Genomic DNA, 72,089 nt, shown 5'->3' with positions numbered 1-72,089 from the left:
TTTTATATTTGAAAATGTATGGCCGACATGCTATAACTAATTTTAACCCTAAAGCTAGAAAAATACTTCTATAAAAGGGCTTAGGATTAGGGATTGTTCCATAAGGTGTGATGCAAAAATTGGTTCTTGCAGTTGTATTGAGTTGTAAAAGATTACAGATTGTAATCAAGTTGTAATGACTGGATCATAATAGTATTGGACTTTCTATTTGGTGGATGTAGCCCAGGGTTCGGGTGAACCATGTTAAATCTTGGTGTCTTTTATTATTTTCTATGTGATCTATTATATTCTGATATTGTTTATATTTGCAATTAATTATTATTTCTATTTGAGGTTTAAACCTGATAGATAGTTGCAAAATGAATACATCTTTAAAGAATATATCATTGTAGCATGATCCAATCTATCACTAAGGATCCTCACTCAACCAACCAAAAGAAATACAAACTACTTAATCAAGAATCCCACCTATGATAATACAGATGGACACCAATCATCTATGGTATGAGCATCAAGAAGTTCTTCTATTGAAATCTTCATTTTCTCCTTAACTAGATAGAGCTCTCTTCACACATGCCCCCTCTCCATTATGTTCACCTTTCCCATGTCTAGACTAAAAAGAGCTCTAACTATGAGGTACACCCATCTTTACATGCATTCTACACAAGCAAAAACATATGTGAGCATTCTTTAAACCTATGCAATTATCTGAACAAATGAGATGTCTATCCATAGAAATACCATGTTCTCGCAAGAATTCAAAATAATTCTTGAAAAAATGTTGGAAAAACTCATGAGAGTGAAATCTATCATTGCTCATATAAAAGTGGCACTCTCTAATTATCTTCTGGTTATCTTTTGAATTATATAAGCATGACTATAAGTTATGTGGACAAAAATAGTAATTTGAATAGAGTTTTAATATTGAGATTCTCATTTTGGGTTGTAATGTATTTTTCTATGCAAAGTCAACAACTAATACAATAGTGCCAATAGGGAAAGTGTCCTAAAAAATTCTAAATTATTGACCCAATCAATGGGACCTATGGCTATTCCTTGCATAGTTGTAAAAATATATTTTCCTTGAAATCATAAATAAAACCAGCCCTACACTTTTTTTTTGCAATCAAATCAAATCTAGAGCATTCACCTCCATATATTCTTCAATGTGTATTTAAATGTTTCATAAAACTTCCTTGAAACTACCATCTTTCTAATATCTTCTTCTCACCCCTCATGGAAACATGTAAATATTTTTTTATAAATTACCACATTGTGAGCACTTCTTATTCAATAAGTCATTTCTATTAAGAAAAACAACCATCATCTCTAGGACATAAGAATTGACCTAGTAACAATCTTGCTGATTTTAGAAGGTAATAAACACTACAAATTTCCAACATTTCATTATTATGAAAAGTACTATGAATGGAGCATAATACTTCATGGTGTATTAAAAAACCCACATGATATTTGGAACATGTATTTTGAATCTTAAGTGACACATGCAGTAAAATAGTTTCATTGATTCAAAAGCCCTTTATAATATATGAAATGTTGGATTAGTATCACCAAACTATTTGAACAAAACTATTTGACTTACCTTAAAATGATTGTTTGGATGTGGGGTATGGTCTTTATTTTTAATTCTCAACTTCAAAACATCCTTCACAGTTGGTAAAACTATTGATCTAGATTGACAAAATTAGACAACTTGTTCTTTTGCACCCTAAGAATGTTTCTTATCAAAATGTGGATGTCCTCATCAAGTTTGAATCTTCTTTCAAGTTCTCTACTAAAAGTAATATGATTTATGTCTCTCTCTTCTTTAGAAGTGTTGTACAATAACCCTGTGAGTAGTTATCTTGTCCTTTTACCATCTATTTTTTCCTATGCTATTGAGAGCATTGACAAGATTCCTCACAATAATGACATTCTCTCCATATTCTTGTTGACACAAATGTTTAGTTTGGATCGCATAGGTCTTAATTTTTGCATCCTTAACAATTGCAAAAAAATTGGCATTGCTTCACTAATGTGTTTTTTCCAAAAAAAAATCATATTATCTTGAAGCTCATAATTGAACTATTCTATGTGATCTCTTCCCTTCCAATGTGCTCAAAATGGTCTCGTCTATCTCCATTAACTGCTTCAGTGTTCTACTAGGTTTAGGTTCAGATCTTTTTATATCTTCTTTACAAGGAACCTCATTTTGATTATAATGACGAGACCTATAAGGTTCATTTAAAACATTATCACTATCATTCTCAATTGTTATATTTTCCCTTTCAAGCTCTACATTTTCCTCTTCGATTAATAAATGGCCATTCACATCATTAAATTAATTCATATTATTAAATTCAACATCAACTTCACTAGAGACTTCTATTACAGGCTCAATCACATTGACTTTTAACATACCTTGTCTCTTTCTATGATGGTTTTCCCTATATTTTTCCCTATATTGTTCACTTTCTTCAGTTTTCACCTTCATCTACTATTTATAATTTCACCTACTACTTCTCCCAATAGTGTCAACAATTTTAGGATACCTAATCAATTGATTTGACTACTTTTTCAAATTGTGGGCCCAAATTTTGTATTTTTCTTGAAAACTTGAGCAAAACCCATGAAAAAGAATTTGGATATTTGCATGTCTTGGGGAAGGGGACCATGATCATTTTATAAAAAGTTCACCAGTAAAATATTGGGTATCTAATGTATAGGATACTTGACAGTCTCCTATTGAAATATGTAAAAGAAACACATGGAATATGGAGTCTCGTGATTGAATGTTGAGGAAGGTCCTAATTATTCCCTCCATGATCCATGTGACTTGCAAGTCAAGTGTGTTTCATTATTATTATGTGAATGAGATCTTTTCTAGTACAAACGATTTTTTTATTTGCATGCTATAATATATTATATTATAATATATTTTATAGCATATTATATTATATTATATTATATTATATTATATTATATTTTAATATATTTTATTATACTATATGATATAGAATATAGGATACCCAATCTAATCGCTTGAAAGGGGTTGTAGGGTACTCTATGACCCCCTTGACATATTTCATGAGAACATATGTCCCCAATAGTCCTAGGGGGTCATAGTGTCATAATTGATCATATGTGTCAAAGGGGGTCATAGGTTAACCGTCAACCCTCGTTAACTCATTCAATGATAATATATATCCCTAGGAGTCCTAGGACACCAATGGACATATTATAATTGATCATATGAGTCAAAGGTGGTCATAGGTGAACTTATGACCTCTTTTGACTCATTTAATGATAACATACGTCCCTAGGTTTCTTAAGACCTTAGGGACATATTACAATTGATCATATGGGTTGAAGGAGGTCATAGGTTAACCTATGACCCCTTTCAACAAAACATATTATAATTATTCATATGGGTCGAAAGGAGTCATAGGTTATCCTGGGTGAACCCACAATAGTCGGTTACACTTTTTCGGAGGAAGAAATTTCTCCAAAAAAGTGTGGACTCAAAAAATTATCCGAAAAGTTTCGATCGAAACTTATTGTCAAAGTTTTGATCGAAAATAGTTACTTTCGATAGAAAGTAACTTCCGATCGAAACTAGTCATCGATCAAAGTTTCGATCAAAACTTAAGTCAAGTTTTGATCAAAACTTGGAAAGTGAGTTTCCGTGTGGGTTTCAAAGTTTCGATCAGAACCCTAATCCGCTAGCATATATATGGGCAAAGCCGGTTGTCTCCTCATTATTTCGATCAAAAGTTGGAGAGTGATCGGCATCCGCCTTATCAACTGTCTGAAAAAGGTATGAAACATTTGTTTTTTTCCTTCTTCTATTGTTTTAGTTAAAATTTATATTTTTTAGTATTTAAATATATGTTTTTTTGTATATTTTATTTTACTGTTCATGCTTAAGCCTCTAATGTCATTGTGAACCTCTAAATACACAAATAAGATATTTTTTAAAGATAATTTTTCATTCATATTAGATCTAAATATATAATATTATCTTTTAACTTAAAGTTTATTTATGTTTATTTAAAAAAAATTTATTTTAGATGTTTTGAAATGTGTTTAATTTATGTATTTATTACAATGTTGAAAGATTAGATTAGATGTAAATTCATTGTGTAAACATGTAATTTTACAAATAAATATAACCTTGACCTAGAACCATATAACCTCGACCTAAATTCATTATTTAAACTATAATCTCAACCTAACCATATAGTTATGTACAATAAAACTCTAAACATATATAACTAAGTACTCAATCACATAACAACTCGCCAAGGGATCTAAACAAAAAACTTCTAGTATTTAAAATGATTTTACTTAAATTGTATTGTACTTTGTTTCATGGATTGAAAATGGATGATGTAACCTATTTTGTAAATGTATATTCTTTCAACCTTTCATACCCTGTGACATGTACAATGGATGATTGTGCATTCCGAATTAATTTGCCAAGTGGCATTCAGAACAAATGTATATAAATTATTTAAATGGATTGAACTGAAGTAGTTAATATTCTTTCATGTGGATGTGTTATTTATTTTACTTTTAGTACTTATAATTATTTAAAAATGAAATGTAAATGTGCTCATTAAAGAATGCAATCACTTATGTTTTTTATAAATGTAAATTATTGTATGTATGTTATTGCTTGCTTAGTAAAACTTTTGATTAGTTCTTTAGATCCCTTGGCTGGGCATCATATAGGATTAACTATAATGTCAATTTGTATTGAATTTAACTCTAATTATAACCCATACTATCATCTTAACCTTAATCTTAATTTGCTAAAACCTACACTGGGTAATATATAAATAATTAAATAACTTTCCTATCTTACCTTGAGTACTAATTTTATAAATGTCAAACCCTAAAATTGTAACCTTATTTATGATTTAAACTAAATTATCCTAAAGGAGCATCATATCTACATCTATATGTCATGTACATGTGAATCTAAAAACATTTTTACATATCTAAGTACATCATTTATTACATAGGAAGGATTTAAAATTTTCAATATATATATATATATATATATATATATATATATATAATCCATGCATATCATATCAAAAGAATCATATAGAAATGTCATTTACGACATGTCCACATATCAAAAAATAAAAAAATGAGTGATATCAAAGCATTATATCTTAATATTTAACACTAAAATAAACTAACCCCTGGGTTAACCCTAAACCAAATTGAATTTATCAAACTAGATTGAAAGGTAACCCTGGCCCTTAACTAATTAATATTATACTTATAAACCAAATTGAATTAAACCATGATCATAAACCTAATTATATATCCCAACTTAATAGTAGAAACCTTGAATTTAACCTTAAATCCTTTCCCCAACCATTAACCAAATTGAACCATTACCCTAAGATTTAACCAAGTTAAACGTTGACCTTAAGACTAAACCAAATCAACCTAAACTAGAACTAAATAATATATTCAAACACTTTATTAAAAAAAAATTCAAACCTAACTTTTTTGAATTAACCTAAAAGCTCTGACTATAATTCTATATCTAAAACCAAATTTAGCACTTTAAAACTTAATTCAATTTATTAATTCTTGTCCTAATTGAAACCTAAGCATGTAAACCTAATCAAACAGTACAAACCAAATTGAACCCTAATCCTAAAACTAATCAAACATTGATATCAAGGTCTCAAAATGATACAGTGTGCATTATATATATATGTACATAAATAGATCTATATACATGGATATTTGTCATGATATGTATATTTGCACATATCATGTGCACATGTGTGTATATATATGCACACGTATGCACATATATACACACGTGCATGATAGATATATGTGCAAATATACATATCATGTGCATATATGCATATATCTATATATACATATATATGCACACATATTTACTTCGTGGACCTAAATTATGCATGGCATATATATGGTTGAATCAATTTACAAAAATTTGACATAAATTCTCCAGCCAATATCTCATCCTCTACATATTCTAAACTTGTTGATTCTTTTCCAATTTTTGTTTCTGACTTTATGTACTTATATCTCTTACATTTTACCATCCTTGTTGTATTGGTATCTTCTTCTCTCAAAGGCAATTTAGTCAAGTTACCACATGTTTCGCAAGTTCCTCTTATGCAATCTATTTCACCTATTCCACAATCATTTGGTTTGTCACATAAGATTGATGTTATGAATTGACTCGGTCATTTAGGAAAAGTATTTTGAGAAGTTCCACCACTTTCTTCTATCATCTTTCGAAACCCTTCATAGTACAGATCAAATTCAACATGCTATCAACAACAACATGTTTCAAAAGATTTATTTATCTTCACAAAATAGGGCTTCAATCTTTCAAACATTGTTTGTCCAATCTTTATGTTAGGATTTAAATTAAAAAATGAGAGATACAATTCATGTTGAGTGACATCCAACCAATGTTTTGCGTGTTGAATATATTCCTTAGGCCCAATCCTCTGCTTGATGATATCTCTTCTATTTGGTGAAGGACGAGTATTATCAATCCAAAATTGAATAACTAAGTTCTTAACTGTTTCCCCAATCATGTCAGATTGAGGAGCTCTACACATTAGTGCCCAATTGCCTTCTAATGTACTATCATTCAAATTGTTTCTCCTTTTCAGATAATGTATTACTATCTTTCAACTATACCCAAAATGAGATGATAATGAAGAGATCTGTCTATTTTGGGATGTTTTCTTATTTAAAATAGATGTCAATATCACTCTTCATGCAATGGGTTTATCTGCAGATCTAGTTTTTTCCCCAATGGAATGTAACCCTTCCTTAACACTTTCAACAATATCTTTTTCTAGTTTAGAAGTCCTCCTATACTTGTATCTATACCCAATAGTCTTAGTGGATCTTTTAATTCATCTTTAAGAAGTGAAATTGATAATAGTTGAGTTTTCTCCATTGTTGATAGATTCTCAAATTATGCAATTATGTCTTTAGAATTTCTATTCAATTTCCTCTTCGTAGAATGTGTAGGTTGATTAGCATATTCTCTCAATTTTTCCACATCCATTTCAATTAAATGGTCTATGTTTCTATGATTATTTTTTCTATTCAATCTTTGAGCTAGATTAACATTCTTATTTGTTGTTTGATCTCGAGCTGCACAAGAAAAAATGAAACAAAGTCTTAAGATACAATCTCTTTAGGGGACATATATGTACATACATATATACATGTTTAACTTGAGTGAAATACTATGTACTTGATTAAATTAACTAACCTTCAGATGGTCGTTCTTCAATATCCATTGCTTCATCTTCAATTTCCTCATGTCCAACATTTTCATCATCTACTAGAGTTGCACGTGCACGATATAACAAATAAAATCAAGTAAGTTTATAAGGGGAAATATGGCTCACTAAATTTAAAAATTAAAGATATAAATTTTGATAGAGACCAAGAATTCTAGAGAGATCTATATTATATACTTGCAAGAGATGCACATGTACCTGTTTGAACTTGGGATGAACCTTCTCCAATGTTGGTAGGTTGTCCTAGTTGACTACGTCCTAAATAAATTCATTTATTTAAATTTAATTATAATCTAATAAAACTTAATGGACTATAAATTATTAACATAATTGAATAAAAAAGGTAATTCCCATACTAAATAAATTCATAATTTAAATTTATTCATAATGTAATATTTACCCTAAGGACTAATATGGACATAATTGAATAAACCCTAATGGCCTAAATATGAACATAATTTCAAATAAACTCTTAATATTAAGTTAATCTAGTAATGATAATTTAAGATAAATATCATATTCCTAATTGGATTTAAACCCTAATCCTAACTAAATAAACTAATTAAATACATTGGAAAAAAGATTGTGAAGATTGTGCATGTGTACCTGATCTAAGATAGTATCTTGCTAGCAGTTTTTGATGATTTTCATCTTCTTGTTCCTTAGTTCTTCTTCATGCATATTTACTTTCTCTTTTATCTTTATTGCCCATGTTGTAAATTCTTCCTCCAAAATTCGAAAATAGGTTGAAGTTTGTCAAATATTTCTTTCTTCCCAATTCAAAAGCTAATAACTTGATTTCACATAAATGCAAATTGTAAAAAAATGAAACTTATATTTATATACAAATTTTTTTTAAAGAAAAAAAAACCTCCTTACTAGTCAACTAGGGAAAAACCCTAAGGAGTGAACTAGAGAAACAAGCCTATGGTCGAAATAGGGGTTATCCCGCTTTATTAGTTTCGATCAAAACTATCTTGATAGTTTTGATCGAAACTAGGAAAGCAGTTTGCTAGCCATGGCTATAAACTGCGAATAGTTTTGATAGAAACTAAGAAATTTTGTTTCTATCAAAAGTTTGCAAAATAGTTTCGAAAGAAACTAAGTTTCTATCGAAACTAGCTAGATAGAAGACCACATGATTGAAGTACTCTGAACTAGCTTTCTAATGACTATGAATTTGGTGCTTTTCAAAAATTTTAGGTATATATTTTTTAACATGAATTAAATATAGGTTTATTATAAAAAAATAAACTAAGATATTCGATGCTCATGGAAAAATAGTAAATATAAAAATAATTTTTTTGAAAAATAAGTATGGTCTTCGTATTTGAGTCACCTTTCAATCAATTTTTTTTTTTTTTAAATTGGCTAAATATATAATAAGTTACATGTGTCAAAAGCCACGTATGTCTAAATTAGTGTTATGCCAACTTCAAACTACAATAATATATGAAATACTAATGATAAAGATATAAGACCAACTCTACGGTTTAGGTATGGATGTTAAAAAACTAAATTCGAAAGAATCACATTGATAGCTATTGTAGAAAAAAAGTTATGTGTGTCAAAAATAGTGTCACTCTTTAAAAATCAGGTTTTTGATATCATACCAATTTTCATAGGAAAAAAATAATTCAATAAAATGAATTTAAAAAAAGGTAAAAAAAATACATTTAGAATCTAGACACAAAATCCTAAAAGGTTCTAGTTTACTTCGTCTTCAAATTCCTAATCATTAAATGAGAATTTGCATTTGAACGTGAACGTTTTCTTAAAAATTCAGAGTTCAGTGTCAGTTTAGGCAAAAAAGTGTAACCCACTATTGTGGGTTCACCCATCTCATTGTTACCTCTAGCCTTCAAGTACATATTATTATTATCATTGGTTCTTGCAAATCCAATCATTAATAAATAATTCTGTAACCTTCCATACCATGCTCTAGGGAATTGTTTCAATCCATATAGAGCTTTGTATAATTTACATACCATGTTCTTCTTGATCGGATGTACAAATCTGTCTGGTTGTTCTATGTAGACCTCTTCATCAAATATTCCTTTCAAAAGGAACATTTGACATCCATTTGGTACTCTTTAAATCCTTTGTAAGAAGAATAGTCAATTAGTGTTCTAACTCCTTCCAATCTTGTAACTAGGACTATTGTTTTCTCATCATCATTTCTATCTTCTTCTACATATCCTTTTCATACTAGTCTATCCTTGTTCCTTGTGACTTCTTCTTTTTCATTTAGCTTGAACTTGAATATCCACTTGATTCCAATAATATTCTTTTCCATTGGTCTAGGTACTAGTGTCTAGGTTTTTTTCTTCTCTATCTATTCAATTTCTTCATTCCCCAATGCATCTTTTACTAATTTAGATTCAACTTTATAAGTTAAACATGTATCACTTCTAAGTCTTTTCCTTTTCATAAATCTTAAATTTTTGTCTCCACTTATTTTTTTAGGTGCATGGTGTCATCTCACATATTTTGCTAGTATAATTTCTTTCCTTCTTTCTTCTTGTATAGTTTCATCTTAAAGTTTGATTTCAAGTTCATGTTTTTCTTCCTCAAAAATTGTCTTCCTGATGTTTGACATCTATTAATAGCTTTATTCTCTTGTTCAAGTAAGGTGTGGGGAATACTTTATCCATATAAATTAATGTGTTATAATATTCATGTTATGTCCTACATTCAACTTCATTCTTTTATTTATATTCATAAACTTTAATGTTTGTACTTTCCACAACTTTGTTATTGTTAGAGTTTAAACACTTATAATATTTTATCTTAGTGTAATATCCTAGGAATATTCCTTCATCACTTTTAGAATCAAGTTTTTAATTTCTATTATCTTTTAGTATATAATATTTTCTTCAAAAGATAGTAAAATAATAGGTGCATACTCATACTACAATTCAAAGGGTGTAACATTTTACCTTTCTTGACTTGTATTTGATTCAAAGTCTAAAATTTTGTACTTATAGCTTCTCTCAAGTTTTTTTGTGATACATTCTTATCCATCATCTATGTTTTGGCACAATCCATGATTGATCCATTTCTCCTTTCATCTATTCCATTTTGGAGAGGGGTCCTAGGTGCTAACTTCTTCCTTTTATTTCCTCTATCATTGTATAATATTTTGAATTCATTAGAGATTAAATCTCCTCCTCTATCAGATCTCAAGCACTTTAGACTCTTACAAGTTTCCTTTTCAACTTTGGCCAAATTCCACTTAAACAACTAAAAATCATCTATTTTTTCTTTAAGAGACATTCCAATCATAATTCTAGAATAATCATCAAAAAATTAAATGAAATATGTGTCTCTATAGTAGATTTTTACACCAATAGGTCTAGAAAGGTTAGTATGAACCAAATTGAAAAAATCAATAAATGAATAGGTATTCCTCTCAAATGACATCCACACAAGTATGACACAAGGATTTAACATGGAAACCCAATTTGGGGAAATAACTAGTAATATGTCAAAAAAAAATCATTCTTCTAAAGTGAGCTCTATTAGTAGGCAACCCTATTAAAGGTTATAAAATACACTATTAGGTTTTCCTCTGTTAGAGGATTTAATCTCCCAATTAGGAGTGGCCTTGTTAGAGGACTTTACAAAATTCCATTCCAATGCCACCTTCATTAAAGGATTTATAAATGAATATTGGGTAGACCTTGATTAAATAATTTTAGTATTGATACAATAGTTAGAAAGTAATAGTAGGTTTGATCTAATAAATTATACAACTCACTTTGAAAATACAGATCATAGTTTGGTTCACATGCTGATCCACTAGCTGACCTTCATTGTCATCCATGTCTCTAATCTAATTAGAAATCCTTTTTATAAATCACACCTTAAATATTCATAATTCTTCTCAGCCTCCTTATGTTTTCCAATCAATAGCATCAACAACTACTCCAACCTCTATTTAGGTTATTCATTGTATCTCCTTAAATAAGTAATTCTAATATTTTTCCACTTAAACCTCACCCTATATCTTAGGGTTAGGTTGGATTCATGAAATCCTTCCATAATTTTGTATCCACTTTTCTCTTCTAGAAACTTCTCTAAACTTTTGCCTCAAATTCTTTCATAGGAACACCCAAACATGGTTTCCCTTGAATTAAATGGTCCAAATCATCTATCCTCAACTTCAACATGCTTTACATATTCCATGAAATCAAATATGCTGGATGGAAATCATGATTTCCTCATCTTCTATCAAATATTGTCACTCAACTAACACTATGTTTGGACATTCGATCATCACTAGATTATTCCGTCACTGCTAACCTTTCCTTTTTGGCACTTATATTGATGCTTGGTCAATACTATATTTACTCAACTTATATTGGTGCTTGGTTGATACTAGAATAACTTAGCATAAACTTCAAGTTCTTTAATCTCATGCTCTTTTTCTCAGTCAAGCCTATGGATCTGGTCATTCTTTGATCACTTCTTCTAGGCTTTAGTACACCTATCTCCTTCACTTTTATAATGATTAAATAATCACTTTATCTTGTCAAAGTCTAACTACTCAAGTACCAATTGTAGTTCCTTTCATATATCAACCTTTCCTCTAGGTCATTTTGTTATGTCCATCTTCTCAAATTATCTTCATCAATCATCTTGATATGACATTCAAATAAGGTAGAAAACTATCTTGCCAATAAGGTTTGACGTCAATGACAAGATAACTATTGTCTTAATTATAGTTTTCAGAACTTACATGATCCCCTTTGACCTTTATGATAAATTATAATATGTCTTCAGGGGTTATTTGACCCCTCGAGACATATGTTATCATGAAATATGTTGAAAGAGGTCATAGGCTAAACTATTATCCCCTTCAACCCATATGATCAATTATTATATGTCCCTAGGTTTTATAGGACCATTATAGACATATTTTATTATCAAATGTAATGAAAGAAATCATAGGTAAACCTATGACCTTTTTTGAGTCATATGAACATTTATAATATGTTCCTAGGGGTCCTAAAACCCCTAGCAACATATATTGTCATGACATGTCAAAAGGGGTTATAAGTTAACCTATGACACCTTTTAACACATATGAGAATTTATGAAATTTCCCTAGGGATCCTAGGACCACTATGGACATATTTTGTCATGAAATGTGTCGAAATGGGTCATAGGTTGACCTATGACCCTCTTCGACACACATGATTAATTATAATATGTCCTTAGGGGTTCTAAGACTCACAGGAACATATGTTATCATTGAATGAATCAAATGGGGTCATAGGTTATCCTACGACCCTCATCGACCCATATGATCCATTACAATATGTCCCTAGGGGTCCTAGGAACCCTAGGGAGATATATTCTCATGAAATATGTTGAAAAGGGTCATAGGTTAACCTATGACCCCCTTCAACCCATATGATCAATTATAATATGTCCTTAGGGGTCCTATATCCCATAAGAACATATGTTGTCATGAAATATGTTGAAAGGGATCATAGGTTAACCTATGACCCCATTCAACCCATATAATCAATTATAATATGTCCCTAAGGGTCCTATGACCCTTAGAAAGATATCCTCTCACTAAATGTGTCAAAATTTGTCATAGGTTAACCCTTTCATCCTAGATATTTCTATCTGGAAATTTTGTTGATGATATCATATTTGGAGGAAAGGATGCATTATGCAAGTCATTTACAGATGAGATGAAGAAATAATTGGAAATATCTATGTTTGGTGAGATCAAATTAATTTTTGTTTTATTTTGACACAAAATTATACACCCTTGTTTAAAGTATGACCCTTAAGAGGCTTTGTGTAACATGGAAACAATATCCAAGTTGTGGGATTTGAGCAATGAGATTGAGTCTTCTAAGAAGGTCGACTTCCTTACTATCAAGATGCACCTAACTACTCTTTTGAAGGAAAAGGGAAAGGAAATACATGAAAATCAACTACCTAATCTAATCTATAGGGGTGATACACCAAATAGAATGTTGATTTACTTCCTTCCAATAATTGCACTAGAATCCAATAGACTCCACAAGACATGCCACTACCTATATTTATTGAAAAATGAAACTATAGACAAGTTAATAGATAACATAAAAATACAATGAATATGAAAGATTCACTTAACATATTAGTTAACTAAAATGAATATGATCACATGGTGAGGAAATGATCAAAATACATCATTTAAAATGAGGATTAATAGTTTGCACACATTTGATTGGCTAATAATGGATAAAATTTAGCAATGACTTCTATTGAATAAAAGGAAAGAATATTTATAGAGAATATCTGTAGAATAATAGAAAGAGAGATCAATAATCAGATATCTAAGATAAAAGATTTTTTGCAAAAAAAAAAAAACTTTCCTTTATATGATGCAGGCGTAATCTATATACAACCTTGAGTTTGAACTACCTTGACCATGAGATTAGATTACAGATGAGAGCAATAACTAAGAATCAGAAGAAAATCTAATCATGAAATGCAATTGCTCTTGATATGACAAAATGAGAAGGAAAAGGAGTGCACTTAGCCACAAGAGATCGAATCAAAGCTAGATCGATCATGATATGCATTTTGTTAGGAATAAGGTGTTTCAACCTTGGATAATTTTTTTTGTAAATGTATTTTTTTCAAATAATATAATTAAGTGTGAGTGTAGATATCTAGTTGGCATGATGATGTGTCACTCCGCTTGCATGTGTCAACATCTTGAATTGTGTGCAAGGAGATCATGACTGAAATAGTTATGATGGATTCCTATGACGCATAAGAGCTATCTTTGGAAGATGTGATGATGGTTGAACACATGAATACATGTAGAAATTAATCAGTGGGTACTATATGCACTAGTCTCCATCTAGCATGTGGGGTTTAGGGCATTGCCTTGAATTTTTTTTTTGTTCCTACTTTTTTAGAGAGTGGTAAAACCCTGATACAGTTCTTCTTTGGAAGTTTCCCTAAAATGAAAAGTGCATGATATAAGTGACTTTAGGGTTGTAGATAGGAGAGAGTGAAAGTTTATTGTTGATTATGTTTTGTTGCAACTGGATTTGTCTTTTGTGTCCTAAAAGAACTTGCATTGCAAGTGTGTTGTAACCTTTGTGTTGAAGGTAATACATTATGTAGGTTTTGGATGGGTGGGGTTGTTTTACCAAAAGGTTTTTTGCCACTAGCATATTTTTGTGTTTGTGTTTTCTCTCTCTATCTATTTTCTACATTCATGGTTGACTGTAATATTATTGTTTACATAACATCGACTATGAAATTGTAAGGATTTAAATAGAAATTGCACAATAATTTCCTTAAGGGATTAGTGTACGAAGTTCTTTCCACACCTACATATTCTTACAAGTTGTATTAGAGCTTGATCAACTTTTGATCCTAGTTGTTGGGTAGGGTTTTCTACACTAATCTTAGGTTGAGTGGGAGTTTTGTGTAGAGCATTTTAAATCTTATTTGTAGATTGAGATGACTAGTTCATCATACAAAAAAGTGAAGGTGTAGAAATTTATTGGCAATAATTTTGAGTTGTAGAAACTCAAGATGGAAAACTTGCTTAAAGATTGTGATTTATGGGACGTGGCTTCACTTGATGTGAGACCCACAACAATATCTAAGTAGATTGCGATCTCAAGGATTGGAAATCTAAGGGTCTCATTAGACTTTGTCTAGTTGATTCAATTTTCCTAAATGTTCTTGATGAGAAGAATGCAAATAGTTTGTGGACACAACTTGGGTCTATGTATTAGGCCAAATCTCTAGTGAACAAGTTGTTCTTGAGGAAGAAGTTGTATTCTCTAAGAATGGAGGAAGGAGGATCTATTATAGATCATATAAATGCTTTTAATTTACTAATTAAAAAGTTGACATCATTTTTTTTGAAGATAGAGGAGGAGGATCGATGTATAACCCTATTATGTTCCTTGCCAGATTCATGGGACCATCTTGTGATGGCTCTTGGAAGTACTTTAGTCAGTTGCAAAATGAATGATGTGCTTTCTTCACTATTATCTGAGGAGATGCAGAGAAAGTCTTCAAATTTTTCTAAGGAAGCTCTTGTTGTTTTTAGTAGATCCAATAATAGAGGGAAGAAAAATGACAAGTATTCTAGAAAGGGTAGATCCAAATCTCATGGAAAATCAAAGACTCCTAGAAAGTCCAAGGAAAAATTTTGGAATTGTGATAAGACTAGGCATTTTCATAAAGACTATAAAGAGCCAAATAAGAAGAAGAATGCCTCAAATTTAGGTTTAGAAAAATCTCTAGAGGGCGATGATTTCATGACAACCTTGGCAACACATGCATTTGATGATGTATGGTTGATAAACTCAATTGCTTCTTTCCACATGACCTCTCATTGAAGCTAGTTCTCAAAGTATGAGTTGTTCAATGGTGGAAAGGTGTAATTGGATGATGATTCTCACCTAAATATAGTTGGATGAGGAAAAGTCATGATCAGATTCCCTGATGGATGAGTAAAGGGGATCAATAGGGTAATGCACATCCCTAGTTTGGCACGAAACCTATTATTTGTAAGTATGCTAAATGATTTAGGTGTGCAAGTTATTTTTTCTAAAGATGGATGCAAGATGATGAGAGGAGCTATGGTGCTTGCTAAGGGTACTAGGAGAGGTACTCTATTTCAGCTTGATGCATGCATTTCTCAATGTAATAGTTCTTCTGTTTCAAAGAAGAGAGCAACCATCTCTTCATCTGCACCATCTGAACAATTAGTAAAGAAGATTGTGGTTACTGGTTCTGATGGCAGTGCAACATGTGTACCTAAGGGTGTAAACACATTGGAAGGAAAGCTTCCTATAGAAAAGACAACGCTGTGGCATATGAGATTTGGCCACATTGGTTAGAAGGGTCAACCCTAAAAAAAATGAACCTCGTTGAGGGGTTAAATGATTGTAATCTCGAGTTTGACTTCTATAAACATTGTGTCTATGTTAAAAAAAATCATGTCCAATTTTACTCTAGTTATCAAAAATCTTCTAATGTTTTGGATCTTATTCATTCTAATGTATTTAGTCATGTAAAAGTTCATTCAATCTTGAAGTCTATATTTATTGCATCTTTCATAGACAATTATAGTAGAAGGACATCTATTTATTTCCTAAAAAGTAAGAGACAAGTCTTTTGTTGATTCAAGGAATTTAAGGCCCTTGTAGAGAATTAGACTAGTAAGAAGATTAAGTGTGTGATAACTAAAAATGTTGGTGATTTTTGCTTAGTAGAGTTTGAACAATTCTATAAAGAATGAGGTATTGAGAGGCAGAAGACAACTCCTTATACCCCACAACCAAATGGGGTTGTAGAAATAATGAATAGGACACTGATGGAGAAGGCTAGGAGTATGCTTAGTGGACCTGGTCTAGAACAAAAGTTTTTGGTTGAAACTGTGGCCACTACTCATAAGTAAAAGGAATAGATAATGGTGAAATATTCTCTCCTATTGCAAATTTGACATCCATCAGATTTTTGTTCTCTCTTTCTACATTATATTATTTAGAGATAGAATAGATGGATGTGAAGACAAATTTCCTTCATGGTGATTTGGAGGAAGAGATTTGTATATCATAACCCGAGCACTGCATTGTTAAAGGTAAAGAATCTTTGGTTTGTAGACTAAAGAAGTCTTTGTATGGTTTGAAATAATCTCCTAGGATGTTGTACCTTAAGTTTGATGCCCTTGTGTTGTCAATTGGATTTGTAAGATTGAAATCAGATGATTGTGTTTATTTCAAAGTTGAAAATGATTGCCTTCTTATTGTTGCATTATATGTTGATGATTTGTTGTTGTTTGGGAAGGGTAAGGGTATGAATTTTGATTTTAAATCTTAGTTGTCAACATAGTTTGAGATGAAAGATCTTGGGGCAGAAAGGTACATATTGGGTATGGAATTCAGTTGGGATAGGCCTAATAGAAAACTTTGATTGAGTTAGAGTAAGTATGTGAAGTCTATGTTGGATAGGTTCATCATTGTAGATTATAGACCATTGTGTGTTATTGTTTCTATGGGAACAAAGTTATTTGTAGATGATTATCCAAAATCTCCTAGTGAGGTGGAGGAGATGAATATAGTACCTTATGTTAGTGTAGTTGGTAGTCTTATGGATGCTATTGTCTATACTAGACCAAACATTTCCCAAGTAGTGGGGATTTTGAGCCAATTTATGGCTAATTCTGGATGGGTACATTGGGATGCAGTTAGGAGATAATTTAGATATTTGAAGGTTACATTAGATTAATTCATTTGTTATCATGGTATCTTTTTTGGAGATCTACATTTAGTTTGTATTCATGGGATTGTGGATTTAGATTGGGCATGTGATATTGATAGTAGGAAATGAACTAATGCTTATGTGTTCACTATGTTTGGTGGTGCCATTAGTTGGATGAGTAAGTGACAACCTATGATTTCTTTGTACACTATAGAAAATAAGTACATGGCAACTAGTCATTCTTGTAAGGAAGCCATTTGGCTTAAGAAATTGTGTTTTGATATTGGTGTTGATACAGGATAGATTACTATTTGGTGCAATAATCAGAGTGCTATTTGCCTTGTAAAGAATCCAACTTTCCATGCTAGAACAAAGCACATTGATGTGTAGTTTCACTTTCTGAGAGATATGGTGGAAGATGGAAAGCTAAATTTAGAGAAGGTAGATACTATAAAGAATGTTGCAGATGCATTGACAAAACCAATAGGCATAGAGAAGTTTAGATGGTGTTCAGAGTCTATGGGCCTTTTGGCCTATAGTGGTTAGTTCCTATTATGTTCCTATTGTTCTTACAATAGTTATGATGTATTCCTATGATGTTCATTTTTCCTTTGTCGCTACATCGCGACTACTAGACATTAGACATGCTTTACCCTTGTGATGTTGTGAATTTAGTTAGGCTAATCTTCTTCACCATTTCATAACCTCACAACTTATTTTCTTAGCCATAGTCCTAAAGCTATAAAAATGCAAACGTAGAATTTTTCTTCATTGCAACCCTGATCATAGGTTAACATTAACTCCTAGTGAAGTTGCAAGAACACAGACCCCAACTATAGATGAAACTCTTCGCACTATTAGGACCCAAAATTTGACTACACTTCATACACCTATGATTGTGTGAAAACCATATGCTTTACCATTGATCACTCCATCAAAACCTTAACCCCTAATCCATCTTTTAACCCCACAAATGAGCAAAAAAAGGAGATTTCCCCTTTATAACTTAGACCTTAGATCATCCTAAACTACATGCAACAATGCAAAACACTAGATTGACTATGAATCTTTGAATTTTGTAACATCACAACTTGGAAAATTGAAGCCTTTTGAAGGAATGGATGAATCAAAACCAGTCTACATCTATCAAAGAGACACTCCTTCAAAATTTGATTACATTAGATGTCAGTTGATCCTTGCAATGATGCAATGAAGAGACCTCAAAAGCACCCAACCAACCATGACACGTAGCAAATGCTCACTTCCCTACTTTGACTAAACATCATGCATCTTCAGAAAGATGGACTACACCAGACATTGATTTGCTAAGATTTTGAAGCTAGGACAATCATGGGCCTCTTGAGTGATTCCTTCATCTAATTTGATGAGATCCCCAAGATATTGACATGTATCCACCTTGCAAAATCATCACTAGATCATCTTACTAAAACCCTACCATGACATGTGTCATCTTGTCACACCATTATGACCTCAACTAGCATTCAACATTTAATTCCATTGACCACGTGATCAAGGTGTTTTGCCACACCATTGCATTAACCTCAATTATACCTTAATTATGTGAAAAGTCACGAATGATGAAATCTTTGATTATTTTCTTTTCTTTTCACACAATCACCACTTAAAACATCAACCTATCTTCTAACCCTATGAATGAGAGAACAAGGTATTTCACTATGTCACTACTCTAACCTTATGTTAGCATCGAGCACTTACAATGATGTGAAAGTACATAATAGATTACTGTGGTTAACTTCGCATGGTTGTAACTAAATCTATTTAAACTTGAGGTGGCCTATGATCATACAATGTATGGTTAGTCACAACCTTGTGACATGAAATTGGATGCTAGCCCTTTGAGTTATGATGCTACATTGCCATTGAAATTGACATTTTTCACGCATTTGCAACCCCTTTGATGGTTAAGCCTTAACTAGTTGTGATCATAAAAAATGGAAAAATTGTATCATTGCAGTTTGAATGCTTCCTTCGATATGAATTTTATAAGGCTTAGGGATAAAAAGAAAAGTCAAAATTTTTTGTATCCCTATTAGCTTGCATGGAAATTAATGGACACGTCAATGAATGTAAGCAAGGTTGTCAACGTAGATATTTGAATATTAGAAATGAGGGGGCAAGTGCAAAAATGGCTAACATTTATGGCGACTGAGGTTGGATGATTTTCTACTAAGAATGGACTAGTGGACTTTTTGTGGGTTCGAAATGTACACCCCATTTTGGCTAGAAATAGAGACCCCCTACTTTATTTTTTTGACTTATTAGATCCCTAGTTTAGGGTCTGAGTCTTTTCTATCATTTTGTCTAGTGTTTGTTGTTAGATTTGGGTCCTGGATTAAAAACCTAAATCTCAAAAACCTAAATTCAGAGAGTAAAAGTCATTTTTGCAAAACAAAGGCACATCCTATTTTGCAAAATTTCAAAGGGGTGTGCTAGGTCTCCCCACCCTTTTTCCCTTCACACTATCTTCATTGTCTTCATTCTGAGTTCTCAAGATCTGTATCTCTGCACTAGTAGAGGTGTGGATCACCTCTTCTTTGCCTCACAAACACTAACAGAAAAAAGTTGAAACACAAGAAAATGAGGTGCATAGCTTCACAAACACTAACAAAACAAAGTTGAAACACAAGAAAATGAGGTGTGCAACTATGCACCTATGTCTAGGTGCATTGTTCCACACATTATTTCATACAACTTTGATCTTTAAAAAAACTTTAAAAACTTAAAAATGAAAATAAAAAGCACATTTAGGTGCGCAAAAATGCACCTAATTAGGTACGCTGCTATTCACCTAAGATCATAAACATTCACGCTTAAATTTTTGAGAAAAAGTGCACATTAGCGCACCCAAGGAGGTGCGATGGTGTGTACCCAATTTTAAGAACTTGTGTAAGGAATGATGCACACCAATCTAGTGCTGCTAGTGTGCACTTTTGTGCTTTCTAAGGTTAAAATTAAGGGTTTTTTGGTGTTTTTGAGGAAGTCATTTTTAGGGTTTTTTTCCTGGTGTCATTAGGGTTTGTCTTAATCAACTATTTTCAACTCTACAGATTAATATTTGCTTCTCTGTGTAGATAAAAAGGCATCCTCAACTTGTTGAGGTCATAACTTTTGACCTAGAGCTTGGAATTCAAAACTATTTACACCATTGGAAAGAGGAGCTAGAAATCTAATTTCAGTCCCTAAAATAGTGGTCCTTTAGCAACCCAATTTTAGGGACTGATAAAGGTTTCAACATAAAATTTTGAGTAGAAGACCTCTAAAAAATCCAGTTAAAAGGACCTAGAAAAAATTGTAAAAAGGTATGAAAAATTTCAAACATTTGATCATTTTGGACAATTTGGATCACCTGGTCTCTGACCTAGAAGGATCAGATAGTTGGAGAGAAGAAAAGATCAAAGATATAGAGTTTAGACATATGAACTAGAATAGGTTCTTCATCTTATGCAACTATTAATGACAAGATTCAACACATGCACCTTGGGATTTCAGAAGTAGGAGTTTAGGTCTATAAAATTTTTTGGCTATAAAAATGGTATAAATCATTAAAAGGATCAAAGCAAGTACACAAAAGTGATCTAAAATCCCATTTGAGAAAAACCCAAAAATCATTTATAAAACTGAGAACTTTGATTTTTTGGCTAATTGAGCACCTCATACAAATTTCATTAAGGTGCACAGCTATGTATGTGTGTTGTTTTGAGAAAATGTGCTTCTTTTGAGGTACGTAGGTGTAGTATTTTGAGAAAATGTGTTTCTTTTGAGGTGTACAGGTGCATAGGTGTGCTATTTTGAGAAAATGTGCTTCTTTTGAGGTGCACAGGTGTGCAGGTGCATTGTTTTGAGAAAATGTGCTTCTTCTAAGGTGCCCAGGTGCATAGATGAACTATTTTGAGAAAATGTACTTCTTCTAAGGTGTGTAGGTGCACAGGTGAGCTAGTGTTCTTTTCTAGAGGTGTGCCGATAGTTAACTACTAGCTCAAAAAATAGAGCTTTCCATGCATCAAAAACACATTTTGATAGTAGTTTAACTCTGACATATGCCCAATGAAGGATCAACTTCTATTTTGGACACTTCCAAACACTTCTACTTTGACTGAAGGCCTTCTTATTTTTTTCCCTCATTAATTCTTTGTTCTATGATGTGTAAAGGTTCATGCATCCAATTAATAAATATAAAATGGATAGAGTCCTACTAGGCACCAATTAAATTTTTAGTTTGTATATAATTAGTTTGTTTTATTAAATTAAAAGCATATTATTGCATGAAGATATCTCTCACTCTCAACACAAATTGAGAAGACAATTTCTTATAAATACTTTATTATAATATGTAATTAGCACATCATTATTTTGCAATAAAATTATGCTTTTGGTACTTGCATTTGGAGTATAGTGATTCTTGCCTAATTGTGTCATTTTTTTGTGAATTTTATGTTCATGGAATTGTGATTGAGCCAAAAGTTTATTGCGTTACTTCTAGTTGTGTGATCTCTTTTAATTTTGGTATTTTCTACGGTTCTACAAATTATGCTAACATATCTAGCTTGAGAATAAATCATCATTTTGTTCCTACATAACTTTTTGTCTTGTATGAGTGTGCTTTGTGTGGCCTTGCGATTTGATGAAAAGTGAAACATCTTACGATTGCTAAATTCCCATTGACAATTGCATTAGTGGAATTAAGGAAGCGTTACTCCTATTTTCATTGGTTACCCATCAATTTCTTCAAAGCCTTAACTTGCAGACATGTTTTCTCCATAGCTTATGTCTATTAGGATTTTATTTCCATATTATATTATTAATTTTCTCATTTCCTTATCTTTGTTATTTTCTTTGCTAACCCTTGGTTAATTTAGGAATTCATATAGTTGCATTGTAAGATTGCACTCATTCAAAAAATAGAAAATACCAAAAACATATATCTTTGTTTCTTAATCTTGAAACAACAAGCAGGTTGGTCATTTTATCCAAAATTGATTCAAACCAACAAAGGCCTCCTCATGAAAAAATGCATTTATTTTAAACTGAGCAGATTCTAGTAGGTCACAAGATCACCGAGAACCTTGGAGTTGATCCCCAAGATTGACTTTTTGAGAGAGGAGTTCAAAAGGATTTCTATCATTAAGCATCATGCAAAATGATAGCTCAATAGAAGGGTTTCTAGAAGGAGGGTTTGTAAACTATTCAGCTAAAAAAACCAAAGTTGTTGATTGAAAATTCTACAAAGAAAAGAAAGAAAAAAAGAAGAAGAAAAAAAAAAAACTAAGTCTGTGAAATTTTAGGAGGTGCGTTAGTGCGCAGGTGTACTTATGCGTGGGTGCAACGATGTGCTAGTGCATAGGTGCACTGGTCTGCTATTTTGATAAAGTTTTCTTCTTCAAAAGTGCACTTTCCTAGAATAAACACAAGTTCCTAGAACTTGGCAACTTTCACAAGCATCATAGTGATAAAGGGATACCAAGAACTCCACCCATTTGCATTACATATCCCATAATCCTCATCTGCTCTATATTCTACTTCATAGATTCACATCATTATGGACTATGTCTTTCTTCAATGCCCAAATTTCATCTTTGAATCTAACTAGACCATTACATGACTTGTCCAAAAATCCTAAAAAAATTTGCTCATGGTTCATCTATAGAGAATCATGAACAATAGAAGATGATATTAAAATTTTCAAGGAGATCTATAATTGAAACCAAATTCGGCATATGGACATGGTATGTCACCTTTTCCCTTACACTTTGGGGGAAATGGAATTCAATTGGTACCTCAATTTTCACCCAACATCAATAACAGATTGGAACTACTTTGAGAGCAATTTTATAGAACAATTCAAGATCTATATTGATCCAACTATCTTATATAATCATTTCATCTTGATTAAGAGGGATCCCCATGAGACTATTTCATAGTTTAATCATCGCTTCTATAGGATGTATCAAAGAATGGAGTTTTCTTACATTATACCACAAGAGGCTATCATCTAGATCTATTTTGGAACAATGGATTCATTAACTTCTTTTTTTCTAAGGCTCCCACTCAGAGACATTGATACCATTGACGAGGTCTTCAAAGAGGCTATTACATTCACAAATTAGGTTGTTGCTGCTCCAATTTCAACAATTACATATTTAGCGTATGAGTTCCAAAAGGAAGTTGCATGCCTTGAAGTAGAAAACAATTGGGCTAGAGATTTTAAGGCTATGAAGGAGATGATGTCTCTTTTATCTAATGAATTTCTTAGAATAAAGTTCAATTCCTTAAGAAATCAAGGCAATCATCCAAGACAACTTGCTTCCCAGGATAGTTATTCTCAAAATCAAAGCTAAAAAACAATATGGCCCCTATGATAACATCAACAATGAGAATAATGGTATTATAGATATGAGACCAAGTAAAAATGAATATGGGTACAATGATGTTTTGGATTAGCCTCCCCAAATCACAAAGGAACAACCATTGCAGTTTAGTGCAATGACATTTGAATCATATGATAAATCTATAGGAGGAAAAAATGATAAAAATTATTAAGAGGAATTTGTGTTCCCATTCAATGAAGAAATTCTTCCAAGATTTGATGTTTCACTAAGTGTGGATATGCCAAGAAATTTTGAGGACGCATAAAATCTTGAAGTTCCAAAACTCCATGAAGTTGCAAAAAGTGATGGAAATGTAGAAGACCTTGAGGTTGGTAAGATATTTGAATTGGAAAGTCATCAAGAAGAAGATACCAATTCTTCCTACTATGATATTGATTCCCCATTGGATAATGAAAAGATACCTCCCTCAAAAAAAGATTTTTCATTAGAAGAGATGGATAGAGTGCTCAATTTAGTCTCATGATTGACTGAGGAAATGTCTATTTGTGCGTATTCTACACATATATTAAACCATGCAATAATTGAGTCATGTAGAATCCTTCCTTTTGGGTTCCATTTAGAAGAAAGTTGTCCTGATTTCTTGTTAGCTTGGGAGATTGCAATGGAGGGAAATTATGATTTTGAATAGGCCTCTTTGGGACATGAGGGAGAAAACATTTTGATCGATGATAGTAATTAATCCTTTAAATCAAAAGGAAGGTTGGTGATTGATTTTTCTAGTCTGAAGGAACCTAATGTATTTCCATGTATGTGTGGAGTTGTGAACCATGAGATAAGACCATAGGAAGGAGAGATTTCAATGTGTAAGTGTACCCCTATTGTGGATTAGGTGATATTTTCACATTATCCCTCTCAGTTTGATGATTTTCAATTTGAATTTAATGCTAAAGGAAAGAGAACTTGTTTGTGGATTAATCATGGTCATAAAGAGTTACCATAGCTCCTAATTTTGTGTGATTTGGGTCCAAAATTTGAAACAAGATTGTCCAAATTTTATTTTTCTGAGTGAAAAGACAAGTCAACTTTTCTTAGGACTATATAGGGTGGTTCATTAGTATTACACATCATGAGAAATCTACTAGCAACTACCTGGCATTCTTTTTATTCAAGGTATTTTGTAGATAAGTTTTGTTTTTTTCTTTTGTTTCTATTTTTCTTAGTCTTTTTAGTCTTTCTAGTTAGGTGTTAGTTTTCTTTGAGTTGAGACTTTTTGTTTGGGTTTCATTTCTTTTTGTTTCTTTTTTATTTCAAAGTTGTGTTAGTTCAGGGTTTAGGTGCACTCAAGATTTTATCTTGATGTATCTCATTAAATAACTTTTTGGTTTCAACTTTTGGGAAGACGTATTTCATTGTCAAAATATTCTTAGGATTTTGTTTCTTATAGCAACCAAGGAATGGATGTTTGCAGAAATAGGGGACATTTAGTCTTGAATTCAGAATTAAAGATCAACAAGTTCTAAACACTTTGCAAATTTAAAGATTGATTAACTCAGGCATCATCAAAAAAGGGTTGAAGGTAACAAGGGATAGTCCAAACCTCACTAGAGTTCAAATAGATCAAGGATTTTCTCAAAGGAATTGCTAAGATCATTGTTGGGCATGAGAGTTTCTAAAGGTTTTTAAAAGAGAATGCAAGGTATGTTCACAAAAGATTGAATCTAAGAAATGACACCAATGTCTTTGATACATAGTCTAAGCATATTTAGGATATAGAAAGAAAATTAAAAAAGAAAATAAAGGTGTTAAAAATGAAGGTTCTATAAAGTCTGTGATAGGTAATTTCATAAAAGAGATATGCAGTCTAAAAAAGTTATCCAGCACCAAAGCATTACTTCATCAAAGAATCAAATGGAGACACTATGAGCTATATGGAGAAAATAATCAAAGATTTCCTAGGAATTCAAATGAAAAAGTGATAACCCACCAAGAGCCCCCAGAATTGATTCTCTCATCTGGTTAGACAAATGATTGATAAACAACTTTCATGAAGATTCATGATGGATGAGCTAGAGGGGGTAGAATATTTTTTCCGAGTTTTTAGAAACTTTTGATAGATTACATTTTTAGAATTTGAAGAAATGGATACACTGAACACACAATGAACTTGGAGATTCAAGATTTTGAGGTTTTGACTATAAAGTGACTTGAATTATGCTTGGAATATTTGGGATTTATTTCATGTTTGACACATATGAGATTAATGTTTGCTGATGAAGAAATACCTTTATCATTTCTTCCTTTTTGTTGGGGCTATTTTTTGTGGTTTCACAATGCACACCCCATTTTGACTAGAAATGGGGACCCCTTGCTTTATTTTTTTAGCTTATCAGATCACTAGTCTAGGGTCTGAGTCTTTTCTAGGGTTTTCTCTAGTGTTTCTACTTAGATTTGGGTCCTGGTTCAAAAACCTCGATCTTGAAAACCTGAATTCTAAGAGTATAAATAATTTTTACAAAATAAAGGTGCACCAATGCACCTTCCTAGGTGTTCTAGTGTGCCAAATTTCAAAGGGGTGTGCTGGATCCCACTATCCTTTTTCCCTTCACACTATCTTCATTGTCTTCATTCTGAGTTCTTAAGAATCATAGCTCTACACTAGTAGAGGTGTGGATCACCTCTTCTCCACCTCACAAACACTAACAAAAAAAAGTTGAAACACAAGAAAATGAGGTGCGTAGCTACGCACTTGTCTAAGTGCACTGCGGCGCGCCTTATTCCATAAACTTTTGATCTTTAAAAAACTCTTTAGAAACTTAAAAATGAACATAAAAAGTACATTTAGGTGCACAAAAATGCACCTAATTGGGTCTTCTGATGCACACCTAAGATCATAAACATTCACACTTAAAAGTTTGAAGAAGGGTGTGCATTAGTGCACACCAGGAGGTGTGCTACTATACACCCAATTTTAAGAACTTCTATAAGGAATGATGCACCCCTATCTGGTACTGCGAGTACACATTTTTGTGCTTTCTAAGGTTAAAATTAAAGGTTTTTTTGGTGTTTTTGAGTAACTAGTTTTTAGGGTTTTTTTTTTCTGGTGTCATTAGGGTTTGTCTTAATTAAGTATTTTTCAACTCTACGAACTAATATTTTCTTCTTTGTGTGGATAAAAAGGTGTCCTTAACTTGTCAGGGTCATAACTTTTGACCTAGAGCTTAGAATTTAAAATTGTTTACACCATTGGAAAGAGGAGCTAGAAATCTAATTTTAGTCCTTAAAATAGGGAGCATTTGATTGCCTAGTTTTAGGGACCAATGAAGGTTTCAACTTGAAATTTTGAGTAGAACACCTCCAAAAAAGCTACTTAAAAGGACCTAGAAAAACTTGTAAAAAGGTATGCAACATTTCCAAAGATTTGATCATTTTGGATAATCTAGATTACTTGGTCTCTGACCTAGAAGGATCAGATTGTTGGAGAGAAGAAAAGATCAAAGATATGGAGGTTAGACATATGAACTAGAATGTGTTCTTCATCTTATGCAACTATTAATAACAAGATTCAACACATGCACCTTGGGATTTTAGAAGCAGAAGTTCAGGTTTATGAAAAAAATTTGGCTATAAAAGGGTATAAATTATCAAATGGATCAAAGTAAGTACACAAAAGTGATCTAAAACCCCATTTGAGAAAAACCCAAAAACCATTTTCAAAATTGAGAACATTGATTTTTTGGTAAATTGAGCACCCAACACAAATTTCATCAAAGTGCATAGCTACACAGGTGCATAGGTGCACTATTTTGAGAAAATGTGCTTCCTCTAAGGTGTGCAAGTGTGCAGGTGTAGAGGTACACTATTTTTAGAAAATGTGCTTCTAAGGTGCATAGGTGCACTATTTTGAGAAAATGTGCTTCTTCTGAGGTGTGCAATTGTGCTATTTTGAGAAACTATGCTTCTTCTAAGGTGTGCAGGTGTGCAGGTGCACTATTTTGAGAAAAAGTGCTTCTTCTGTGGTGCAAAGGTTGAGCTGGTGCATTTTTCTAGAGGTGTAATAAGAGTTAACTACTAGATAAAAAAATAGAGCTTTCCATGCATTGAAAATGCATTATGGTACTAGTTTAACTCTGACAAATGCCCAATTAAGGATCAACTCTATTTTGGACACTTTCAGACACTTCTACTTCAACTGAAGGCTTTCTTATTCTTTTCTCTCTCATAACTTCTTTGTTCTATGACATGTAATGGCTCATGCATCCAATTAATGAATATAAAATGGATGGAGTCCTACTAAGCACTAGTTAGATTTCTAGTTTGTATATAATTAGTTTGTTTTATTAAAATAAAAGCATATTATTGCATGAAGATATCTCTCAGTCTCAATAAAAATTGAGGAGATTATTTCTTATAAATTCTCCATTGTAATATGTAATTGGGGCCACCATTATTTTGCAATAAAATTATGCTTTTGGTGCTCACATTTGGAGTGTAGTGATTCTTGCATAAATGTGTTCATTTTTTTGTGAATTTCGTGTTCATGGAATTGTGATTGAGCCAAAAGTTTATTGTGTTATTTCTAGTTGTGTGATCTCTTTTAATTCTTGTGTTTGCTATGGTTTTACAAATTTCATTGACGTATCTAGCTCAAGGAGAAATCACTATTTTGTTCCTACATAACTTTTTCTCTCGCATCAACATACATTTTGTGGCCTTGTGATTTGATGAAAAGTGAAAAATCTTACAGTTGCTAAATTCCCATCGACAATTGCATCAGTAGAATTAACAAAGTGATGCTCCTATTTTTGTTGGTTACCCACCAATTTCTTCAAAGCTTAGCTCTAGATGTGTTGTTTTTTGTAGCTTATGTCCATTGGGTTGGAGCCATGAAAAATTAGCCTTGCCATTCCTCCTACAACCTCAGAAAACTCTACCTCTTCTACAATTACAAAACTTCAAAAAATTTCATCTCAAAGAGATACGACCTATGCTTGTGCATTTATTGAAAATAAGAAACTGCTCTGTTATATATAGAAAACCTTTTAACCTTCTCTCAAAAAAAGGTTTAAGGTGAGTTCCATTCACTAGAATTGGTAGAATATCACCATCAGGCTTGGATAGTTGGATAGTGTTGGCCTCCTTACAACTGGTGATAACATATGACCCACTCCACATGCGATCAAATTTTGAGTGCCTACTAGGTTGAGCTCTATCTACATTCCACCTTAGAACAAGGTCTCTCTCTTTGAAAACTCTGGCCATAGTCTTCTTGTCAAAACTTATTTTGACCTTTTGCTAATGTGCCTCAAAAGTATGTATAGCTTTTTTCCTATTCTCTTCAAATTAAATGAGTTCTATTGGCCAAATTGTCATAGAATCATTCTTAGCTAGCTCCAACTGATGAACTAGTTGAAGAGAGGGGAACTCAAGTGAAATAGGGAGCCTTTCTTCCCATCCATATACTAACATAAAAATGAAGCTCCCAATTTCTCTCTTGGTTGTAATTCTATCAGCCAAAAGGAAAGTCTTCAACTTGGCATGCCAACATCTTCGATTGTCTTCAATTATCCTCTTCATTATTCTGATAAGGTTCTTATTGGAAGATTTGGCCAAGCCATTCCCTTAGGGATAATAATTTGAGGAAGTGCTCAACTATATACCATATTCTAGAGCCCAAGAGTATATATGATTTCCAACAAAAGATTTGGCATTATCTGATATGATAGTTTGTGCAAAACCAAATCTAGTCAATATTCCATCAATGAACTCAACCACCAAAGCCTCTATCGTATATCTCAAAGCTACTACTTTTGTCCATTTTGTGAATTAATCTTTGGCTATCAATATCTATTTGTGACTAGAGCTAGAAGGTGAATCTATTGGTCCAATGAAATCAAGACGTTCAACAAAAGGATGGTCCACTTGAATAGGATGGAGAGGAAGAGTAGCCACTCTTTTCTTTCATGAGAAGAATGCATATTTCTCACATTTTCTCACCCACTTGTGATAGTCATTGAACAAGTTTGGACAATAATAATAACCCCTCATTATCTTGATTTCCATAATCTTAGTTAAGAAGTGACTAACAAGAGGGCCATCATGGAATTCTTTTAATAAATTTTTGATCTAATTATTTTGAATACACCTTAGTAGGATTCCATCAAAATCATTTCTAAACAATATTCCATCCACCAAGACATAAGGGATGGATTGTAATCTGAGTTATCTTGTCTTGACTCTATCTAGGTCTTGTGTATACCTTCCTTACATCAAGAAGGTAGTCATATCATACAAAAAACCATTCTAATCTTCATTCTCTAGTGTTTTCTTACTTTGTATTAAGGGGGTGATCTCTTTAGGTGCCTCAAAAGATGAGGCCATTTTCTCACATAGTCCCTTGCCTCTCACAAGCTTGGTGGTCTTAATATCAATGAAATACTCAATGAATTTAGTATTCCATCCAATTATTTTCTCATTGATATATTTTTTATAGAGGAATTCCTTCTAACTTGCATGTGTGGCCAAGAGTTGGGCCTTGTTATAAGATAGAAGATATCTAAACTTTTTGAGAGCCCTTACAACAACAAGGATGTGATTCTCTACATAGCTATATCTGCCCTCATAATATTTAAGCCCTTCACTAAAGAAAGCAATGGGCTTTTCCAAATTCTCTTCATTTAACTATGTTAGAACAATTTATATACTTGAATCTTCTCCAAGAGATTAGAGGATAAATTCTCTATCAAAATTGGGGTTGACAAGACTGGGAGTCGATGCAATTGATTTATTGATCTCCTCAAAATTGGCCTTCCCTTATTTGGTCCATGTGAACATCAGATTCCTCTTCAACATAGCTATAAGAGGTTTCACCATGGAAGAAAGATTAGGGATGAACCTTCTCATTAATTTGATCTTACCAAGAAAGCTTTGCAATCCTTTCTTGTGACTAGGAAGTGGGAGGAAGATAATTTCTTCCATCCTCTCAAGATCAATTGCTAGTATGTTTCTTGATACAATCTATCCTAGGAGCTTTCCTTGATCAGCAAAAAACACACACTTCTTTGGGTTTAGAGACACAACATATGAGCTTTGCATCTAATGAATATGTACCTCAAATGATCAAAGTGATCTACTGCATGTTTTGAAAAGATAGTTATATCATCAAGATGTATAGCACAAAATTTTCTAGCACGCCCTTGAAGGTCATCTCCATTACCTTTTGATCATGCATTTGATTTAGATTAGTTTCTTGCTTTCCTAGGTAGTTGTTTTTGTTTTCCTTGTTTAGCTTATTCATTTTGTTTCCAAGTTGTCACACATTGTGTGGAACTAGAGATTGCTAGCATTCATTCAAGTGTTATTATGCTTAAATTCCCAAATAGAGGTGGCCATTGCCCAAGTTTTAGTTCCTATATTTTTGCTTTAGGTCTTGAGTCAAGTCAAATATCATTGTCTTGAGTCTGAGTCTAGATTTCCCTTAGGATGGCCTTTCATCTCATCTTCTTTTGAGTTAAGCTAATGTGGGAAATCATATGAGCAATATACTAGTTCATGACTAGGTGATTAGGTTTTGGGAGGGTATGTTATGCATTTTCTTGATGAGAAGAACATATGGATGCTTCTAATGATTCATATTTCTTGTTCCTCATCATGACTAAAGGTAGAGATTCATGCTATATTGTAGCTTCATAGAAGACATTACAAATGATTGAGATTAGTCAGTAGAAGAAGCAATTCATGTAGAATAAATTATTCAAAACCATCTTTGATTCAAACATTAAGATAAGAAAATATATGTCATTGATTGAATTCATGAATGGTTCAGATGCAATCAGAATAAGCTATGTGGTGTAGAAAAGTCAAATGAATGAAAGGATGCACACCATTGGCCAGTTGACAAGGAAAATTCTTTAAAAGATCAAATCTAGAATGTTAGATGAAGATAGATTGATAGATGATGTTTTAAAACATAATTATACTTATCCAACAATGCATCTCCTCAGCCATCTGATCAAAAAATATATCCATGATCATCTCTATGTCACTATGGAGAGATGTGTGGAAAATAACTTATGCGACATAATGATAGAATGAAATGCATTTGATGGGCCATCAAATTTTATGAGGTATAATTAAAACCTAGTCATGAAGTGCCATGAAGGAAAGAAGGTTAGCATCAAGTTCCCAATCAATGGAATGGTGCCATCTATGTGCCATGATGTGCTTAGGTTGAAAGAGGAGCCCACGCTGTGAAACAAAGAGAGTTAACATTTTTTTGTTATCACTGTCAGATTGAAAGAGATATACATCTTTCACCATCTTTCTATGTAAAGTTTCTCTACTATTAAACAAAGTGACAAAGAGATAGGAAAACAAGTGTATACAGAGGGACCCACAAAGGAAGTTATACAGGAAGGTCATAACATTTTAATTATGATCATTAATTTAAGATCAACAACCAAAAATTGAAAATGCAGTGACCATTGGAATATGAAATGAATGTTTTGTTAGGATTAAACCACAGACAAAAAATAACATTTACATGAAAATATAACCAATAACAGAAAATAGTAGATCACATAGGAAAGAACACAAGGCACCAAGATTTAATGTGGTTCACCCAATCCCTAGGCTACATCCACCAAACAACAATTTTGATATTATTACGATCTAGTGATTATAACCTGATTACAATCCATAATCCCTTACAACTCAATACCACCATAAGAACTAATTTCACATCACAACCTTTAAACAACCCTAACCCTAAGCCCTTTTATACAAGTATTAAACCACTTTAGGGTTACTACATGTCAGCCATAAATTAGCCATTACTTTAGTAGAAAATCTACGAATAGTACCAAATTTTTTTTTAGGGAAATACTTGAGCCCCAAAGAATTTATGAAGTATGTACAGTACTTTCCTGATCAATCACCACAAACTAACAATCTTCCACTTGGAGACCAATTAGGCTCCACACTAAACAATAATCTCCCACTTGGAGACTAATCCTATAGTGATACTGCTACCACAGGATCAAACCACCCTAGACTCTATTGTTCTTTTATTCATATTTAGTCTAGAAGACCAATTGAAGTTGAAGAGGAGTTCAACTCCTCCCTTGTTACTAGCTTTGTCAACATATCTGCTAGATTGGCATTTGTATGTATCTTCTCCAGCTTTAACTATCCATCCTCCAAAATTGACCAAATGAAATGGTATCACAACAGTATGTATTTGGTCTTAGAATGTAGAGCTGATTCTTTGCAAGATGAATGACACTTTGACTATCTGTAAACAAATAATTATCCATCTGAGGGTGTCCCAATTTTTCTAAGAAGAACTGAAGCCATATCATCTACTTGGCTACCTTTGTAGTAGCTACATAGTCTACCTCTATAGTGGATAAAGTATTAACCTTTTGTAACCTAGAAACCTAGCTCATAGCTGCCCCACCAATAGTAAAGACATAACCTATAGTACTCTGCCTGGTATCAATATCCCCTACCAAATCTGAATCAATATAGTCTTGTAAGTCAGTAGTAGAGCCCCCAATGTGTAAACACTTATTGGATGTTCCTCTCAAATATCTGAGAATCTAGTTAACTACATTCCAATGCTCAATTCCTGGATGACTCATATACCTGTTAATGACTCCCACTGCATGTGCAATATTTGGCCTAGTACATACCATAGCATACATCAAGCTTCCTACAGCTGAAGCATAGGGTACTTTGGACATCTTATCCTCCTCTTCCTATGTCTTAGGACACATCTCCTTAGTCAACTTCAAATGACCAGGTAAAGGTGTGCTGACAACTTTAGCATTCTCCATAGAGAAAAATTGCAACACCTTCTCAATATTATCAGCTTGAGATAGCATCAATGTTTTTTTCTTCCTATCTCTACAAATCTTCATCCCAATAATTTTTTTCACTACACCCAAATCCTTCATAGAAAATGCATGGGCTAATTGGATTTTCAGCCCCTTAATGTGATCCATGTTAGACCCAACTACAAGCATATCATCAACATATAAATATAAAATAATGTAGCTAGCATCATCCAACCTCTTAGAGTAGACACAATAATCTAAATGACACCTACTATAATCATTCTCATGCATAAAACTATCAAATTTTAGATACCATTGCCGAGGTGCTTGCTTCAAGTCATATAATTTTTTTTTCAATTTTCACACTAAGTTCTCCTTATCTTTGATCACAAATCCTTATGGCTGAGCCATATATATCTCTTCATCCAAATCATGATGAAGGAAGGTTGTTTTAACATCTAGCTACTCTAAATGCAAATCTTTAGTAGCCATAAGACTTAAAACAATATGGATAGAAGTCATCGTAAAAACAAGAGAAAATATCTCATCAAAATCAATTCCCTTTATCTATGCAAATCCTTTTACAACTAACTTGGCTTTAAATATTTTCTTACCTGCATCCCCTTCTTTCAACCTGTAAACTCACTTATTCTATAAACCTCTCTTACCTACAAACAACTTACACAAATCCCATGTCTTATTCTTCGGCAAATAGTCTATTTCATCTTTCATTGCAGACTCCCACTGAATCTTAGTATCCACCTGCAAATCTTCATCATAACTTTTAGGTTCACCAGCATTAGTAAGTAAAATAGAATACAAAGAGGGAGAAAATATTTGTAGAGGTCTAATTTGCATTGTTGACTATCTAACATTCACTAGTGTGTGTGGTATTTGTTGTTGTAGTTGTTTTACATCATGGGGAATGGTTGGAACCTTAGCTTTTGGAGTACCATCTAGCACTACATAATCATCTTCTTTCTTCTCATTTTGATGCAACAGATCTTTGTACAACACTTTTTCATTGAATATGACATCCCCACTTCTTACAATTTTTTGATTCTCAAAATATCAAAGCCTATAACCAAATTAATTAATACCATATCCAACAAATACACATTTATTTGACTTAGCTTCCAGCTTGGTTCTATTTTTAGAATCTATGTGAGAAAATGCTTCACAACTAAAGGTTTTGAGAAAAGAATAACTCACCTTCTTACCAGTCAATGCTTCCTCTAGAATGCCACAACCCAAAAGAGTAGAGGGACCTCTATTAATAAAATATACAATAGTATAGATAGCCTCCACCCACATGTGTAAGGGAAACCCAACATGCAACCTCATGCTCCTTGTGCACTCCATTATAGTCCTATTCATGTGTTCAACCACTCCATTTTCCTATGGAGTCCTTGGAACAATTTTCTGTTATGAATACCATTAGTGGAGCAATAATCTTCAAATTCATGACAACAATACTCACAACCATTATCAGATCTAAGATATTTTAATTTCTTACCAGTCTCATTTTCAACCAAGCATTTTTATTTCTTAAAAGTTTGAAATACATTAGATTTTTGTCTAAGGAAATAAACCCATACTTTTCTAGTTGCATCATTAATAAATGTAACATAATAATGAGATCCACCAAGGGAATATACCTGTGCCAGTCCCCATGCATTTGTATGCACAAGCTCTAATTTCTCCTTTTTGTTTTCCTTCCCAGTCTTGACAAAACTCACTCTCTTTTGTTTTCCATACACACAACTTTCACAGAAATCCATAATGACACATTTTAGACCTGGTAAAACTTTCTTGGAATGAAGTACTTTCATACCTTGCTCACTCCAAGTCCATTGTGCCACAACGTTGTATCAAAATCTATAGTAGTTATTTGTTCTTCCTACTCAACTGTAGCAATTTTTCCTGAATATTCATTTTTCTCTGAAATAATTAAAGTAGAAGGAACAATAAGACCTATACAAAGATATAAGGTGCCTACTTCCACACCTTTCTCTACTACAAGGGAACCTTTTGAAATTTTCCAATTTTTATCACTAAAAGTAACTACACAACCCTCATCACTGAGTTTCCTTATTGAAATTAAATTCCTACTCAACCTTGGAACATGTCTTACCTCATGTAGTAGTTAATGATTCCCATTCTACAACTTAATCTTGTTTTTTCCCTTTCCAACAATCTTCAAGGTTCATTATCCCCCAAATAAGCAAGCCCAAAATCCCCTTGAACATAATCAATGATATAACCTCTATGAGGTGTAGTGTGAAATGAAGCACTAGAATCTAAAATTCATGAATCATCAACACTTTCTAAAGACAAAAGAAAAGCATCTCTTCAAATTTTTTACATACCACATTTTCCTCCTTATCTCCATCTAGTTTATCTCCTTCATTTTTCTTTCAATTCTAGAATATTTCTTTTTATGACTTGGTTTCCCATGGTAGTAGTTGTTGTTTGGTCCTCTTGATTTTCCATGATTTCCAGAGTTACTTCCTCTCTTAGTCATTCTTCCCCTATTTTGTGCATTCAAAGAATTTCCTGATGTAGATCCACCTAACATTTTCCTAGGAGTTTCCTCACTCAAAAAAAATTGATCACATATTCACATTTTAGGGTCCTAGATGTAGGAACAAAATTACTCACAAGCATTACCAAGCCATTCCCGCTTTCAGGCAAAGAACACAAAATCAAGAGAGCCCTAATTTATTCAGCAAAATGTATACCTGTAGAAGATAACTAACTAGTAATAGTATTAAACTCATTTAAATGATTTGCAATAGATCCACCTTCTACCATTTTTATATTAAATAAATGCTTCATGAGAAATACCTTGTTTGAAGTGGAGGGCTTTTCATATAGTGTTGCTAGGGTTTTCATCAACTCTTCTGTTGTCTTTGCTTTTGTAATATTAAATGCTACTAATGGTGCAAAGTATAATCAAATGCTTCCAAGTGCATTTCTGTCCAAAAGATCCCATTCATCATTTGACATAGATCCCTGATTCTTGGCTTTTCCTTCCAACGGCTTCTATAAATCCTTTTGATAAAAATAGTCTTCCATTTGCATCTTCCATAACTAGAATTTTTGCCCATTAAACCTATCAACCCTTAGCTTACACTCATCTACCATCACCCCCTCTCAATCGTGAGACTTTCCTATAGAGGATAACTAAAAGAAAACCTCACTTTGATACCACTTGTTAGGATTAAACCACAGATAGAAAATAAAAACTACATGCAAATATAACCAATATCAGAAAATAATAGATCACATAGAAACGAACTCAAGGCACCAAGATTTAATGTGGTTCACCTAATTCTTGGGCTACATCCACCAAAAGGAAAGTCTCATATTATTACAATCTAGTGATTATAACCTAATTACAATTTGTAATCCCTTATAGCTCAATATCGGTGCAAAAACTAATTTCACATCAAATTTTTTTAAACAACCATAACCCTAAGCCCTTTTATACAAGTATTAAACCACTTTAGGGTTACTACATGTCGGACATAAACTAGCCATTTCTTTAGTGGAAAATCTATGAATGGTGAATCTATGAATAGTACCAAAAAATTCTTTTTTGGGCCGATGCCCCAAACCCCAAAGAATTTATGAAGTATGTACAGTACTTTCCTAATCAGTCACCACAAACTAACATGTTTCGTAATGAAACAACAAAAAGATGAAGAAAACAATGTTTTTCTAAAATGTTTTTTGAAGATTGTAGGGATTCAAATGGTCATAATGTGTTTTAGAAGCACCATGGATTTAAAATCACTAATGAAGAAGATGCTAGGTATTCATATAACTAGATTATAATTTCATATTTGATTTCACTTTTTATTTTGAGAATATTGCTCTATAAAACTATAGATGAACAATAAACTATAAATGTAACCTCATTTGACAATACAAAGTTCAAAAAACTTGATGGTAAATTGGTCTGTAATTCCATTTACCTTATTTTATTGTAAAGTTTTGTGGACCATGCATAGAGTAGTTTTGCATTAATAGTTGAAAGAAAATCATATGTGATTCTATGAATAATCAAATGAATTCCAATTCATTTTTATGTTTGTAATATAGTGATTCCATTTACTTTTTTCATAAATGGTTTTGTTTCTTCTCTTGTCTTTTCATAAGAGCTTAGATAGTTTCATTGAAAAATGAATGATAAATGTGTATGAATCTATTGGTTATTGATTGGATTCCATTTCACTTAAAGCTAATAATGAAAGAAATTGCATTTTCCCTAATGTGTATATTTCCTTCATTCCTCCTCAAAATTTTAGATGGTTAATTTGCACTTAGAATAGAAGCAAGGGTTTGAAACATCAAGATAATCTACTACATTCATTCCATTGGGTGTGATAGTTTATTCCAATTCATCTTGCCTAAATTGTTTGTGTCTACAAAAAATTTGGTTATCCTTTACTGCTCTTAGGTTAATAGCTTATAATGTCAAAACCCCTAATCTCATAAAGACATATTCATTTCATATCATGGAAAATCATAGGGAGCTTGTTGACATTAAAGTCAAGTGTGTTTATTAGTGACACACACACACACACACACACACACACACACACACACACACACACACACATTTAGATAGCTAGTAGCTATTGAGATTATAGTATAGTTAATAGTGTTAACCAAGTAATTTAGGCTCTATCAAGTTCTATAGTTACTACCAAGTTTGGGGAACAATATTCAGTTTGCACTGAGTAGTATCTACTAGGATTTTAGTTATTAGTATAAACTAAGTTTCATAGTTTTTACTGAGATTCTCAAGAAAACTGAGTTCTAAAGAGCTTACTAAGTTTTTAGCTTAAGCAATGAAAATCTAGTGTTGATCAAGCCATATAGTGTCAACCAAGTGATTTAGTTTATAATAAACTTGTAGTGATAGTGTTGACCAAGCTATGCAGTGTCAACCAAGTGATTAAGTTTATATGATGAGTTTCACAATGTTCACCCAATCATAATGTAGACTAAGTTTAGACTACTTGAAAGTGATTAATATGAACTAAGATTCTATCTCTATTGAGTGCATGATGATGTTGAGCATTGAAAATGGTTGCTGAGTATCAAAACCTCACCAATTTGTCTTCAGAACTTGAGTAATAGTAGTTGGGCCAACTTTGTGTATTTTGGTGAAACTTGTATTGAAGTCAACTTCAATGAATTTTAATTTGGATTGGTATATATGTAATTTATTGTACCACATCCAAAGCATGATAATATATGATGGAATATAAATGAGACACACTAACAGAAGAAGTATGAATGCTACAAGTAGTATAAAGAGCAACAAATATTTATCTATAATAGCAAGGTGATCATTACAGTCCAAAGGAATCTCATTCAACAAATCAAGGTTGTAGATAAGAGATCAACCACTAGTTCATCCTAACAGGTGGAATAGTTAAATCTTTTTACAAGTTATACTTAATGTAGTCTTTTGTAAGTCTCTTTACTGAGTGCATACTTCATTATATGTTTGTAAATCCTTTTGCAAGGTGGACCTAGTAGTCCTTATTGCTCCTAATAGGGCAGATCATCATAAGTGATCATTGTAAGCCTTAATAGACCAAATTTATACTGTAGTACTAAATCTTGTGGCTATCATCCCCACCCTAGTTTTAATTTCTATTTGGAAGGTTTATGGGTCACCATATTATGTGTCAATGTGTTATGAATGTTTAATATTTTCAATTTTTCATACATGCAATTATATCAAGGATTAATTGGTGAATTTAAATTAAGTTTTATAGGTTATTGATTCACCCCTGCCCTCTCAGTAACTTAGCCTATCTTATATTTCCAAAGATTGGTATCAGAGCTTTATGGTTCATAGAGATGAAGTTTAATAACTTGAGCAAAGATCAGAGGCAATGGAGGTATTCAGACTTGATAAGGCTATTGATAATGAAAAGATAGATTTGCAATTAGCTATTGTGCAACTTAAGAAAGCAAAGGAGTAACTCTCTCAATCCCTAAAAAGACGAAAATATCTTGTACTACAAATGAATGCCAAACTCTAAATTGAAGAAAGAATTGAAGATATCCATTCAAAAAAGTAATTTAGATGAATCTAATGAGGAAATCAAAGAACTATTAGAAAAGAATGGTACACTTGAAAAAAAAATTTGAAAGCTGAAGAAGAATAAAAAATTCAATTAGTAAGATTGTGTGAAGTCATGAAATGGAAAAACAAGATAAAAGAAGAATTAGAAGGAAAGAATAATCAAATTCAACATCAATCCCTTCAATAGAAAGAATTCATTGATTAGTTTACTAATGTAAATGAAGAAATCATGAATCTAAGATTAGAAAATGAAAGATTGTAGAATGATCTAAACAATGAAAAGAAAACCAATGTGAGGATAATGAAATCTTAAGCAAACATGGATCAATTAAATGAGCAAATCCAATAAAAATAGAAAGGAAAAGTAGGAATTGGATATATAGAAGAAGTTGAATCATCCAAGAAAGGAGCTCAAAAGAATCAAAGACCTACTTTCAATCACTATGGTAAGTTAGGTCATAAATCAAACAAATGTTGGAGAAATGGTAAAGCTAAATTCAATGGAAAATGGTAAAATTGCAATAAGAATGGTTGCAAAGCTAATGAATGCAAAGAGAAAGCTAAATTTGAAGGAAAATGTCACAAATGTAAGAAGCATGGGCACAAATCTTCTAAATGCAAAAATAAGATATTAAATCCAATAGAATAGATTGTAAAAGCCATATTTGGTTGGGACTACAACACTTGGTGCAGATATCACTACTATGGAGAATCTGGATACATTGGAAAGAATTTTGTAAAACATTAAATGAGGATAAGAGACACAACTAAAAGATGTTTTATTTGTACAGAACTTGGACATCTTGCCAAGAAATATATGAACACTAGAAGACTTGAAGATGAAAATAAAGCCAAGGTTGATAACATCACAAAAGAAACATGACAACATGGATTCCAAAATATTTTGAGAATGTGAGTCTAAGCAATGAAGAAAATGTCACTCAAGAATTGGGTGACTTAAGAATTTCTACTAGATTTCCCACAAGGATAACTGAAACTAAGATTCTAAAGTAGACATCTTACATCAGTTCTAGTCAATCAAATGGAAAGACCCATATCAACATTCAAGATGCAAAGGGATCACCGAGTATCTAAGGAAATTTTGTACCTTACTGAGTTAGGTTAGGTTACAAGACTCTACTAAGCAAGATCAGGAGTAACTAAGTCATTGTGTGGACATCAATTCATGAATGGTTCTATTGAGAAATTAATTCAAACCAATTGGAAGATAGTTTTCCATCAAGAAAATGAACATACCAGGCATTTATGGTGATAAGAAAGTGAAATTTGTTAAAAAGGGTGAAATCAAATTCATTTGTCATCGTGAAATTTCAAGAGCAATTTATGTGCATCCAAGTGATCTATGCAAATTTTTGCTAAGATTTTCCATGTTTTTCACGAACCCTACCAAGGAATGGCATCCTCCATTAGCAAAACCAAGAAAGGATCTGAGATGTTAGTCTAAGGAGTTTAATGGAAAGCACTTGACTTCAAATTGATTCTAGTAATTGCAGAAACACTTGACCCTATCATAGATCAGTCATAGACTTGACCTAACAATATTCACTCATATTTTCATTATTCAATTCAAGACATGGAAACCATAGAAATGGATGAAATATTTGAAAATTTGTGTGTGTATGGTGCATTGAAACTTGAGCATCAACAATTGGAAACCAAGGGTTTAACCACATTGCACACATGCCCTAAGACTTTTAGATAAAATAGATAAGGTTTATCCTTAGTTGTACACACAATGGGAAGCTATAGTTTGATGAGCCTATTCTCATTACAAAGAAAATGATTCATTAGACCACAGGGCTCCCAATGTTGACAAATGCAAAAACTACCAAAACCCTAAGTCAAATAGAATTGGAGAAGAAAATCCTTACTGAATGAGATGGAAGAGGTATGAAGATTGGCTATGTAGCTAGCATGGAGTTGAAGTTTGGAATTCATGTAATTGTACACAAGATATATAGCTCTAATAAACTGAATAGTGTACCATGTGAGGTAGTGGATCTTTCTTTCAAGGCGGTGAAGAACAACATGTCCTTTGACCTTGCCAAGTTGTTGTTGAATCAATTCAATAAAAACATAGAGAGCATCGAGACATTAAAGAATAACTTGTGCAAGTTTGGTTCACTTGTAAACTATTTATTCTTCTTCGTGAAAAAGTTTTTACCTTCAAAAGGTATAGTTGTATAGAGAAAAGATGTCATTTTAGTATATCAAATCAATAAGTATATAGTAGAAATGGATGAAAGTTATGTTAGTATCATGGACAAGTATTTTGATTCATTCAAGGAAAAGATGAATAATAGATTCAAAATTCCAAAGAAACTTATAGAAGATTACAAGGACAATATTTTTTTATGGTAGATTGTGACAAAGTGTATATACAAGTAGTCAAATTGAGAGTGGTATGGGTCAAGCCTCTAGGCTATGAGCTTACTATTTATGACACTAGGGATATTATTGAGGCATTATTAAATGAATTTATCAATCCCAAGGCCACATATTTTGGTACATATGCTGAAGTAAAAGCCCAAATACAGCTAGAGATAAAGTTTCCTTAGGTTGTCAATAAAGGAAAGAAGAGGATGACAAAATTAAGACAAACTAGTTCTACTCTCACATTGATAGAAAGTCAAGGAGATGATGTAATAGAATATGATGCAAAAGATGAGGCTAATGAAACAAAATTAGAAGAAGAAGAGCTAGTCAAGAAGAAAAGTAAGGTTATCATAACCAAACCTACCAAGTCATCTACTATAGTGTTTTCAAGGAGAACATCTAGAAACAAACTAAAATTGGGTGAAGAAGAAGAGGATGTGATTTTCAAATGGCCTCCACCTACATTTCAATAGAAATTGAAAGAGATCAGTTCTAGAGTTGGAATGGAAAATTTGAAATCATTGAAATATGAAACCAAAAATGTAGAATAAAAGTAATTTGAAGACATGGTTATGTCTAAGATAAGTAAATGGAAATATTCGCCAAACCAACTTGTGCAAAAAATTCCCAATGCACTGATGGAAAGAATCAAACCAAGATGGGAACATGCCAAACAAATTGCAAAGGACATATATGAGTAGACTCTAAGGAAACTCATGCTGAGTCTTAATGATAAAGATTTAAAAATAGTCCATCAAGTAAAATGAAGCAAAACTCACTTTGAAATTTAACACCTACTTGATACGAGTCAATGACATTGAACATATGGTAAGGAATGGCACTAATACATAGAATAATATCTACAATCTTCACAAGAATGGTGATTTTGTTTTCATGTTAGAGATAATCTTGATGATGATGGTAAATATGATAGGGAAGGAAAGGAAAATGATCATGAAGAAGAAACAAATTATGACAATATAGATGATGAGGAACAAGAATAGGAAGCCACCGAGGAGAATCTCCCTAAGATTTAGAGCATTGAGGAAATTGACCCTAAAAATGTTGTAGCAGTAGTTATAGCCTCACTTCCTCACTTTCTAAGAAAATTTTTAAAGCCCTCAATCTTAGAGAAAGCTACTGCTGAGTTGGTTGTGTGAAAAACTACAAAATAAAGCACTCAACCAATCTCTACACTTGTTGAGCTCAGTACTTTATTGACTAAAATGACCAACACTTCATCTACTGAGTAGTTAGTGCTTCCTTCTTCATCAATTCTGGTGACTCAACAACTAAGTATTTCTTCAATCAATATGATATCTACATTTTTTGCTAGTCCTTCCATTTCCACTATTGTTACTATTTTGATTATGAAAATGGTTAGTACACAGATAGTTGAGAGCAAGCCTCAACTGAATACTAATATTTCTAGCAAAGGAAAAGATAAGGAAGAAGACGTTGATCTTGATGAAGATGTAGTTATTCCAAATTGGGATATCTCTACTTTGAATCCTTATCGAATGCATAGATTAGGGCAACATTTGTATAGGAAAGCTAAGCAAAAAAGGCTTGGCTAAGAAAGAAATAGAGAACATTAAGTTCTTGAAGATGTAAAGAACATTCTTGCATATGCACTCAGCACTAAGCTTGATACTTCTCAACCTATTTTGGCTCAATTAGTAGAAGTTGTTCAAAAATTCAATGAAGATTTGAATGGGTAGGAGAAATTTGAAAATAAAGTATTGGAGCTAGTTGCACAAAAGATTGTACTATACCAAGTAGACTTGTGTACTATTCCAGGCTCTTTGGAAACCTCTACCAAAAATGTCACATCTCTATTTGGTAAACTATGTCATACATCTATTTCCAAATAGGAAGTCAAAGATAAACTTTCTAAGATAGACAAGGATCTAAAGGTAAGTGTACACCAATTGTCACTTGATCTGAGCTACAAATCTACTCATTACACAAAGATTAGATTCCTGACTGATATGCAAGTATAATTGCTATGGGAAGAAGCTAGGATAAGGGCTAGACTTGTAGATATGCAAGGGATGATTCTTTCAAACATGGATGCATGGCATAAACATATTGCACATGCTAAAACTGTCATCCATGATAACAACTTCTCCATAGCTGATTATAGGATGGAATTATTAGTAGAAGTTCATATTGCATTACATGCAAGCAATATGTTGCAAGAAAATTGGGATAAAACAATGTCAATGGTTTTAAAAGAAAATTCTAACTTCTTGTTACATTTTGGCATTACCATGTAGCTAACACCTTTGGCATTTATGTCAAAAAGGGGGAGAAGATGTAATATATAAAAGGGGAGAATATGTGATGATACAATAAAAGGGGAGAAGATGAAAAGATGCATATAATGTGTAAATTATATTGAATATATATGTGTTGGGGAGCATCATAATATTATACATATACATGTACAGATATTGAGGTAAATATCTCTTACAAAAGAAATTTTGAAAAATTTCAAAAATAAAGTATGTTATTGAGTTGAAGACACAAGATGGAGACTAAAATTTTTTTGAACTTTTTGAATTTATTTTTGATTGATAAGTTTTTTTGTCACTAATGACGAAGAGGGAGATTGTTGACATTATAGTCAAGTTTGTTTACTAGTGAGACTCACACTTATTTAGATGACTAGTAGCTACCAAGCTTATAGTACAGTTAATAGTGCTAACCAAGTAATTTAAGCTCTACCAAGTTCTATAGTTGCTACCAATTTCAAGGAAAAATATTTAGTTCACATTGAGTAGTATCTACCAGGTTAATTATTATCAATATAAAATGAGTTTCATAGTGTGTATTGAGTTTCTCAATGCAAACTGAGTTTTCTAGTGCTTATTGAGTTCACAACTTCAGCATTGTGAATCCAATGTTGACTAAGCCATACAGTGTTAACCAAGTGATTTAGTTTATACCTAACTCATAGTAATAGTGTTCACCAAACTATGTAGCACTAACTAAGAGATTTAGTTTATATGATGAGTTACACAATGTTCACCAAGTTAGCAATGTAGATCAAGTACAGACTACTTGTAAGTGATTAGTATGAACTGAGCTTCTATGTCTACCAAGTGCATGATGTTTTCATGCATTGACAATGGTTTCTAAGTATTAGAATCTCACCATGCTTGTCTTCAAAACCTGAGTACCAATAGTTGGGCCAACTTTGTGTATTTTGGTGAAAATTTTATTGAAGCTGACTTTGATGAATTGTAATTTGGATTGGTATATATTTAATATATTGCATCACATCTAAGTCATTATAATATATGATGGAATATATATGAGACACACTAAGAGAAGAAGCACAAAGACTACAAGTAGTATAAGGAGCAACAAAGATTTATCTATCATAGCAAGGTGATCATTAGACTCCAAAGGAATCTAATTAAGAAATTCAAGGTTGCAAATCAAAGATTAGCCAATGGTTCATCCTAATAGGTGGAACAAACAAATTCTTTCACAAGATAGACTTAACAGTCTTTTGTAAATCTCTTTATCGAGTGCATACTGCATTGTATAATTGTAAATCCTTTTGCAAGGTGGACCTAGCAGTCCGTATTGCTCCTGATAGGGTAGATCATTAGAGGTGATGATTATAAGCCTTAATAGGCCAACTTTATACTATAATATTAAAGCTTGTGGGTATCATCCCCACCCTAGTTTTACTTTCTATTTGGAAGGTTTCTAGGTCACCATATTATGTGTCAAAGTGCTATGAATGTTTAATGTTTTCATTTTTTCATGCATGCAATTAGATCAAGGATTAATTAGTGAATTAAGATTAGGTTTTATAGGTTACTGATTCACTCGTCCCCTCTCAGTATCTTAGCCTATCTTATATATCTAATAGAGTTGAACCTAGTAATTCAAAGGGTAGTGATAGAATATATACATTGACCCATTTCTTGGAAAACATCCTTTTGTTTCTCCAAAACATTAAGAATCAAAGAGTCAAGGTTATTAAATCTAATAGTAGAACAAAAAGTTAACCAACAAATTTCTAGGTAGAGATAAGATTGGACATACTATTTGGCATATCACTCCTCTAGAATAGAATAAGTAGTTTTATTTTCATGCATTTCCTCTTCCCTTTTCCTCTCAAAAAGTAGTTAGGTGCACCCTGATAGTAAGGAAGCCAACCTTCTTATGGAGACTCAATCTCATTGTTTAAGTCCTACAACTTGAAGATTTTTTACATGTTTCACAAGGTTTCCTTTAGGTAAATACTTCATGCAAGGGTGTAAGATTTTGTGACAAATTCTTTTGGCATGCCTGATGGGACTAACATCGAAGCATTTCTTAAGTCTACTAGTTCACCATTATCAAGAAAGGAGCTTCAAATTTATGCTAAGGAGATAGTGCTACTCTTAGAATTTCAAGCCTTCAAGATGATCACATCAAAGAACTTGGTGACTCCATTTCTAAATCTTGGTTTCCATACTATATTTTTTGTGATTATTCCCAAAGCTCAAACAAGGGCATCTTCTAGGGGCACTTTTCAATATATTGAACTTTCATTTTCAAATCCTAGAAGGAAAAGGAATAGAGTTTCTCTATCACCAGTTAGGAGTTCAAGAGTAACACATACACTTGTTAGATCTTTTTTCACTCCTCTAGTTAATATATCATAGCCTAGGGTACCATCCTTTCATTTGAATATATCACCATTTTTAAAGAAATAAATAATATTGAGTGGGGCGGTGAATCATTATTCTACAGACTTTTTCCCACAACTAAATATTGTTAATTACTTTATAAGTTGCATCTAAAACTAAACAAACAATGTTGAATAGTAAATATAACCATGCACATAAAGAACTCATAATACCATTATTTGTTAACTATGAAAAACCTTGCCAAGGGAAAACCCCAGTGGGGATGATACCCACTAGATGATTCACTATAAAATATGGTCATGTTAAGGATATTGACCTTGTTAGGAGTCTGTGAAGTAGATATAGTGTCTTGAGTCTTTTTTAGAGGACCAAGCCTTGTTAGAAGCCTCAACCCTATTCAAAGTGTATTCAACCATGTTAGAATTTGATAGAAAAAATATAATGTATGCAAGAAGAGCCCACTACCCTAACATGCAATTATACAATTCAATTCCTTGACAAGATAGGTATACATACAATACTTGATTTGTTATTGTAACCCACACTTGCACTAATCTTACATCAGATTTTGCATCACATAAGGCTTGTAGATAGTTTTCACAATAGTTTTCATGTCACATCTAATTGTGCAACTTCCCCAATATATGCACAATATAAGATCTATACTTATACCTTGCAACTTCATAAATTATAACTCGGTTAGTTTCCATGTCTTCATACAATTGACATAATATAAAGTAAATTATGGATTATTATCCACATAGTTGGCTTACCATGACTTAGTAATTATTTTGTAACCAGAATAATTCCTAAGGTTGTACAACTCTATTTACTATTATGCTTTGTTTTGCACCATTAAATACCTACACTGGTATTCTTATCATAACTTGCATCGTACTATTCATACACATCTATGCATTGGTACATGTCATCATTAAGTTGTAATGAAGCTACCTTTATCTACACATGAGCTAACTCTCAACGAGTCTTCTACACTCTTAAGATTTGTTCATTTTACTATTGCAAATTGTTTAACACTTAGAAAAAGTACTATCTCTAAATGCATAAATGAAATGTTGAATATATGTTGCCATAAATAACAACCATCAACACATCTATCTAATCATGTTACCAATAATCTCCCCCTTTGGCATTGATAGCAACATTTGGTAAAATTGGCTAAGTCCCAAAATAATATCATGCATAACAAAAACAAAATAAAACTAACTACAAAAATTTCCTTCAAAACACAATAATTTTATTCATGTTTTGATGGATCATTACATCCCTTATCACTCCTTTACATTGATACATACATGAACTCCCCCTTACATATACAATATCCTTACATAGTACTCTCCCCCTTTAACATCAATGGTAAACATGCCAAAAATTGTATCACAAAAACTTGTTTCCTATTGTTGATTAGCTTGTCATTCTGGATAGAAATTTGTAAAATCAATACTCATTCTATCAAGGTCCTTCTTCCACTTCCCTTTGACTCCATCTGATATACTGATGAGTGTACAAAGTGCATAAGATGCCACTTCAACTATGCTAAAGTTAGTATAGGAAAATTTTTCATAGGAATTCTTTGTTGTAAAACATTCCTCCAAATGTCATTGCAAAATTACAACTTTTGGTGTCAGATATTCTTTGAGAATAGAGAATCTTCTTACTATGTTTTCCTTCTCAAAATCAATGCTTTTGACAACATTATGTATCTTCTCAATCTAATTTTTAGAATCTTCAATTCTGATCTTTGGTTCCTACAATATTGTAGTGAGTATCTGAAGCTCACTCAAATGGCCTTTGATCTTTGCATCAAAATATGATAAGTAATTGTAAGAAATTGCAGACTTTCTATACAACCTCTTACCTTCATTAAAGCTCTTCCTTAGCTCCTTTATATATAAATATAAGGTCTTCATATCATTCTTGACATTTGTGCATACTATGTCAAATAGTGATGCCTCATGCTTTTTCTATGCTTTTGCTACTGCTACTTTAGCTAAAGTTGTGAGTTCCCCACAAAAGTTCTTCATAAACTCTTTTACCTTATCCTACAAGTCTAGATTAGCTACAATTATGGAATCCATCTTTTTCATCTACTCCAAGACTTTAGCAAGAGACTTCTACAAAGATTTAATAAAAAAAAATTCTCAAATAACCTGCTCAAGGTACCCATTAACTCTATTTGATCTTCATTGTTAGAAGAAATAGGTACTAGTGTTGATGTTCTGGCTACTAATACTACTAAAGGTATAGTAGCTTTTACATTCTTCTTTTCTTTAGCCTCTTTCCTCACATCCTCTTCTTTCTTGCTCTTTTAATCTTCTTCTTTCTTCTTATTTTCATCTTCTTCTTTATTCTTCTATTCTTCCTCTTATTTCTTCTTCCTCTCTTATTCTCTTATTCTCTTCTCCTCCTCTTCTTCTCATCTTCTTTTCTCTTCTTCTCCTCTTATTCTTTCTTCTTTCGTTCATTTTCTCTTCTTTTATTTTCTTTTGGTTCCTATTTCTCTTTTTCATCCATAGTTATGTGCATACTATCTACTGGCATGGATTCAGTACCCATAATAATGTGGGGTGGTGAAAGTGCCTTCTATGTCTCCTCTACTTTTTCCTTTTCCTTAGAAGGTGTATGGATTTTCACATACACTAGACTATCCACTTTGGTCTGTACAGTCACCTTAGGTAATGAGGACATCTACTTTACTATAGCCTCCTCTATTTCTTTCCTAACTTCCTCATAATTCCCCCCCCCCACCCCCCCCCCCCACCCCACCCCTTACAAGAATTTTTGTTCTTTTGTTCCTCAACAAGGGCTCAATACCCTTCAAATTTTTTTTTGATTCCTCTTTTGATCCAACATCACATAACTTATTTATTGATGTGACCCTCATATTCAAATCTTCTTCTACCACTCTTCTCTTTCTATTAATCAACCTATTGTATAGATCTTCAAGAATTTTATTTTGTATACTTTCAGATCTCTTATTCTTCAAAATCATGTTTTGTATGGTGGCATTCTCTAATTTCCTCCTATCCATATTACTATACATGCTATAAAATTTATTTAACTAAACAAAATTGTCATCATTTATAATTTGCATGTTCAAATTCTCTACCTTTGGTTTCCATGTTTCTTTTCCTACAACTATCTTACCTATCTATGCATCTTGTTTAATAGGTTTATCTGCAACATCATCCTCTGAACTCTTATAACTACTTACTTAAATAGTTTTTCTTCTTTTTCTAGGTCTACTAGTGGTTTGCTTGACCCATTTCTTTGCTTAACCTTTACCAATCTTCTAGAAGTTTTTTGCACAATAGGTGCTTCCACCTTTGGCCACCTCCTTATCTATTCATAACTAGCTCATACTGATTGAACTTGCACAACTACTGCATAAGGTGTAATAGGAGCTTGTACACAAGGTTGCACCACTATTACTCCATCTAAAGGTCCTACCAATCCATTAAGTGTTGCTGCCAATAGTTTAGACTACCCACTAGTCTTCATCTCTAGTGTAATTCCTTTCAGCTCATTGAATTCTTCCCTTATTATTCTGGATTCCTTCAAGATGGAATCTATCTCCTTTTCAACCATTTTTTCCTCTCTTTGCTATGAATTCTAGATTCAACCATTCTTTATCTCTCGTCATAGGTTCTCCATCTAGGGCATTATGTATCCTCCTCAAATTCAAGTATGATCTATTGTACCCTTCTATGAATTTTATGCTTATCTCATAGCCCATAGGATCAATTAATTTAACTCTAGTTATCACTACTTACATGAATGTATTTTTAGTCTCCACCATAGAAGGAGGTATACTATACCTTAGTTTCATCTCTAATTGAAAACTCTTCATCATTTTGTCTATGCCATTATCTTTGATATTTTTAGGCTTCGATCTATAGCATTGAGTCACTAACTTCACTATGCACTCATTTCTATCTGAATTAATTATTCTAGGAAACTTTTGTGTAACATAAAAGAACAAATGAGTCAATAGGGACTCAAATCTAAACACTATGCACTTCATTCTCTTGATCTTTGCAATGTTGTCCAACAGTTACAATCTGATAATATCACATAAATTTACTTTCGTTCCTTTAGAAACCATCACATATGTTGCCTGAAGAAATCTAGCTAGTACAAAGTTAATCATTAATCCATGGTTCAACTTGTACCCTAAAATCTTAGTTAATAATTTAACACTTTGATCCTAAATAGGATAAAATTTCATATTCCTTCCATAAAACTTGGTTTTTTAGGTTTGTATTAACCAGTTTCTTGACATTTCTTTCATTAATAGGAGTACAACCTTCATTTCCTAATCTTGTGACCTTGTGAATTAGGTCATTTTCAATGACAATCTACATAACACCTAACCAAAAAATATCATCATGTACTCTTCTCAGAATGATTTGGTTCCATTCATGGTTATCGAATTCCATATAGAGTATAAACTTCACTGAATTCAATTATTCTAGGTATGAATACTCAGACTTGAGGGATAATTCATTATTTCACATGACTCCTAAGTCCTTGAGAATTTCATCATCACCAATGCTCTTTATCTTACAATGTATATAACTTCTAATATCTTCTACGTTCAACATATTCTTTGGAAATTACAAAAATGGGCCTACAAGATCATCCAATAAAGAAACAAATGGGTGTTTCTTGAACTCATACATTGGTCTATTGCCAATATGACTATCATTTCTATATAACTGTGAAGACATCAAAAAACTAGATTCGAGCTTCATAAAATACCTCAAGTTCATTATTTAGGGCTTCTGCAACTTTTAATCTCACAAACATTACTTTGCACTTCAATTTGTTGTTAAATCACTCTTCAATTCACTCAAGAAATGAAACACAAACAAATGGTACACTAAATCTTGCTTGATATTCTTAAATCATTTCAAATTGAACTATACATTCAATGCATATCTACCATAAACTCAGAATAATGTCTTTGTTTACTAGTAACCTTGTTCTTACAATTCCTACTTACTATGATCACATATAAACTTACACACTTGACCATATCTTCTCCTCTCTTTCTTCTACCTTCTATCAATTGTGCATCATCTAACTCACTCTTTAACATCAGCTTTGACTGACTCATGCTTTTGTACTACTGTAATAACTTAATTCAGGTAGGATGAGCCACAAATAATCTATGACTTCAACTTTCCATTAGGTGCATCAAAGAACTATTCCTCTAACACTATGCAAGAGCTTTCAAGATTACATGCTTTCACAAATGCTTACTTAAATTCATTAACATGTTCCTTAACTTCATCCTTTTGACTATTGTCACTTCCATTTTTATTCCTTCTATCATTCCTATCATTGTTCCTTCTATTATTAGGGTTCCTATTAAATTTCCTTCTATCTATTCTACAGAGTCTTACTATGTGTCCAAAGTTAATGCATAGTTGACATACAAGTGAATTTCTCCTATGATTGCTTCTAGTCTAACTTTTAGGTTCTCTATAATTCCTTGCAATGTGTCCAAGATTGTTATTCTTGTAATAAACAAACTTCTTTCTCTCACCATTAGGTTTCTCTCTATCATTAGATCTACTTTGGAATCTACCTCTTCCATTACTTGTAGTCTTATTATTCCTAAATAGTCTAATCTTTCCATTATTATCATGAAATTTAGGTTTCTTATATTCTACTACTTTATGTCCACAACCATGACAATTATAACAATAGAAATTGGTAATATATTTAAAAGACTTAGCTATGAAATATCTCTTCATATGTCCAACTTCATTGCATATGAAACATCTACATATGAATTCATGTATAACTTCTTTGGATGTATCATCTTTCTTAGGTTCTTCAACTTGCTTTGTAGTTTTAGGTTCATCAAATTTCTATGTCAAATAAATTTTCTCAACTTCATCAGACCACTTGAACTTTTTTTTAGGGATTTCTACAATATGATCTGGTTCTTTCCTAATCTCATATTTCTTAGCTAACTTCTCTCCAAGAAGATATCCAAGGCCTATCTTGTCATTAGAAGGTCTTTGATGAAATATTTGTTAATCAATTTTCTCAGAACTTGAGTAAAGTTTCTCTAACTATTATTTTTCTTGTGTCAATTTTTATTTTTCCAACTTAGCATATTCTATCTTAATAGAGTCTAATTCAGATGTCACTTGACTCAATTGAGATCTAAGGTTTTCATTCTTAGTTTTTAGATCTAGTTCACTTTTACTACCACTAGTCTTAAGACTCAACTTCAGTTCACCAATTTTTAACTCACGTTTCAAGATCTCATTCTCTTTCTTGAGATTTTTTGTATCATCATTATAACTACCCTATGAAAATGGTTCTTTTCTAGATTTAAGATCATTAATTTCACATTTTAGTTTTCTAATGTAAACTTTTGCATCTTTATATCTATCTTTCAAGTTAGCTCTTTTTTCAATAAGAAGATTAATCTACTCAAGGGCTTCTTTGAGATTCTTCTTCAACTATTCCATATTCACTTTGATCTTACTTAATTTGTTAAGCTTCTTCAAAGTATCTATGCTCTGATACCAATTATTAGAAATAAATAATACTAAGAGGGGGGAGGTGAATTAGTATTCTACAAAAATTTTCCCACAACTGAATACCGTTAATTACTTTATAATTCACATTTGAAAATAAACCAACAATGCTGAATAGTAAATATAAGCATGCATATAGAGAACTCATAACATCATTATTTGTTAACTAGGGAAACCCTAGCCAAGGGAAAATCCCAGTGGGGATGATACCCACTAGATGATTCAATAAGAATAGGATCATGTTAATGATATTGACCTTGTTAAGAGTCTATGAAGTACATATAGTGTCTTGAGTCCTTGTTAGAGGATTAGCCCTAGTTAGAAGACTTAACTATGTTAGGAGTTTCTTGAACCCTGTTAAGAGTTAGAAAAACAAATTGAATGTATGCAAGAAGAACTCATGACCCTAACATGAAATTAGACAATTCAATTCCTTCACAAAATTGGTATACATATAATACTTGCTTTGCTACTACAACTCACGTGCTCTGATCTTATATCAGATTTTCATCACATAAGGTGTGTAGATAGTTCTAGTTCAATATTTGCATGTCACATCTAATCATGCAACTTCCCCAATATTTATGCAATATAAGATATTTACTTATATCTTGCAGATTCATAAAATATAACTTAGTCAGCTTCCATGTCTTCAAACACTTGACATAACATAAAATAACTTATGGATTATTATCCACATAGTTGGATCATCATGACTTTGTAATTATTTTGTAACCAAAATATTTCCTTAGGTCATACTACTTTTTTTGCTTCTATGCTCTATTTTTCTCTATTAAATACTCACATTGGTATTCTTATCATAAATTGTGTCATACTATTCGTATACATATGTGCACTTCTACACATCATCATGAAGCTGTCATGAAGCTACCTTCATCTATGCATGAGCTAACTCTCAATGAGTTGATTGTACTCTTAAGATCTATTTACTATACTACTACAAAATGTCTAACACATAGATAATTTATTATCTCTAAATGCATAAATGAGATGTTGAATGTATGTTGCCATAAATGACTACCATTAAGACATCTATTTGACCATATTGCCAAGATATTTCACATGGCCCTCCCTACAAATTAGGGTTTTTCTACCTTTAATGGTGGGAGTCCTCTTATTTTAGCCCAAAGACACAATATCCTAGTAACAGCTCTTAAAATCCTACCTAATTTTACTGGTGAAAGTTATATCTCTTCTATAGAACACATTCAATAAATTTCAAATTTTTGCAATATGCATGGTATTACAGAAGATGATGTTGTTGTTAAACTTCTAGCTTCATCATTGAAAGGAAAAGCCTTACAATGGTATAGAGGATTTCCACACAACTCTATCAATAACTGGGATGAGTTAGGAGAAAGGGTTTGTAAACATTTTGAAGATAAAAGTGATCACCTATCACTTTTAGAGTAGCAAACTACCAAAAAGAGAGCACCGCATGACTATATGACAAATTTCAATTCTAGATTCCAAAAAAAATGGGATAGAATACTTACCATAGTAAAGCCTACTCCAGGTAATGTCTTCTTGCATTACCTTAGAGCTCTTAATAGTGATATTGCTACCACAGTGCAAACCATGGGAGGGAACACCTAGCAAGCTACATATGAAATTTCCATAAGAGTAGAAAATATCTTGATTTAGGGATGACAATTATCTCCAAGATCTCCAATTACTTTCTTCCAAGACATGCCTACTCATTAGCCTATGATTTAAGGGAGTTGTTTATCTTTCAAATTACTAAACTCCTCTTATACGTAATTCAAGGAGAAGAATCAGATTAGATATTACTGTAAAGTGTAAATGGTAATTTAACTGATTTTCTGTCTAAATCTGCTATTTCATACATCTGTTTAAAACCATAAAGTATTTCAATTTCATACTTATGATTTCAATTTGCATAGTTTCCTAGTCTCCAACCAAAAATAGACCATGTTTTTTATGTATGCACTTTGTACATGATATCTATATAAGAAATGTGATATAGAGATGTAAAGACAATTTTGTACTATTCCTTTGAGAAAAAAAGATTGTCTATTGTGTTGATCAACCCCATGCTCAACATGTTCTATCTCACCAGCTAATTGATTGAGGAGGGGGCCCATTTCTCAGGATGTCTGGTGCATTTTCCAGTTTTTATTTTAGTGTTTGAATTAGTAATTGATTTCATTTTTGTCTCTGTATTAGTTGGTAATTTGATTTGTATTAATACGATATGCTTGTTGTTCCTATAGCAATTTGTAATCTAATTTGCATTGGTATACAATGATTATTGTTTCCTTATAATTTGAATTACTAATGTTTTATCATACTTTTGATTTAGTGAATAGAAATAATTATATTGCTATTGTTGGTAGAAAGACATTTTCATTTCTAATGTTTTCATTGTCCAAATCATTTTAGCAAGTTTCAGTCAAGTGCTTATCATAGCTTGATTTCAGTTTTTCATAGATTCATTTGTTGTAGTTTTATTTTAGTTTTTCATAGGTTCATTTTTGTGTGTTTTAGCTACATCTATAATCACTCAAATCACAACTCTCATCCCCTAATAGCATATTTTTCAAACACCTTTCGCAAGCTTACACTCTCAGATTGACATGTATAGACCAACCAAATTTCATCATTAATTGTTAATTGTTTCTTAATTATTTGCCATAGTGTTGGCCTATCATTTGGTACCATTGCTCATGAAAGTTGTCAAAGGCACATTATTTTGATGGTTTGAGTTAGGAACAATGTGTTAGGATGAAATTTTTTGTAATTGCTAGCTTTTTTTAAGTAATTAATCTTAATTTGCATTGCATAAATCATATAGATGCATTGCTATAGAGTTTTGTTTTGGAGTTTTCAAGTAGGCCTTAGACATTTGATTCACTAGTTGATTTAGATATTAGATTCAATTTTACATTATCACTAATTTTTGTGAGTTATTGGTAAAGAAAAGAAGCCATTTTGAAGAAAATTGTTAAAAATAATGCATTTTTAAGGTTGTTCAAATATATCAATTTTGGTTGAAAATTGCTTCAAAAATGCAAAAGTTGAAGGGAACACAAGATGAAAAATGTGCTTGGTGTTGGGGGTGTTACCCCTTGAACCCATAAGGGGCATTTCCCCTTGACCCCACTAGTGGTTGTTGCCCCGAGATACCTGCCTTCAAATTTTTAAAAAAATAAAGAAATTGGTGGGCAAATCATGTTGTTCAAAGATGACCCCATAAGGGGCATTTCCCCTTGACCCCACTAGTGGTTGTTTCCCCTAGATCCCTGCCTTCAATTTTTAAAAAAATAAAGAAATTGGTGGGAAAATCATGCTGTTCAAAGCTGATGTTTTAATACCCTATCTACTTAATGAATGCATCTTAAAAGATATTGATCTTCCATCATCATAGGTATGTACAAATGGTATCTCTATTTCTGACCAAGAAAATATCATTGATGAATTCTTAGAAGAATGTGATTTTGATGATGAAAATATAACCACTTGTTGTTCTAATTGCTACAAGAAAGGTGACCAATGTATATGCCCAAACAACCATGAGTACATTGTGAATGAGGTGAAATCTATTTATGATCTTTACCATGATAAGAGTGGAAGTGACCAAGTATTCCTTATAATGGATGAGCAATCTCAAGAATGAACTCAAGAAGATCATGGTATGCATTATGTTGGTAACATGTATTATCACTCCATTTCATTACAAAGCTAACATGTTTCTTCAAAATACACTTCTTTACATAATATGCATGATAAATGGAATCAATAATACTCACAACAACAACTATATCCATCTTCATCATCTTTGTTCCACCCACCCTACTTCTTTCCATCTACTTTATCTCCTTCACATTTCTTACCATATTCATTATCTCATTCGCATCATATTCTACCCACTCCACCATATCCACCAAAGATAACTATATTGCTTCATGCAACACTTCATAATAAGATGGTTGGAAATACATATAATATTGAGCTTTCAAGGATCCCTGTACAATCTAATATTGTGGTTGATATTGATAAATCAACATTGGAATATATTGATGTATGTAAGGGATGTGGTTCTGGTTTACTTGACTTAGAAGAACAATATTATTTATTGCATTACAATTAGCTTTGTTCTTCTTTCCTACTTAGCGAATTCCAAATACACACAAATGAGCCCATGCATCAAATTGCATCAATTTTAATTATTGGACTCATAAGTGTGCATATTTATGTTAATCATTGACCAAGTAATATTAAACCATATGCATTCCATATTACACAAACATGTTGTTAGATCCTCCAAGATACTTGTTGATTTGGGACCAATAATTGATTAAGCACAATTAAAAGGGATTCTACACATTTTATGACCAAACAACATATGTTATGATTGGATGAACATTATTTAACATTGCTAAATCTATTTATTGTCCTAAGATGACCAAATACACTATGAATTATTGATTTATCTATCAAGAATTAAGGTATTTCTATCTATACAAATTTTATTCTTGGTTCTTGCATCTCCAGATGATCATTCATTGATCATACATGCGAATTTATTGATTCCTTGGATGATTTGACCTCCCCATGCTTTTATAACCTAGAATTAATTTGGGGGTACATTCATTAAATTATTAAAATATTTGATAAGGCTCACAAATTCTAAAGTTATGTTACTCTATTGGGTTGCCTAATTTATTTGGTTATCCTAATGATTTTGTGACCTTATAGAAAGAAGTTAAGTTGGAGGGAATTTCTCTGAATTTGTGGTTCTTAGATGATTTCCAATCAAGCTTCAATGATTGTTTTGTTGGTTCTTTTTAGAAAACCTCAACATGTGACCAATGCATGTATTATTATGTTGACTGACATTGGTATAATTCATTGTAATCATATTTTTCTTTATTAAGTGAGTATTCGTATTAATAACTAGACCTATCATTTGTGAAAAAACATTACTCACTTAATGATAGGGTTATTAATTGGATAAAAATTACTTTACTATACTTCATATGCTTTGTTTTGAGAATATGGTTATAGGTCTCTTGTTGTGGTGATATGCTCCTAGAAGTATTACTAGTTGATGATGTTTTCCTACACAAGCATTCCATAACATACTATGTTGGCTTTGTTAACATTGTGTGGGCTCACACACTATCAGGTGCATATCAGTTTTGCTTGTGCTTTACAATAGGATATCATAGGAACATTGTGGCATAAGGTGTTCACTACCTTGAGATGGAATTTTCTTTTTAACATGGAGGAAAATGTGTAACATGGTCTATGAGATTCGTGATTATTTTGAGCTACACATCCAAAAAAGCTTTGAAGACATTGCAAAACATCACACTCCTTCCTCAAGTTGTGTCTCATCTTTGAAGTTCTATGGGCACATTGGAGACCATCATTAGTATTTCACTCTATGACCTTGTCCTTGATAATGAAGGTGTGTTTATTTCAAGAAATGGATATGATTGATTCTTTACAAGGATTGGATATGTAGCACAAATTCATACAAGGTGATCCAATTTTGTCATTATCAAAGCACTATGTCATATGAGTATCATTATCCTTGTGAATAATTCTTTCATCTAAGTGTGCTAGTTTGTTCTAAAATTTCTCCAAGAATATTTCAAATTCATTGGCATTAGATACATAGATCAAGGTTGATTTTTTTAGTATTCCAAAGTTGTGGAGATTATTCTTGGTCATTATTCTAGGTTCATTATGGAGTCAATTTTCCATAGTGCCTTTTGTGAGGTCATGGACAAAACTCAAGTTTTGGATGGTATCATTTTTCATCATCCATGTCAAGGTTTCTTTCCTTTGGATTCTATGTAGTTATTGAAAATGAAAATGAAAATATATACAAAAAAATGAATAATAAATAATAATAAATAAATAAAAGAAATAAAAGATCCAACAATGAAAATCTTCAGGCATTGTTGGCCAGCTAATATCTAAAAATTGATTTTCGGTAGATGTTAAATGCAAAATAAATTCTTGGTGGTGAAAAAATTTTTCACAATGCCTTTAAGTGGTGAGTGATTGAAAATTGGCTTGCTAGTGGTTACTTGTCATTATCAAATTTTATTTTATTTTTAAATGGAAAAATAAAATAAAATAAAAGAGATAAAATGCAATAATTGGTGTTTTTTTGCTAACCATTCTTTTTAGGAACACTCATTCACTTCAATGGTTCTTTCACTTTTGGTACCTCCTATAGATCACTCCTGTAGCTCTGCTCCTCTTTAGCATGATTGTCAAATCTTTGATCACCCATAGTATTTTCCTATTCAATTATATGATATACAATGCTTCCATTTCTAATGGTGTTCCCTTAGATTTCTCTTTTTATCCCACATTTTATGGTTCCTTTTAGTGGTATGCTCCTTGGAGATTTCAATCTTTTGTGGTGTTGTAGTTTTGGATGCCTTTCTTGGTTCATTGTTTTTGATTCATCCATTTTGGTGGCCATGGTTGTTGAGCTACTCTATGTTCTAGCATTCGTCTCTCTACACTTAAATATGGGTAAATCAATCAATTTTTTTTCCTTATTTTCTCTCTTAACTTTATTTATATTCATTATTATGTTGATCATTATCTAACATAACTCCCTATCCTCTCCTTGTTTCTCATGGATAGTCAACCTTTTAGTTGGGGGGGAGGAATTTCATCCTATTATCTTTCATCCATCATCCTTAATAATTCCATCATACTATCCATTATATCCATTATACAATAGCCTTTATTTTGTCTCCTATCTCTCATGTTTTGCCTATTTAAACTCTTGTGCAAATTGAGATAAATTTCTCCTACATGTAACCTTGTGAACCATGATGCTACAAAGAAATGAAAAGGAAAGAAAAAGAAAAGATAAAAGGGAAACAACTTTTCAAAATTTGAAAATAATAGCCCTATTGAAGAAAAAATAACAAAGCTTAAAAAAAGGATTTGTGTTATTATATGAGTTATCATGGTTCGAGGTGAGATAAAGCCAAAATCCATAAACCTAAAGTGCCTTCAGTTAAAAATAAAGACCTCGTGATCATAATTATTGAATGAGGACATGAAATATACTAAGTTGGGGGGAATGATGAGAGCCAATTATAGCCTATTTAATGGCATATTTTAATCCATTTTATTTAGTTTCATACTCATTTCCATATTACATTTCCATCCCATTTCGACCCATTTTACTATTTTACGTTGCATATATGATTTCATATATATAAGTAGTATTTAATAAGGTTTTGGGATTAAAATATGGAAAATGTATTATTGATTTGTTTTACTAAATGTTATAATTACATCATGTTGATTTATGATTGTAGATGTTCCTGTTGCCTATTTTACAAGCTCTTCATGTTGCACTTTGGAGAAAGAACCAATTATCATTTATATTTACCACATTATCTTTGTGCTACAGCTACATGTATTAATGCATCATCAAAACCATCTACATAGTTTCATTTATTAGCTTAGTTACTATTAAAAAATGATTGTACCATCTTATGTTTATGGCTACGAAATTTGTACAATATTCCTACCGTGAGATCTAAGGGAGTTGTTTTATCTTTCAAATGATTAAACTCCTCTTATACTTAATTCGAGGAGGAGAATAAAATTAGATATAGCTTTAAAGTGGGGAAGGTATAACTGATTTTATGTCTAAATCTGCTATTTCATACCTTTAGTTGAAACCATCAAGTATTTCAATTTCATACATACAATTTCAATTTGCATAGTTTGTTGGTTTCTAGTAAAAAATAGACCATATTTTTCTATACGCACTTTTTACATGATATCTATATAAGAAATATGATATAGAGATGTAAAGACGGTTCTATACTATTCCTTTGATAAATTAAAGATTGTCTATTGTGGTGATCAACCCCATGCGAAACATGTTCTATCTCACCACTTGATGGATTGAGGAGGGGGTCCACTTCTCAGGATGTTTGGTGTATTTTCTAGTTTTAATTTTAGTGTGGTATGTTTGTATTTCTTTAAAATCAAGTTTCATTTGAACTAGTAATTGATTTGATTGTTGTATATGTATTAGTTGGTAAACTGATTTGAATTAATATGATATGCTTGTAGTTCCCATAGTAGTTTGTAATCTAATTTGCATTGGTATAATATGATTATTGTTTCCTTATAATTTTAATTACTAAAGTTTTACCATAGTTTTGATCAATGAATAGAAATAATTATATTGTTATTGCTAGTAGAAAGACTTTTTCATTTCTAATGTTTTTTTTTTTTCAAAAAATTTTAGTAGGTTTCAATCAAGTTCTTGTTGTAGTTTGATTTCAGTTCCTAGATTCATTTGTCATAGTTTTATTTTAGTTTTCCATAGGTTCATTTTCATGTGTTTTAGCTGCATCCATAATTGCTCAAATTACAACTCTCATTCCTGGATAGCATATTTCTTAGACACCTTTTGAAAGCTTATGCTCTCAAATTGACATGTATAGACTAGCCAAACTTCATCATAAATTGTTAATTATTTCTTAATTATTTTCCACAGTGTTAGCCTATTAGTGACCAACAATATCATACCCATCAATCTACTAATGCTTCTGATTGATAATAGTGGGGTGATTGTCCTATCATGAACCTTCCACCAAAGGAACATTTCCATTTTAACCATGATAACTATGATGCCATATCTCATAACACTAGAAGAAAAAGAAAAGATGTTGAGGATGTTACACCTCCTCCATTAAATCAACTTTTAACTTTGGGTGTTGCTCCTCGTACCCTAGTTATACATGCACAACCAAATGTTGCTCCACAATAGAAGAAGGATATGAGAAACAAGAAGTCCATTGAACCTCAAGCTACTCAATTTCAATCATCAGTCCCTATAGCTCCCAAGGCTCAATTCAAGGAAATTGACACTCTTCTCAACATAGTAGATTAGATGAAAAAGACTATTATTAATAATATATGTGGGATGTTGTTTCCATTATGCCATCATAGAAGAAACTACTACAACAAGGGTTATAGGGCATATGGGTAAAAAACAATTAGTCAATCACCCTACGTGATGCAACAATTCTAGTGCAGCCAATAAAAGAAGGAGATACAAGTAAGAAAAACATACCTTCCCCTTTTTATGTTTCTTTGATTATAGGGGACAAACTAGTTCATAATTCATGACAGAATCTAGAGCTAGTAGCTAAGTAATGCCTAAATGTAAAGTTGACCTCCTTGGTGTTAAATATGAGCCAATGGTTAGAGATTTACTTTAGTTAGATGGTAGCTCTATTAAGATAGTGAGAATCCTAAAAAATGTGGAAATGGAATTGCATGCTTTCCTTGGTTGTATTGTCACTCAAGATATATTAGTAGCTGAGGTTGAACCACATTTTTCCATCTATCTTTCTAGAGATTTTACTACACATATAGGTGATTATATTTCCTTAGATTGGTCCTATATGTTCTTTAGGACAAGATATGGTACAAAAGCCTCTCTAAGAGTAGAGCCTTTAGACCTTAATCATATAGAAACTTATACTCCTAGCCACATAAACATGAATTCTACAATCTAGGAAGAATATGAGGAGTGCATAACTCATGATTATGCTAAACTCTTAATAGAGGCTCTTGACTATCTTTTAGATGAGTGGACTACTTCTTTCTAACTTGATCTAGTAAAAGGGCTAGGGAGACAGGTCTTGGAACTTATTGTATATTTTAGGAAGGTGCCCCTGTTTCCAATCTCATGAATATATATATAAATGGATTGTGGGGTATGTTCTTTGATGGCTCAAGGAACAAAAATGGTTAAGGTGCTAGAGTAATTTTCATTTTACTTGACTTGAATTTTTTTTTTCTTATAGACTCCAATTTAACTATGCTAATAATGTAGCAAAGTATGAAGCACTAATCCAAGGTCTCCAACTTTCACAATGAAGAGATATAAATTTCTTGAAATTAATTGGGATAGTGAGTAGGTTGTAAATAAAATCAAATATTAGAATGTCAAAAAGAACAACCTTCTCAAGTTATACAAACACACAGTTTGGGATCTACTTAAAGGCTTCCAAGTATTTCGTATTTAGAGTGTTGCTAGGAATAAAAAAAAACATGTTGATAGACTTGCAACAATTGGTTCTCATCATGACTTACAAGAGCATGTTATTATTGCAAGGGAGCAATAGATCAGGCTTATTGTAAGGCCTATTGTCTTGGATAATTGCAAAAAGTAGCAAGTATTTGATTCTAATTTGAAAACTATCAATTTCTTTCAAAATGAAGCAAAATTCTCTACTAAAAATTTCTCTAAGTTGTAAGGCCAATATGGGGATCAGATTGTGAATCTTAACTCCAACAATTTTTTTAAAGGTCTAGTCACTTTAGAGGGCATATTCAACTCTGATGATCAAGAAAGAAACAAAGGTTCAAACTTGACTACAAGAAGGGATGACTACATGTTTGTCACTATTATTGATGTAAATATTCTTAATTTGGTAAAGGTATGCACTGAAACTAAAAAAGAAGTTTTCATTAATCTATGTCAATAATTTAGTGATGTTATTTCTTGGACATATAAAAACTTAAAGGGTTTTGACCCAAGCTTATTCTAGCATACTATAGATTTAAACCCTAATGCAAAGCTTGTTAGACAAAAACAAAGGCCACTTAATCCTAAGATTGAACCATTAATGAGAAAAGAGTTGTCTAAGCATATAGAGGCTAATATCATTTTCCCTATTATTCACTGTTCATGGGTTTCTAATCTAGTTCCTATTAGAAATAATAATAGAAAGATTTGACAATGTGTAGATTTTAGGGACCTTAATAAGGATTCTCTTAAAGATCACCATCCCCTTCCTTCTATGGAAAAAGTTATATCCAAGGTTAGTGGCTTAGAAATATTTTCTCTTTTATATGTTTTTTCAAGCTATAATCAAGTGTTAGTCCAAGAGTCAGACTAATATAAGACAACCTTCACTACCAAATGGGGTACCTATGCCTATTGTAAAATTCCATTTGGACTAACTGATGCAAATACTACATTTCAAAAGGCAATAGAGATGGCTTTCAAGAATATGCTTGAGAAATTTGTGTTGGTCTACCTTGATGACATAACAGTCTACTCAAAACATGTAGTAGATCATTTTGATCATTTGAGACAAGTGTTCATAAAATGCAGAGATTATGGTGTGTCTCTAAACTCAAAGAAGTGTGTATTTTCCACTAATCAAGGAAAGCTCCTACAATATATTGTATCAAGAGATGGGTTAGGAATAGATCCAAAAAGAAAAAATTCAATCCTTTCTCTTCCACTCCCTAGTCATAAGAAAGAGGTGAAAAGCTTCCTTGGTAGAATTAACTTAATAAGAAGGTTCATTCCTAATCTTTATACCATGGTCAAACCTCTTACAACCATGCTAAGGAATAATTTGGTTTTCAATTGGAAAAAGGAAGGAAGATCCCATTTTGAAGAGATCAAAGTAGTGATGGCATTAACCCCCACCCTTATCAACTGTGACCTTGATAAAGATTTCATTCTCTATACCCTTGGAGGTGAGTCATGCATATCAACTATATTGACACAATTAAATGATGCAGCTGAAGAGAAACCTATATCTTTTTTTCATGAAGGGCTAAAGGATTATGAAGATAAATATGGTTATGTCAAAAAGAAAGTTCTTATTTTCATAAGAGCTTTAAAGAAATTAAAAAATTGATTATCACATAATAGGGTCCCACTCTTAGTGCCACATCCAAGTGTGAAGGAGTTCCTCTTGAATAAGGATGTCAATGAGAAAAGAGTTGGTTGGATCACAAAGGTCATGGAATATGACATTGACATCAAAATCACAAATCTTGTGAGAGGCAAGGGATTATGTGAGCAGATGATGTCATCCCAAGAGAAACTTGAATAATTTGTACTAGTAATAGTAGATGAACAACCAATAGGGGATGGAAATAAGAACATTTGGACCCATGACATGACAACCTTCTTGGTGGGAGAAGGATATCCACAAGGATTACAAAAAACCAAGAGAATATAATTTAGATTGGGGTGTATTCTATTTGTCCTAGTGGATGGGATTCTTTATAGGAAGGATCACAATAGAGCCTTATTAAGTGTATTAATCCTAATCAAATAGATAGAATGATCAATGAGTTTCATGATGGCCTTGATTGTGGTCACTTCTTAGCTAGAACAATAGCCATGAAAATAATGAGAGCTGGTTATTATTGGCCAACCCTATTCAATAAAAATCATAATTATGTGAGAAAATGTTAGAAGTGTTCCTTCTTTTTAGGTAAACAAAGATTAGCAACTCTTCCTCTTCATCCTATTCAGGTTAATCAACCATTTTCCCAGTGGGGGGTGGACTTTATTTGTCTAATCGATCCACCTTCTAGATCTAGTTACAACTAAATCTTAGCTACAAAAAACTACTTTACAATGTGGATAGAAGCAATAGCTTTGTAGGTTGTTATAGAATCTCTTGTAGCAAAATTCCTTGATGGAACTATTACCTAGTTTGGTGCTTCTTCAATAATAATATCAAATAATTCTAAGTCCTTTGTTGGGACTCAAATTTTCTCTTGGGTAGTTGAACATGGAATATATTTGAGAACTTCCTCAAATTTCTATCCCCAAGGTAATGGCTTGGTTGAGTCCTCCAACAAGAAACTAATTAAAATTATCAAGAGGACAACTGAGAAAAATCAGAGGAGTTGGCATTTAAAGTTGAGAATCGCCCTATGGGCTAACAAAATTACACCCAAGAGATCAATTTGGAACTCACCCTTTATGATGGTATATGGATGAGAAGAAGGATTCCTATTTTATTTGAGTTTACCTCTCTTGAATTGGTTCATCAGTTGGAGCTAGCTAAGAATGATGCTATGAAAGTTAGAATTGCAAAATTATAGGAATGAGAAGAAAAGAGACAATAAGTTATGCAGACACTTGAAACACATTAGCAACAAGTCAAGAGAATTTTTGATAGGAAGGCCAAATTTAGGGTTTTCAAGTAGAGAGACAGTATTCTCAAGTGGGATGTAGATAGAGATAAACTAGGGAGGCACTCTAAGTTTGATGCTACATGGAGTGGCCCATATGTTATCACTAGTTGTAAGGAGGCCAAAACTTTCTAGTTGTCTAGGCCTAATGATGATATTCTACCAATCGCAGTTAATGGAATTCATCTTAAGCCTTGCTTCTAAAGAAGGTTAAGGTTTTTGTATATAGTAGAATAGTCAATTATATTTTCAATAAATGCACAAAGACAAGTTGCTTCTATGTGAGGTAACAAGTTTTGAAGTTTTGCAATTGAAGAGAAAGATTTTGTGAGGTTGTAGAGGTTTCTTTTTTTTTTTTGTAGCACAATAGGATTTATTTTGTGACACCAACCCAATGAATTTCTCAAGGCCACTAGTCCATGCTTAGTAGGAAAGAATCCCCTCTAAGTCACCAAAAATGTTAGCCATTTTTACCCCACTTCATAAAATTTAAAGATCTAGGGTGATAGCTAGGTCTACGTTCCTTGACTATTCATTAATTGTCATTCAAGCCTAATAGGGATACACAAAGATTTGACTTTTATTTTATATCCATAGGCCTTATAAAATTTTCATTTCAAAGAAGGCATTTGAGTTAGGATGAAGCAATTACTCTTTTTTCCTTGGTCACTCTAGTCTATGACATAACTATTAGAAAGGCCATGAAGGTGTGATACAACCAATTTCACATCAGCACAACTTTGTAGTTGTTCAGGCTAGCATTTAGATCTAGGTTGTAAAGGTGCAAAAAAGATGAGTCACATGATTGTAAGAAGTTTTACCTTTGAGTGAGTCCAAGTTGGGACCATGTGAAAGCTAACCACAATAGTTCAATTTATGTGGTTTCACATCTTTTTCAAGAGTTAAGACTAACCTAGATTGAAGATGAAAAAGCTACGATCCTCTTTGTTTGCTTGTTCATGGGGTTAGAAGTTAGATTAACATTTCAAGTGGCAAGTGTGTAAAAATAAAATAAGATAGTCAATATTTGGTCAATCATGGATTCACGTGTAGTTAAGGTTTACCTAGGGTTAAACCCATGACATAGTGAAACATATTGATTGCATTTTCATGGAGTTAAATGCTAAGCTCTAGTTGAGGACATAATGATGTGACACGATGACATGAGTGGAATTACTAGGAGTTACTCTTGATGGTTGCAACATCCCACGAAGTCGAGGATAACTTGTGATTAAGCTTGAAACATTGTGAATCTCTTTTTTTGCTCACTTGCATGGTTAAGACTGTGGTTAAAAGGATAAGTCGCAAAGCTAGGAAAGAGTGGGGATGGTTAGCCTAACCATGTTCACAATGTCACAATGTTTAAACATACTTCATGTATGACAATTCCAAAGGTGTGATATGGTTAAGGATAAAGGTTTCACATTATTACACAATTAGAATATTGTTAGAGCCAAAACATCATGATGGTGTGAGTAGGTCAATTTTTGAGTGATCCTAGGGTTGCTGCAATTGAAGAGCTAAAGTATTTTTAGGCTATGAAGTGACAACTAGGATCAAAATGTATAGAATCCTTTTACTGCACAGTCATAAATAGTAAGTGTTAATGAAAAGAGAAGAAGTGGCCATGTGATTGAACTTCTCAAAGGGGTAAGATCCTTATGTCACCTAGTTGCACATTTAATTTCTCGAATAGTAGCTAGACTATGAAGTAGACATAAAGATATAGAATATGATTGCTTGGTCACATATTTTCAATGCTAAGGTAGAAATTGGCTAGTAAGAAGTGATAAGGCATAAAGCAAAAGGGTCACATTTTCATACAACTAAATAGTTAAAGAGGAGAATGAGTTGCAAAGCTGCAAACAAAGATAGCCAATAGGTCCACATATATATAGAGGCTAGATAATATGGTAGAATAATTCGAGGGTATAGAGCCACATGGCAAGGATATATTGTTGACCCTAGTTGACTTGGTGACATTGACCTGGCATAGTTGTGAACACGAAACCAACAACTTTTTAATGGAAAATTAATCCTTTGATCATTTGTAACCACTTTTGGTGTTCTCCATGTCTAGTAAATACAATTTTCATCCTTTTTTTCCCATATTGATCCATCTACCTAGGCAGAGTAGTAATGACCACCATTTTTGTCTCTTCAAGGCCTTATTTGCATGAAAAGATCAAATTTCTACATATGGACATGCACCTGATCAAATTTTCCTAGGATCAGTGGTGATTTTTCTCTATGGACTTAATGGTAGTAGTTGGATTTGGCTTCTAATGGAAGATTTATTAGTTTTACTTGAGCTATAAAAGAAAGTTTTGTAACTCTTCCAAGGGTTGGTCATTTCTTTCATTCTATAGAAGTTATATTGTATGCTTTGTTACTATAATTTCCTTTTTCTTTTGCACAAATAAACCTCTCTACTATACCTCTTTTTTCATTAATATATTGTGTAATACCATCTTGCCTTATGTTAATGTGTTTCCTCCTTCAACTATATGTTTGTATCTACTTTCCCTTTGAATGATATAAATGTTGGAAATGATTGAAAAGATCATGAGGGAGATTGTTGGAAATGATTGAAAATATCATACATAAAAAGTAATCGAACTGGTAAAGAATGTTCTCAATCATTGTTTTGTCATTGATGTCAAACTTGCTACTTGCAGGAATGACAATTGCTTTAGTGATCCAAGTACTATCAATTGGTTGATTGACAAGGAGGAGGCAATCAATAAGATGTAACTAGAACACTTAGAGAAAGGTTGAAGTTATGATGTTGCAATGAAGTACAAGGATCAGCTAAGCCATTGATGAAATAGTGTATTGATGACATACTATAAGACACAAAGAATGGGCACACTAAAACACATCAAAGATGTAAGGTTTTAGCTAAGTCATTAGTAAAGCCTAACTAAGTTTATTAGAGAAAAATCCAAGCAAGCTAGTTAGTGTCAAATAGATTCCTAGTTGAAGTCAAGTCAAGAAACAAGTACCGAGTGAAGATTAGGTGTCGAGTGAAGATCAAGTGCCGAGTGAAGATCAGATGTCGAGTGAAGATCAAATGTCAAGCAGGATTCAAGTGCCGAGTAACACAGAAGGTGCCGAGCATTAGTAAACCAATAATGCTAAGTTGCTGCATTATTTCAAAGATCGAAGATTTGTCAAATCTGAGCCAACAAGGTTGTTATCTAGAATTTAGAGAATCAAATAAAAGATAAGAATGATGAGCTAGTGGCACAAAACACCATGTCGAATGTTTTTGGAGAATATAACTGGACTCTAGACAAAGTTTCTAGATAAGAGCAAGATATGGGGTGGATACATTGTATCCTACCTAATCTACCTAAAACCCTAAAATTGGAGATGAAGCTTGAGATGACTAGCTTTCAGAGCTAAAGTGATTAAAGCCAAGCAAAAGGATTGAACTAAAGTGTGATCCAAAATTTGCAAAATATGTTGTAAGTTGTATAAGATCAAAAAGTCATTATTGTTACTCTCTAGCAATTGTAACAGTTAGTTTAAATCCTATGGACTTAGGTTGGTTTAATAGCCATGTTGTAAATCCTTTAACAGGGTGACATTCCAAGTGAATGTTTCAAAGTCCTTTTACCAGGCCCATTCCTAACAATATGGTGAAATCCTCTAACAAGGTCACATTTAACAATGTGTTGTAAGCCTTTAATAGGGTAGGCTTTTAATAGGGCATCACTTTAGAAGGTTGAGAATTAAGTAGCATGTTACTGGTGGTTTTTCCCAAATTGGATTTCAACGTAAATCACTGTGTCATGTGTTGATCTTGCATGTTTTATCCCTACATATTGAATTGTTGTAACTTGCTAAGATGAATGATTTAAGCTTGGATGGATGAAAATTTTATGGACTCACTATAATTAGAGAAAAAGTATTATTAGGGCATTTAGATCTTGAATAACTGATTCACCCCCCTCGCCCCCTCAATTATTCTAAAAAGAATTCTAATAATTGTTATAAGAGCCAAACTACTGATTCAATTTAAAGGGACTAGAAGCAAAAAAGATCATGATGCCGAAGAGAGAAGTTCCCAAGCTCAACAAAGACAACTTTGTTGCATGGAAAATTTTGATGAAGCTACATCTTGGATCCATAAGAGATTATGCCCAAAATTCAATTGTTACTGAACATGTTGATCCAACTGGTACTCTTACTATAGAAGATTTGAAAAAAAAAAAAAGGAACACAATCAGACAATGCTGGAGATTTCTTCAACACTCAACTATGTTGAATTCGATGATATCAAAGGATGTGACACTGCATTCAAAATGTGGAAATCCCTATCAGACATCCATGGAGGAGATCAGAATGTCCAAAGAGAAAAAAGAGAAAGCCTCAGAGGAAAGTTTGATGATATGAAAATGGAGGAAAGTGAGAATGCTGCTTAGTATGGCACTAGAATAAAAGAAGTGGTAAGTGCAATAAGATGTTTGAGTGGTCAATTGGATGAAGATATTGTTAATATTAAGTTCTTAAGAACCTTGCTCCCTATCTATGCTATTAGACTATCAGCAATACAAGAACTAAGATGTGTACCAGGAAACAATCTAAGTTTTGAAGGAATAGTGGGTAGACTCACTGCATTTGAGTTATCTAACTTTGACAACTACAGACCTAAGAATGTTGAATCTGGTTTCAAGGCCAAGCTATCACAAAAAGATGCTGAATAGGTGAATTCAAAGAAAGGAAGAAAAATGAAATATGTATCCAGTGATAGTAGCACTGATGAGGAAGATGTGGAACAATTGAAAGCATTACTAGCTAGAAGATTTCACAGAGGTAAAGGAAAATTCAAAGGTAAGATGCCTATCATTTCTTTCAATTGCAATGAAGTAGGACATATTGCTGCAAGGTGTACATAGAAAAAGGATTACAAGGAAGGCAACAAGTACAAATATAGAAAAGAAGATGATAAGAGAGATTACAAAGATAAAGGCAAGAAGTGTTATATTGTTGAAGAGAATTCTAATGATAATGATGATGAAGTTGTTTATGTAGCCATGAAGGACCAATTTGATGAAGAAGAACCTACAACACTGTTAACATGTATGAACAAAAATGATAGATGGATCATAGATAGTGGATGCTCATATCACATGACAAGAGACAAAAGTAAGTTTGTTAACTTGACTCATTATGATGGAAATAGTGTTAAATTTGGTAATGATGCTCCATGTCAAATAAAAGAAAAAGGCTCCATTAAGCTTATAGATAAAATTTCATGTGATAATACATACTATGTTGAAGGATTAAACTCAATTTGCTGAGTGTCTCATAGTTAGGCAAAGTAGGATGCAAAGTAGAATTTGGAAACAAAACTACAAAAATCTATGATACTGATGGTAAATTGATAGGGAAAGGAGATCAAACAAGAAGTAATTTGTTTTACCTTCATATGGATGATGTTTCTTGTTTTGTTGCAAAATTTGATGATGAATGGTTATGACATAGAAGGCTATGTCATGTCAACTTTGACAATCTGGTTAATATCACTAAAATGAAGAAAGTCAAAGG

This window comes from Cupressus sempervirens, chromosome 8 (genome assembly GCF_028749045.1).
Source record: "Cupressus sempervirens isolate cs-2001-9-10 chromosome 8, ASM2874904v1, whole genome shotgun sequence".
NCBI lineage: Eukaryota > Viridiplantae > Streptophyta > Pinopsida > Cupressales > Cupressaceae > Cupressus > Cupressus sempervirens.
Note: the sequence above shows the minus strand (reverse complement) of the source record.